The 72,089-nt window shown below is 44.1% G+C and overlaps 2 long non-coding RNA genes across 2 annotated transcripts; one reads left to right on the top strand and one right to left on the bottom strand.

The window, feature by feature from the left end:
* Positions 1 to 21,527: 21,527 nt before the first annotated feature.
* LOC120101809 (uncharacterized) lies at positions 21,528 to 24,843 on the bottom strand. Its single transcript, XR_005502769.2, has 2 exons — positions 22,195 to 24,843; positions 21,528 to 21,967 (listed from the first exon to the last, which is right to left on the bottom strand). It is a non-coding gene; the product is annotated as an uncharacterized LOC120101809 (long non-coding RNA).
* LOC102557230 (uncharacterized) lies at positions 22,219 to 52,881 on the top strand. The gene is made up of 4 exons (XR_005502770.2): positions 22,219 to 22,461; positions 41,198 to 41,442; positions 41,551 to 41,640; positions 52,667 to 52,881. It is a non-coding gene; the product is annotated as an uncharacterized LOC102557230 (long non-coding RNA).
* The last annotated feature ends 19,208 nt before the right edge of the window (positions 52,882 to 72,089 follow it).

Below are 72,089 nucleotides of genomic sequence, written 5' to 3'. Positions count from 1 at the left end.
TTAACTCAACATTCGTACTTGAGCTGCAGCTATGAAAAAAGTAAATATTCTTCAAGGGGCTGTGCCATTTCTTCTGGGGGCAGAAAGTGTGCTTTTCATAATATACAAGACAGTTAGAGGTTGTGTAAGACTTATACTAGTTGTGCGTGCATGCGTGTACACACACACACACACACGCATACACACGCGCACCCACACTCATGAATCTTCCACATCTGACTCTCCTGGCTATAGATGATGCTACTGCCCTGTTCCATCACTTTCTACCATTTTTCAGTGAGACAGAGTCCCTCACTGAACATGGAGCTTGGCTTGTCACCAGCAAGTGGTCACAATCCTCCTGTTTTTCTGCTTCCGCATACCTCCAGCATTGTGGTTGCAGGTGTGTGTGGTCACTGCTCAATTTTTATTTGGGTTCTGGGAACTCAGTCTGAGGTCCTTGTGCCTGTATGGCAGATACTCTTACCTGAGGGGCCATTTCCCAGCTTAGAAGGCAGGTTCTTTACTAGAGACAATCATGGCACTCTTCTGTCCTCGGAACAGCCTGAAAGGATAGTAGGAGAATCTCTGCAGTCTGCAGACTATGGGATCCGTGAGTGCTCCTGAAAAGGACAGAACTAAAGTAGAGTCAAAGCAAAAACTCCATAATCGAGCTCCAGGACCTACCGTTTCCATTAGAATCATGTTTCTACCTCATCTTCTACCTGGGTAGAACTCAGACCTCCTTCCCACTCTGCGGTTGACACACATGATCTGCACATACATATTAAAGGAGAGCTGCACTCAGTTCCAAAGCCAGACTTTCAACTGCCCATCCTGGGGGTTGAAAAAGAGCAGCAGACTTCCTGAATTACTCAGCTGTCTGTCTTGATAGAGTCAGCCTGGGATTTTCAGAGTCCCAATTCTCTACGGTCTTAGAAATATATTCTCAGAAGAAATCAGTTCAAGGGGGAAAGGAGAGGAGAAGTCAAAAATCTTGCTGAAACATAAAAAACCTACACAGCTCCATAAATTTAACATACGCGGCATATTCCCGCAGAACTAATTTGGTTCCAAGAGGCAGGCTTTAGCCTTCAAAGTCATTTGTCAACATTTGACAAGGATAGGTCCTTTCTGATTTTTCTGAGATCTCTTTGCTTGTGTCTATGTGTGTTCCATCGGCCGCCTGTAGGAGAAGAGGTACCCAGTGTGTGCACCACGCACTGCTCCTAAGTTCAGAAGTGAATGCGGCTGCAAAGCTACACGTTGCTTTGCAGCAATAGATTGAAAGGCCAAGGCCAAGGGCAGCCATGTTTTTCAACAGTCCTCCAGCACATCAGCCAAACTGAGGCTGTCATTTACATTTAGACAAGCTGTCTGTGGCCATCCTTCCTTGGGAGCTCTTAAGGGAACAACGCAAATGATACAGGAAACTTTGGTTTCTTGTTTCCTGAGGACCAATCTTGACTTGTTAGGAAAACCTGCCGAAGTCTAGTACCTACTAAACTATGGTCAGAGACCTTGTCGATGGACTTACACAAGTTGAAACTGTTTGGTTTCCTGATAGTTTTCTTACTAATATTGTGTGGATCGAATAGTAGCAGGAACTACTCAGGGAGCCCCACCAGACACTGTGCGGCAGGGAGGAAACTGTCAATCCATTGCTGACCTCATTCGCTGACTCTTACTGAAACCCGAAGAGAGAAATTAGCCAGTAGCATCTCCAAAACCAGAAAACGCAGGACTTCTTATTGTACAATGCATCTTCTGCTTGCTAATTGCCAAACACAGATGCCTCTCGTTGGACAGGAAATCAATGACGTGGCTTTGTAACTAGAGAGCCGGGTGCCACACAATCAGACAAAAGCAAGGTGATTTAAGCTGAGGTATAGCGCAAATGAAGAAGACCTTCACCTAATGTCTGTGGGCAAAAATGGTTTTGTGCCCTAAATAATGCATACATTTGTCATACTAAAGGCACGTTCTGTTCTGTGTGTCCCACTCCTGAGATGCATACTGCATGCATCACAACACCAGTGGGCCGTGAATAGAGATGTGCCGTGGCTATTATAGTCACAACACGGGTATGGCTTCCGGTTCCAAACTAATCCGCATGAGAAGGTTATAGACCACCATGCACGTAAGCCGAGACTAGAGCCATTTATATTTGTCTAGAGCCCCTAAAGCCTCTAGGTCCCGAAACAAAGGGCATACAGTGATCTTTAAGGCAAAAGACGACACCAACCACTATCATACCAATCTTAGATGAGCGTCAGAGTCACATGACTCTGTTTGATTGATGACCGATGCCTTTATTAATTATTTAGTTTGTGTCTCATTTGTACAAACGTTTATTGTTTCGGCTTGTTCATCTGGACCAGGGCCACAATCAATCGCAAAAGTGCTGCAAGGGCAGACACAGCCACTGTGATCACAGTCACTCAGAGCCATTGTGAGGACAGAGGGCTGAGAAGGCTCTAAGCAGACAAAATGGCGTCGGGACAAGACGGTGTCACCATAGTTCCAGAAGAGTCCATTTGCAGGGAGGCAGCCTAGCAGCAAGCATGGAGCAGAGAACAGAGATCACATCCTCAGTGCCAACAAGAAACAGGGAGAGCAAACTGAGAGTTGTGCGAGGCTCTGAACTCTCAAAGCCTGTTTGTCAATGATGTGCTTTCTCCTGCAAGGCCATGCTTCCTAAACCTCTCCAAACAGCGCCACCTACTGGTTACCTAGGGCTCAAACGCACGAGCCTGTGGAGGGCGTTTCTCATTTAAACCACCACACAGGCCCTCTTCATCTTTTATAAGCGAAATAAACTCCTGTATTTGCTGTCATATTTCTTTATTAATAGGTAACACCTTTATGTGTGCTGGCATTGAGATTTTAGAGTTATTGTTATTATTGTCATCCTGATTACGTACTTTGAGTGGTTTGCCTAACTTTATTTTCCCCACAAGCCCCATTATTTTTACCAAGTAATTCTGCAAGGCTTCCCGGGAACACACATACTGCAGTCTGGTAATACGGATGGACAATATATATGGCATATAGATCAGAGAAGGGCTCTCACGAGACATTTACCTTTCGTTCAGCTCCGGAGGGCTGGCGCCTCTTGGAAAGAATGACTTCATCCTGTGAGCAAGGTAAACTCTGAAATCTACCTTTTGATATTAGGCCCGTAGAGAAACTTAGGGCACGCTCTGTCAATTGCGTGGGTAGGGACGATCTTTTGTTCTAAACCTATTGCTTGCTTCCTGGATTTCTCATGCACTGCTTAATGGTGAGTGTGGAGGATCCATTGCTCTCCCACCCACCCCCACCCCCACCCCCACCTAAGTCCTTTTATGATTCCATTACTTCATATGTGTTCTTCTAAGCTAAGTATGATATTGTCTGGAGACAGGAAAAAAACCCATTCACATAAACATGTGCACTCACGAATACATATCGTCACGTAAGTAACACGCGTACCTGCAGATGTCCCTGTTCTGCGCTTAGAACCACTCGGTTGTTTAAATGGAAGTCGCGGGTGTAAAGTTCAAAGTAATTCATTTGGAACTGAACGGAAAGACCGGTTGCTGACCTGCTTCCTGGCTGTTTCAGAGTTGTGAAAAGTCGGCCTCTACGGCCCCACTAGGATTCTGCTTGTCAGGCTGGAACAGAACCAGAATCCCCTACAAGCATCCTGGGTTCATTAAGAAGTTAACGCACCCTCAAAGTCCCCGACTCACCCCGAGTGAGCGGTAACAACCCCAAGCGGTGCTGAGTCAGCAAGCCATAAACTTTGCGTGCACACAAATGAGCGGGAACTGAACGCCCAGAGCGTTCTAGTTGTAAAAGGTAAGCTATTACCAAGACACGGGACAAAAGAGTGTCATAAAATGCCCATCACCTCAGCTCCACGATAGTCCCCAAAATGTAAAGGACAGTAAATAATTTCAAAACGTGCAGGACCGTAACTTGGGTCGCTCGGATGGAAGCGGGACGAGACGACGGAACATCACGCCTTTCTTCAGTACCTCAAGAGCGTCCTGTGATAGTGGGTGCAGGCTCCCTTTTCTCTCTGCCTCACAAGATTCCCCTTTCTAGGGACTCTACTCATTCCATGTCTGTGTGCAATTCCTATCCACAACGCACAGACTCCCCTCCTGGAGAACTGCCCCAGCTCTGGGCACTACTATGCATGGCGGTGACTGACCCGGTGCTTGTTGGGTTTGTCTTCAAAGTAAGGTGACTGTTCAGTCGAGTTCTTCCCCCAGGGATGCTCACGAGAACAGGGTGACGAGGGATAACACACAGTTCCAGTAAAGGCTCTGTCCTGGCTTTGGCACTAAAGGCTCTGGGAATGTCACGTCAGTAGCAAACAGGAAAATTGGTCACTCTGGAAACAGAGCCACATGTCTGCTATTAGGTTCTTCCCCAGTTAACGTTCTGCTGCCTCTGTCTTCATAGTCCTCTGCCCAATAAAGCACACGCACACAAGAAATCTCACCTCAGCCTCCACATCTGGACAAACCAAACCGAGATACCCACTTGCTCTGTGCCTAGAAAAACTCTGAAAAGTGTTTTCTCGGGAAAGCAGGCAAGCGCACTGTCCTGGTTACTTTCCTGATGCTGTGGTCAACACCATGACCAAAAGCAAGGTGGGGGAAGCAAAGGCTTGCTTAGCTCACAGGTTACAGGCTTGCCTTGAAGGGATGCAAGCTAAGAATCTGGGGCAGTAACCAAAGCAGAGATCGTGGACCGATGCTGTTTCTTCCCCCTTCCCTCAGAGTTTGTCGTTTGTTTTCTTATACAGCCGGGTACCATCTGCCCAGGGGTGGCACTGCCCATGGTGCTAGCAATCTAATCAATTTAATTTCCTCAATTAAAAGCACCTCTTCCCAGGTGATTCTAGTTTGTATCAAGTCCACAAGACTAACCAGCATGTATAGTTTCACCAAGGGACTGACACTTTATTGGTAAAGGTAGATATTCCAGGATGGCGTCCAGGATCAGGTGGACATAACAGTAGACAGGGCCAGGGAAAGGCCTCTCTGAGGACCACTTTGACTTTGACTAGAAGCAGCAAGAAGCACATGGACACAAGCATTCTGGGTACAGGACACAAGGATGTGGCATCCTGGGCCTGAACACACTTTAAGAATCCATAGGATGCCCTCCTTTCCGATGCTCTTTCCTGAGATACTGGTGCCATCAGCACAACATCTGCCATCTTCCCTTCTTCCATGCCCTTTGCTCTACAGTAGGTGAAGCAACAGTCAGGTGGTAAACTCAGGCAGAATCATTTGGATCCTTTGTCCTAGGAGCAAGTCCAAGAGCTGCTGAGCGAGGAGCTGTTTGTCTGGCTTCTGTAGAGGCTACTCTGCCCAGCTGAAGCATGGAGAAACAGGAACGCCACCTTGATATGGTGGTACAATGTGGCCTCCAGCTATAGCCTCCAATTTAGCCTCTGTGGGAATCAAGGGGATGTTTGACCTCAGTTTCTGCATCTGGTTTTCAATGTGTTCGGAACCAAAGCAACATAGGTCTTCCGTACCTGGGAGCTGCAGGATGGACACTGAACGTCAAGTTGCGTCCAATAAAGGACTCTTCCAAACACAGGATGGAGGAAAGATGTCAAGCCGCCTGAACTAGACAAGCATTGGTTAAGCTTCTATTCCACACAAAACTTTTCAATGACTGTCCTTTAAAAAAAAGCTAAGTCCTGGCTAATCTCTCCCACACTGCAAGATTTTTTGTCGCCCTTTTATCAGTGCTTTCTAGTCACTCTAGATCCTTTAAATGTTTTTACATTATTTTATCTGTTTAGATATTTTGGCTGTATAAATCTCCATGCAAACACATAGGTGAGGTGCTCATAAGGCCAGAAAAAGGCATGAGATTCCCCTGGAACTGGAGTTAAAGACAGTGGTGAGGTAGGTGCTGGGAATCAAACCCAAGTCCTCTGGCAGAGCGGCCAGAGCTCTTAACCTTTGAGTCATCTCTCCAGCACCTCTTTTGGGCTCTTGATCATGTATCACCTCTTTGTTGTCCCAGCTCACTACTGTCTAGTTTCCTTTCACGGGAGATTATTGGACTTCATCGGCCCATCATTCTCACATCTGGATCTTCATTTCTTAAGGTTCAGTGTCAGTAGCACTACAGGAAGGAGGGCTCCCTAAAACATGCTTAGTTCCAGAATGCAATTTCCTGGTAACTTGATGTTGTTCATTTGGGGTTTTTGTACAACAGTCTGGAGATTCCTAGGAGTTTGTTGACCTGTGCAGTACCTAGTGCCTCTATTTCCCAGAATTCTGTTGAGCTGTGCCTCTATTTCCCAGAATTCCACACACTCAGTGACGCCTCAGTCAACCTTTCCCATCTCCTGTTTATCTCTAGCACCCAATGCAGTCGTAGGCAGAGGGGAGATGCCCCATTAATAATCTGTCAGCTCTGTAAAAAACAAGAGAGACATATAGAATTTGTGTGGACACGCGTTTCCAAATTGCATTCTACAGCACCTCACCATGGGGTGTGCCAGAAGAAAAACAGGGCAAAGCGTCCCTGCACCCAAAGCCGGCTTCATGGGGGAGCATGGCCTCTCACCTGTCTTCTCCAATTCAGACTTCTCAGCAAGGGTTCACTTGAAAGATTTGCATCCAAGTGAAGCCAGACAAAGAGACATTCAACCAGAAGAAAGAAAATTTATTAAAAGAAATTTGTGCTTTGATAATTCTGATAAAAGTTCTCGACGTAGATGAATAGCACTGACAAATGGGTGTTATTCAACTTGACCTGTATCTTTTCTAAATCTTCCCTCCCCCAAAGAATTATGCACGGAAAATTACCAGTAGAGTTAAGCTGAGCATAAAGCTATTCATGCTTCTGCATGCATTGGCCTCTGTCTCCACCATGGTTTCTATGACTATCTAGGATTTTGTGTCCACTAGAAAGTGATTAAAAGTCCAGGAGTAAACCAGTGCTTTTCAGGAGGAAGGCTGCAAGCAAGCAGGGCTCACTCTGTTCATCTCATTCCGTCCAGTGTCTCCTGTCTTAAGATGGACGCTGTTCTCAATGTGGTTCACAAAATATCACATGGATGAGAATTCCAGAGCAGTGAAGAGCTGGAAAGAAATCTCAGAGACCAACCTTACTGAGGGACAGAATTCTAAGCAAGGAAGGCAGAGGTAACAAAGTCCTTGTGTCGAGTGCGAATTCAGTGAGTGAATTTATTAAGTGTGTCAGCAGCTGAGCTTTCACTGTTGAAGGAAAAAAATTAAACATTTGAAAGAATGAGGAGTGTTGATGGAGTCAGATATATAGATGCAGATTGATAGAGAGAGATGCTTGTGGTACAATAAGACCTTTCTCCTTTCTCACCCCTACCCCTGAGTGTGACCTCTGAGAAGGGTCAGGGAGTGCTGATAACCCAAAGACAACGAACACAGCTGTGTTCACCCTATGGTTTCTAGCTGTTCTCTTCTGGAAGTAAGAAGTCTGGGACAGAACAGAACCAGGTAACATCGGAAAATTTGAAGCCAGGGCAACAGGTACTCTGAAATGGAACCTGGGTCAACCTCAGGACTCCAACTGGACATGACAGCCAGTGACACCCAGTGAATTACATACAAACCTCTGAGCTCCTGCTGATCCAAATAAATGGGGAAAAGCAGAAATGGCTTCCTACAATAGAATATAAGAGACGAAATGTACAACGGAAGTATAATGGAGTTAAACACTCGTCTGACAGCCATGTGTAATACTTCAGTCTCAGAACGTGTGGATATCGAACTGGGCAGTAAAAATTTAATGATAAATTGGATGTTCGTGCATTTTCAAGTTATACAAATATGTCCCCCTCTGTACTAATTTTTTGAAAATTCACTAGATGTGAGCATGGCACCTTGACTATCCAGCCCCTTACCCCCTCTAGCTACCCTTAGATCCCCTCTCCAATATATTTCCCTTCAAGCTTCAAGACTCCTTTTAATTGTTTATTATCAAGTGGATTCAATTAGTGCTGTTTCTTTGTGGAATTACCTACTGTGCTATAGAGAACCTACCAGTGTCTAACCCCCACCCCAGAAATTTGAATCTCCTTCCTTATCAGCCTCCAACTCTCAACGGTAAGGATGGGACTTTGGGAGCCACTCCCAATGCCATTCTGGGTTTTAAATGGTTGATTCTGTACAGATCTTGCAATCATGACCACAGTTGCTGTGTACAATAGCCATATCATTACAAAAGGAGATCGTTTGCCATAGGAGAAGCCTGGAAATGATTGGAGGGCAGCCCAACAGCAGCAGAACAAATGTCCTCCATGAACACCAACCAGAAGCATACAGAAGCCCAATCTGTGACTTTCTGGACTCCAGAGTAAATCCTGAATAAAATGATGAGGAGGCATTGGGGAACTCTGGGATAAGTGCCTACTGTATGTTTCTGAATTGTTACATGAATGCTGTGGAAGTTAAGCTGAGATGGAGGTGCTGTTGCATAGTCCAGAAGGAAGGGGACATAGGTCATTGTTCCATAATGAAGAAGATAGAGGGGACATAGGACCTGCAAGGATTCCCATGCTCTAAATGACATCACTGAAAAGTCTGGAGATACCAAGATTCCATGCAAGAAGGAGACAGAATCAGTATTGGTGTCAATGGCCTGAGTTCGATGTCACACTGCACTTATGTAGAAGAATGTCTTCACATGTGGGATCAGTAGGTGCTTTTGGGGGAGGAGTATCCTGTCACCAACTAGGCCTCTTGGGATTGATGAGCAAACTATTTTTTATATTAAACTTTCATCTAACTTTTAACTTGTTTCAAAATTGAAAGAATGCTTGTAGGTACTGCTTTAAATGCTCTGAGTAATGCATTCTATCGGTTCATAAAAATCAAGACAAATTAAAATGATGTGAGATTTTTCTTTTATGTGGGTCAGAAGAGGCATTTTAATTAAGTATTTCTCTTCTTCCCATAGAAATATACTTCTCACTTGACAAATATTTATGGACCACATCCTGCATGCTTCTTGCTGTTCCAAAGAGAGCGGATAGTAAATGAGCCCTTCCCACCTCTAATGAGCAATGCATCTCCTCTCTCTCTCTCTCTCTCTCTCTCTCTCTCTCTCTCTCTCTCTATCTCCCTCTTGCTCTCGCTCTCTCCCTCTCTCTTGCTCTCCCTCCCTCCCTCCTTCCCTCCCTTCTTTCCCCCATGAACACTTTCCTTGGGTGCTATCTCCTGGAGAGGTTACATAAATTTTTTTTTATATAAGAAAATTTAAAAAGAACAAGATGTAGGCGTGTCTTCAGTTCTCCCATCTGTCCTTGCCTCTGGACCATGTCACTGGTCTCCACAGCTTGATGAGAGCACTCCCTGAACTCAACAACTCACACAAAAGATCAGGGAACGTGTCCAGCGCATTCTTGATTATTGTTAAATGTAGATATGTCTTTGACCATTTCCGATGAATTTAGAGAATTCTCATAGGGAGAAGATGCCAGCACAGAAATGGGCCCTACAGTCCACCTTCAGACGGCCTAAGGAGGAGGCAGGGAGACGGCAAGACCATGGACACATGCTTAATTGCTTTTCTTCTTAATGAGGACACAACACAAGGATGGGATTAAGAATCCTCTTCCAGCATGGGTGGGAGGGAAACACCATGGTACAGCTGACATCGCAGGCGTAAAATCCTTCTGAGGATATCATGATACGGCTGTCAGAATGGCAGGTCTGAAACAAACCTGCAAAACTCTGCAGTGTGTCGTGGGTGCTCAGGTTGGGGTCGTTTCGTGACTTAATGTTTATTTTATTTATTCAAGAATTTCTCTATCCTTTTGATATAGGCTAAAATAAAATGGTACCAAGACTTGCCCCTCGTGTGCATGAAATACTGTTTTCTGTTAGGTTAACCTTATTTTCATCGCTTTTCTGTATATTCAAATAATAAAGTCCATTCCAGGAAATTTATGACACACAGAACAGCATTCTGTGGAAGTCTGCATATGGCCACTGTGGGTGTTTCAATTTACATTTGCCAATCACGTGCTAATGCAGACATATTAGCTCACAGAAGAGAATCCATAAAGTCCGAGGGTTCTTTATGAACTACGTGGGGATGGGATGTGTTTTTAATAAAAACATGTTCAATGAATCACATAATAATTCTTTCAGTTAAACCCTTTGCTTTTAGACATTAAAATCATTTCAAACTCTGGCCGACATGCCTGCCAACAGAAGTATAGATAAGATAATGTGATGTGAACACACAATGGAGTCTTTTCAGCCATAAAGGGTTAAAGCATGTAGAATTCTGGGAAATGGACACACACACATATACACACACATACATAAATTACATATATATGAATATATACACACATATATATTTATATATAAAGTATATGCATACACATCATATATATGCCACATATATTGCAAATATTCATGAATATATATGCACACATGTATGTATATACATACATATATACACACTACAAATATATGCAAGCATACATAAACACACACACAATGGAAGTAGAAGGAAGATTTTAAAAAAGAAGAAGACAAGTGGGATTGAGAAGGGGAGAGGAGGGAATCAGTGTGGTTAGTGGGAAGAGTGAATACAGCCAAAGTACATGAAATACTAAAGCAGACTTATATGACACTCAATATTATTTGAGATGAGCTGAACGTGTGCCAATAAAAATTACAAAACAATTTTCAAGGCTCTTTTCATGAATAATGCTGTGATCAATATATAAATATATGATGATTACACTGTACTTCATTATGAAATCATAAATTAATTGGCCAAGCTCCTCTCTGCATTTGGAAATTATTCGTGTGTGTGTGTGTGTGTGTGTGTGTGTGTGTGTGTGTGTGTGTGTAGAGAGAGAGAGAGGGGGGCATGTGGGGAAGAGAGAGGGGGGGAGAGAGAAAATTATAAGATTTACTAGGCACGAGTTAGTATGTTTAGGTGGAAAGCCACTTGATGTTGTAAGCATGTGCATTTCGGATAAGAAGCATGAAACACAGGACACACATATGTTCTAGGCATCTTCCTCTTCAGGCTAACAAAGGCAGCAGCAGCCCTTTTCGGACTCTTGAGCCACAGACATCCTGAAGTCACCTTGCTTTGTCTTTGGGCAATTTCTAAGTGTCTTGCCTTCCCATCGTCTTGAAGTTGATGCTAAACAGTTACTTTTAAAGCTTGGTTTTGCTTTCCCTCCGTGCCTCTGGGACACATGCCTGGCTCAGACACTTTGGTTCTCCAAGTCACTGACCAACCCTTGGAACTTTGGGGCAGCATCTCAGCGAGCACATTTACTATACAGAGCTCTGACCTCTCAGCCACTGGGGACCGGACCCCAGTATATACTCAGGCTATCCTAGGCTACCTGTCTTCCTTCCATGACAATTCCTAATTCAGCCCAAGACATTTAATGTGCAGCCTAGAGCAGAGAACAAGCAATATTCCAGAGGCAGATGTAGACATTTCCAGCCTGTTCTGTAGTGCTGGAATCATCCAGAGAAGAGAGAACTGTGGCACAGAGAGGAGCAGAGAGCTGGCCCAGAGCCAATGTTGTGAAGCCTGAATTTGGCTGTGTCATTCCTTCCCTGGGTCACAATGATAAAACCCTGCAGAAGACCTCCTTGTTCACACTCTACCCAAAGTTCCCAGCAATAAAATAATAGTGTTTATAACTGGTACAATTCTCCTGGTCCCATGGCTGAGATTAGCATATTTTAGAGCAGCTTGTCCAATGTAAGTATTTTGTAATAGAAAGGTCCAGAATTGAGCTCACTGTCTCCTGTGTGATCTGTGTTTCATACTGGTTCTGTGTCCATTGCATGCTCCCTGTTTTACCACCATCTACCAGCGGTGATTTTAAAAACATGTGTGCAAACTGTATACATACAAGGATGAGAGAGAAGATGAGACCATTAGTTCATCATCCCACCGAAGACCCTCAGGGTTTTCCTGTGTCTGTGAACACCTTTGCGTGAATCTGTGTGTGCATGTGTGTACACATGAATGTGGAGGTCAGATGCTGTCTTTGTGAGTCATCTCCAATCCCTCTCTACAACATTAGATTTAGATACGGTCTCTGAGAGAGCCTGGAGCTCGCCAAGTGTAGAATAGCCAGCTGGTAAGACCCAGGGATCTACGTAAAGTCATCTCTCTGGTGCTGGGATTATTTACTGAGCCATTTCCCCAGGCCTGACTATGAACATTCTTGTGTTCCTAACATTGTTTAGGGGTGAGAGAGAGAGAGGGCATTAGAGCCAGAGAAGCCAGAAGAAACCCAACCTGGGAAGGCAAGAATAGACAATCACTGAAGACTTGACCTCCCTCCATATATTTATGTGTATATATACATGTGTGTGTGCAAGTGCATGTACATGTGAATGTGTGCATCTCTCTATATATGTATATATGTATATGTGCACATACATACATACATACATACACATACACACATATACACATATGTATATACACACATGTGGCTGCTTTCAGGCCATTCACACTCTAAAGACATTCTTTCTTCTTTATCTTTCTTCAGAAGAGCAAGGCACAAGTTTTAGTCTCTGAGGCAGACTAGAAGACGTCAAAAGAAAACACCACTATTTCTCCATTAGTCGTGGAAGGAATGATCTGTCATTTGTTGTGTTTCAACATCTGTGCTGGCTGGAGACAGTTAATGAGAAGTGTTAAATTTCTTCCCGGCCTCCGCAGAAGGAAAACAGCATTGCATTAATGATTTAAACAACAGCAGCTAGAACTTGGCCTCCGGTTCATAAGTTAATCAAGAAAGGATTAAAAGGGAGGCTGAAGATCACATATCCCCTTTTAAAAAAGAAGCCTACTGAGAGACCAGCAGGGTTAGCCATCAGGGACCTGCCAGGGCTGCTATCTGTCCTCTTCCACCTGTTCTCTTTGTTTTAACCATGTGACTGAGGAATGACACCCACAGTATAAAACTCACCTGTTCAAAATCTTCCAGCTCCACAGTGTTAGCGCATTGGAGAACGGTGGGACTGTAATCAAACCCTAAATGCAGATTGTGCTTGCAAAGTCCCCACTGCCAGGATCAGTCACATCCCGTCCCCTTTCCTCCCAGCTTCTGGGAACCATCCATCAATTTCCCATCCTACTGATCTACTTATTTTGAAGAGTTCCCATTCATCCTGGCTAGTTTTCTGCCACTGTGCTCTCCACGTGTGAATTCTCAGGGACTGCCACAGACTCAAAAACAGCAGAAAAATGAGTGAGTTGAGGAGTGCCGGCCACCCCAGCACAGAGCTCAAGGCCATCTGCAACTACTTAGTGGGTTTGGATCCAACCTGCGTTAGACAAGACCCTGTCTCAAAAGCAAGTTAAATAATAAATATAAACCAATTAAAGGACAGGGCTCTGAATCCCCACAATGATGGATTTGTGAGAGTCACCCTGTCTTTAGGTCATGACCTTGAATACTTCGTTGTGAGTTCAGATATCACAGACAAGCTCTGGACAAACATTAATGTCATAAGACACTTGCTTCTGTGGGCACCTTGAATTGAGAACCAGGGTTTGAATAATGGAGAGGTGGGTCCTGTGTGGGTCTCCGTTTTCCTCAGTAACTGTTGGCCACCAGATTATGTGTGTGGAGGGTGGAGAGAGCAGAAGCTGCAAGAGGAGTTCAGTATGGCTGAGAGTACGGTGAAAAGAAGCCAGCCTTTCCCAGAGTCAGCTTCAGAGAGACAGCTCATTTGATTGTTCTAGGGGCAGGGAATATAAGGGCTCTTAGGGTTAAGGTCAGGAAGGGCTCATTGGTCATAGCACAGTACCTAATTAGCATATAGGCAGGAGGAAGGAGCTGGACTTACATGCAAGCCATGGAGCACTTGCAGAAAGCTCTATACAGTGTCATCCTCCAAATAGGGTCAGGCATGGAGCTCAGTGGTTTTAGTGCATCGTAGGGTAGTGTATGTAGAGTTTTAGTGTATTGGTGAGACTATAATCAGACTCAACCAAGGTCAGACTGAGAGCGGGAAGCCCCGTGGACAAAGGGAGTCCTCCATTTTGAGCCGAGCTTGGAGAGCCATCCATACACAGTAGACTGCAACCTTAATAGCCGGGTTCTCCAACAGTCCTGCATGTAGGTAGGGGTGGGGTGGGGAGGAGGGTGAGGGGTGGGAGGTGGGGTTGGGGTGGGGGAAATTGTCTTTGGAGAATTTTTGAATGACAAAGTGACTCAGAGTTGGACCTGCTATAAGACCTCTAGACTCTACTAGTCACAAAGACAATCCTCCCCAGAGACACTTACCCTATCTTAGTTGCAATTGACTACTGCGATTGCCAGCAGGCTTTATTTCACAGTGTGTGAGAACTTCACATCAACCCTGTGTTTAGGAGGCGCCTTCCTCCCTGGATGGTAACTGGGAAAACCCTTTCAAATTGGCCCTACACACCCGCAGATTCGGCTGCATGAATTTATTCTGAGAATACATTCTAGACTCTTCGGAGCCCTTCGGAATTGCTTCAGGCATACCTCCTCTCCGCCCCTGTGGAATGACGCGCTTTTGCCCTGAGACGGGGCTTAAACTCCACTCGCCCAGAGATTACAGTTTAGTAAAAGCTGAGCCGGGAATGCTGTAAGTCTGTCCCTTTATCTGACCACTGGAGCTTTCGTGTTTAAAATATTTATGATGTGCTTCGTGAACAGAAGCCCTGAAGTTACTCGTTATGTAGAAAGACACGTAGGTACAAATCCCCCTGGTAAAACACCAACTCGTATAATTAGAAATGATTACTTGCTATTGGCACGGTGGCGCATTGTCTGCCAACGCAGCACAGAGACGGCTAAGGCAGGAGAAGTGGGGATTTGTGGCCAGCCTGGGCTGTGTGGAGACAAACATTTATGGAAGGATAATGGAACTCTGTCCCCAAAACAAGTAAGATTTAATATACTACTGTTTCGGACTTTTTTCTCATGGCTGTTTGTCATCATGGGTAAGGGTTTACTGTTTGTTTGGCGTGATCGGGCAAAAAAAAAAAAATAGTACAATCCGTCTGCATAAATCTATGTCAGGATTTTATTTGTTTCATGTGATATGGCTCCTTGCAAACTCACATGGAGGAAGGAGGTAAAAAGGATGAAAGGCACAAGGACCGGTGTGCATAAGAGGGCATCACTCACCTAAAAGTGTCTGTAACTATCGAGGTATCACTCACTCTGATGCTTCGTATATGCTCCGCCCAGGGGGTGGCACTATTACCACCCCCTGGGCAAATGGTCGGAACTGGGAAATATCATCCTGAGTGAGCTAACCCAATCACAGAAAGACATACATGGTATGCACTCATTGATAAGTGGCTATTAGCCCAAATGCTTGAATTACCCTAGATCCCTAGAACAAACGAAACTCAAGACGGATGATCAAAATGTGAATGCTTCACTCCTTCTTTAAATGAGGAAAAAGAATACCCTTGGCAGGGAAGGAAGAGGCAAAGATTAAAACAGAGACTGAAGGAACACCCATTCAGAGCCTGCCCCACATGTGGCCCATACATATACAGCCACCCAATTAGACAAGATGGATGAAGCAAAGAAGTGCAGACCGACAGGAGCCGGATGTAGATCGCTCCTGAGAGACACAGCCAGAATACAGCAAATATAGAGGCGAATGCCAGCAGCAAACCACTGAACTGAGAATAGGTCCCCTATTGAAGGAATCAGAGAAAGAACTGGAAGAGCTTGAAGGGGCTCGAGACCCCAAAAGTACAACAATGCCAAGCAACCAGAGCTTCCAGGGACTAAGCCACTACCTAAAGACTATACATGGACTGACCCTGGACTCTGACCCCATAGGTAGCAATGAATATCCTAGTAAGAGCACCAGTGGAAGGGGAAGCCCTTGGTCCTGCTAAGACTGAACCCCCAGTGAACTAGTCTATGGGGGGAGGGCGGCAATGGGGGGAGGGTTGGGAGGGGAACACCCATAAGGAAGGGGAGGGGGGAGGGGGATGTTTGCCCGGAAACCGGGAAAGGGAATAACACTCGAAATGTATATAAGAAATACTCAAGTTAATAAAAAAAAAATAAAAAAAAAAATAAAAAAAAATAAATAAAAAAAAAAATAAATAACAAAAAAAAAAAAAGAAGGTGTGGCCTAGTTGGAGTAGGTGTGGCCTTGTTAGAGTAGGTGTGGCCTTGCTGGAGTGGGTGTGGCCTTGCCTGAGTGGGTGTGGCCTTGTTGAAGGAGGTGTGTCACTGAGGGTGTGGACTTTAAGCCCCTCATCCTAGCTGCCAGGAAGCCAGTATTCTGCTAGCAGCCTTCAGATGAAGACGTAGAGCTCCTCCTGCACCATGCCTGCCTGGGTGCTGACATGTTCCCACCTTGATGAGGATGGACTGAACCTCTGAACCTGTAAGCCAGCCCCAATGAAATGTTGTCCTTATGAAAGTTGCTGTGGTTATGGTGTCCTTTCACAGCAGTAAAACCCTAACTAAGACACCCACCCACAAAGATTTGTTTAAGCCCAAACAAATCCAAGGATGCCAATATCTTACTAAAATATTTATTTTGAAGTTTTCAAGTTGTATATATTTGTGTGTCTCTGTGTGGGATTCGCTCCCTTGTAAAGGGCCCTGGGGGAGCTTCCAACTTCCTCTACCGTGTAAGGAAAAATAGAGAACAATCTTGAAACAGAGCACAACCCAACATCAGAATTGGCCACACATAGAAAGTTCTGGAAGGAGTCACAGAGCTCATAGCCAACGTCACTGGCCATGGCAAAACAGGAGGTTCTAAGATGAGGAGGGGCTTCATTCTCAGTAGACAACCTCCTGAATCATGAGACCACTTAACAATGCAGCTACACTGCTCTTCAGTCAAGAGGGAGAGACGCTGCTGCTGGTTAAGGAGACATCAAGCCTCGTTGATTGAGGCTGGCTGCATTCAACCACAACTGTTCTCAAGAAAGGCTCAGCCCTCTGAATGGAGCCAAATCTCAAGAATCAAATGCTCAGAGTAATCAGGACAATTAAGATGTATTTAAACATCACTGGGCGGAAGAAACATGGATTTTTTTTCCCTTGCTGCTGGCGATGTGAACAGCAAAAGTCCCACTCTCTAACCAACTTAACTTGGGGAAACCTGCGACTTGCTCAAAGAACAAATGATTGTAATTGAGCATCCCAATAGCTTCTTGCTGATTCGATTAACGTAATGCTCATTTAACAAAATCCACCAACGTTATTAAGCTGCACTGATGAAACACAGGCCAAACCCTGTCCAGGGATTCAGGCCTTGGAAACCTCTGCCAGTTGGTACAAGGTTGAGCATCTTATTGCTTCCATCCCAGCTGGTTTTTATATGAAATTGGAAAATAAACTTCCAAGCCTGAATCCATGCTCTCGGAGAAAAATCATGTTGAAGTAAAGTCCGTCGTCCTTTACCAAACGGGGTGATTTTCTCCCATCACAACACTACTCTATGGGCTGGAGAGATGGCTCAGTGGTTAAGAGCACTGGCGGCTCTTCCAGAGGTCCTGAGTTCAAATCCCAGCAACCACAAGGTGGCTCACAACACTACCCTGTTTCCCTGAAGGAACGAACATTAGGCTCCTTGTTTGTTTCTTTTCTGTTTGTTTGTTTGCTTGCTTGCTTGTTTTCAGTATGGAAAAGGAAACTAGAAGAGGTGTTACCTGGGGTTATTCAAAGAATGGTGGGGATCCACTGACAGCCAGTGTCATTCGTATCAGTATTCAATCATCCGGGGCAGTAGGGAGGGTCTAGGGTCATGAGGTTCGGCCTCTCCATGTTGTCATCAAGCGTAGCCCAGAAGGAAGGGGTGTGAACCCTCACAAGCTGAGCAGCTCACCCTGTGTCTGAAGGAGCAGCCACTAGACTGCTTGCTGCCACAGCATCCCCAAGGGCTTACAAGAGCCCACCTCAGTCCTTGACCAGATGTCAACGGCTCCCCAGTGTCATTCCATAACTGTGGTGTGGCATCTGTGTTCAGCAGAGCCTGTCTCTTCCTGTCTACAGTCCTATGGCGTCCTGCTTCTCCCACTGTGCCCAGACTGAGCCAGTGCTTGCCTTATCCCCAAACCTTTTCTTCCCTCTGGTGTCTATCTGGTGCTGGGTGTTTGAAAGGCTCTTCCAAGTGCCCAATCTCCAGCTGGCAAGGTTTTACCCACACTCCCGATTTTAGATCACAAACGGTTTCTCAACAAGTCCGTTTCCAAAGCGAACACCTGCTCCAGGTCCACCACTGTTAGTTCTTCTTGAGTTTAGAACCCTGTCCTCATAAGACTTACAGAACTCGTGTCTTCATACATTTGACACTCTCCTTCCTGTTAAGGTCTCTCTTTGGCTACTGACTGGCACATAGTAAGCCCTCCCCAGGCAATTCACCAACACTGCATTATGATATTATGAGGTGCTTATTGTGTAGCAGGAACGTTGAGGGGAAAGAGAAGTGGGTTAAACATGAACTCCTTCCCCTAAGACTCAGAGGTCAGGATGTTTGCAGCAGACTAGCTGTGTGGAGCTGAGACTATGGCTTAGTGGGGAAGGTGATTGCTGAACAGGCACAGGGACCTGTGTTTGATCCTCATACCCGATGTGAGAACGAAGGCATAGCATTGCATGTCTGTAACCCCCGGGTGAGAGACAGAAATGGGAGGAACCTTGGTTCTGCTGGCTGCTCTATCCAGATAGCTGTTGATGTCTAGGTTCAGTGAGAGACCCTGCTTCAAAGCAGTAGAGTGGATAGTTACTGAGGAAGATAGCAGAAGGTGACCTCCGGCCTCCACAACACAAGCACACGTGTGCTTACTGTCACACACGCACATGTGCACTACAAACAAAAGTAACACAGACACATACATTCCATTGACAGGGAGCCTGTCATTTCACTTATACAATTTGATTAAAAAACAAAACAAAACAAAACAAAACAAAAAACCACCCAGACATGGGAGTTTTATTTCAGAGCTGTGCAATGGGGCTTCTCATCTTTGCCACATGTTATTCCAGGCTGAATGGGCCAATAGCCGTAGAGTGTAGAAATAGCCCACTCTTAATATTAATTGATTGCAGTTCTTTATAAGCTCGCCACAACTTCTCGTTTCTTTTTAGGGCGTTCTAGAAGGCCACCCATCAGCAGCTGCTCAGGGCTGGCATGAGGCAGCTTTTCAATCTCTAGATCCAGTCCTCTAAACCCAAGCACAACTGACATGGTGAGAACCAACTACTGTTCAAAATGGGATGCTCCCCCACCCCTACCTCTGAGGTTCAGGTTCGGACATCCCCCATGGAATAAGCTGCTCATGGCAACACTGCAGACAATTCTCTTCAGTACAGAGGCTGTCAATCCCTCAGGCATCCTCAGAAAGTTGCTGGGAAGAAGGGTTCCATGGCAGTGGGAGGGACAACTGAGGACAGTGGGGTATATAGTGTCAGAAAACACTATACATGTGCAAAATCTTCACTAAAACTTTCTAGATGTACTTCCTATTGTCTTCAGTTATTGAATCTGTGTATGCATGTGTGTATTTGTGTGTATGTGTATGTGTGCACGTGTGTATATTGTGTGTGTGGTGTATGCATAAATATGTGGGTGTATGTGTGTATGTGTATATGTGTATGTGTATGTGTGGGGGGGTTTATGTGTATGTGTATGTATGTGTGTGTATGTGTTTATGTGCATATGTGGGTATGTGTATGCATGCGTATATGTGTATATGTGTATGAGTGTATATGCTTCTCAGGTGTCCTCCAGTTTTTGTTTTGCTTCCTGAGAAAGGCTATCCTTTTGGTCTGAAATTCACCAAGTAGGCTAGACTGGCTGGCCAGTAAGCCCCAGTGATCTGTCTGTCTCTGCCTCAAAGGCTGGGGTTACAAACACAGATCACCCAGCCTAGCTTCCCAGGGTTAACTTATTTTTATTTAAATAAAATCTAATTCCATCCTTCTACTCTCCCTTTCCTCCCTCATAACTTCCCGAGTCCCCTGTCTAAAACTCACAGCCTCCTTGCCTTTAACCGCTTTGCTAAACACACCTATGATCGAGCAAATATAAAAGCACAACTTGCTGAGTCTTGCCTGCACGTGTCGGTGCAGTGCATAAAGGCAAACACACAAGTCCGGTGTGCTAGCCTCAGAAGCCATGTAGAAGTGGAAGGAGGGAACCCGCCCCACAGGGGCCTGCATCTCCTGTGAGCTCTGGGATCAAATTCCGGTCTTCACGCTTTTAAGACCTCCCCTGTAGAGTATTTTTGAGAAAGGGCAAAGTTCCCAGAGAACTTACTTTAAAGTGCTACTTAATTCTCAGTAGGCCCAGGAAGACCACACCTTAGCCATGACCCATGCATCCCTGAGTTCTCCCTTTGCAAGAGGACAGCCGCATGTCGGCACGCTTGCAGGGCACATTAATTCATAAGCCATCACGGCTTTAATTACTTATTTATGAATCTAATTATCCCCTGACACAGATGCGTGTGACTCAGCACAGTATGCATTCTCCATTAAAGGATTTCGAGCCATTAGTGGAAAATCCATAGGCAAATTAAGTCTGGAGCCCAACTCTGTGTGTTTCGTTGGTGTAAGTACTTACATTCCAAAGGAGGCTGATCTGATGGTGCTCAGTGTGTGTGTGTGTGTGTGTGTGTGTGTGTGTGTGTGTGTGTGTGTACACAGGCTCTGAATGAAACTTCCTGAGCCTTCAGCTCTTCATAACACAATCAGATAAATAAAAGCCGCATTAATATTTTATATATTATTAAAAGGATTTTAAAAAGGAGAAATCAAATTATTTTCCAATTAAGTCTAAAAAATAATTTTAAAATAACTTAAAGCATTGGCTCAAAAATTCCCGTTCTTCAAAACCTAGAGACAGCACCTAAATTTTAAGAGCTTCTATGAGAATTATATAATTACAATAATTTAATAACACATTTGCTTATATGCTTATTAGTACTATGCTAATCATCTTACATACTGTGATTCATTGTGTCTTCAGAACAATTATGTTAACATCTCTGCTTTATGAGTAAATGAAGGCACAGAGAAGCTAAGTAAAACTCCCAAAGCCACACAGCTGGAAGGCCAGTTGCCTGACATCATCCACCTAGGTGACTTGGGTCGAGTCCATACTCTGAATTCCCTCACTGTACTGCCTCTAAAAATGTGCACAAATCTTTTATCTTTTCTGTGCACATGTGTCTGGCACTTGTGTGCATATTTACATATGTGTGGGGGCATGTGTCTATATAGGCTGGAAGCGGAAGTCTAGTGTTGCCCTTAATAGCCATTCCTTATCTGTTGAGGCACGGTCTCTCAGCAAACCTAGAGCTCTATGACTCAGCTATTAGCCAAGCAGCTTGACCCGGGATCGCCTGCCTCTGCCACCCAGGAACTGGTATGGCTGCCAAGCCACCACACCCATCCCTCATTCCACAGGTCCTAGAGCTCTAGACTCTGCAGCGCTGCATTGTATCCCATGAACCATCTCCCCATCCCCTTCTTTTATTTTTTTTTAATAACAACTATAAACACTATTGCCTTCTTTAATGGATTTTTTTCTTTTATATCAGAAAAGACCAGTACACATTCTTACATACAAAGCCTGGATGAGACATCCCAATGTTGTTTCCTCACTGGATTGTGAGTTCTGGGACCCTTAGTATCCACGGATGCTAAACATGTACGCGGATTGCTTCTTCCACATTTAAAACGATGTAGCAGACAGTCACTCAGCATGTGGAAGGATTTCTCCTTAGAGCCTGAGAAAGTGGCTCGGTGTGGTTAACTCCAATGTGTCGGTGCACAAACAAAAACATCCTCTGTGGAGCCGAGTATCCGGAAACAGATGTTTGGACTTAGAGCGAGTTATTAGCCTTCATTGCACGGCACCACTGTCTTCGAAGACATGGTGGGGGTGTAGATAATAAAAACTGAGCTGTCAATCAGATAAGTCCATAGAAAAATGGGGAGGAGCATGTCCTGGAAAAGTTTTAAAAATTAGTATTAAAGTAGCTAACATTTCCTTAATTTGTATAGAGCGGGGAGAAAAATGGAAGAGACCAGACGATGAGCACGGTTGGAAACAGCTATTTTCACTCTGAATGTTGTTTCCCCGCCCCCCACCCCACCCCCGCTCCCCCTTTTCCCCGCCCCCCGCCCCCAGCCGCCGGAAGCTTCCGTTTGTAATGACTCTGCAGCTTGCTCACTTAAATGTGTTTCTGTCTCTATCTGGTAAAGGCATGTTCGCCATAAAGCTGTTGTTTGTCAGGCAAGCTCAATACCATCCATGCTTAATGGTTCACGCATCCATATTTTCACCACAGACGCTGTGTGTCCCTAGAATGTTGCCGTACATTCGAAGGAAAACCGACAGTTTCAACCGTCTTCCTCGTGCCAAAAGTCAAGTCTTCATACCTGCATTCGCCTCTCTTCCACGTGTATTTCTAAACTTCCCTCGTGGAAGGCTATGGCAGGTAATGGGTTGATTTCTTCTCCTTCCCTATAATTTTGATTGTGTTGTGGTTAGTACACTTGGCATGAAATCTACCACGGAGAGGTGTATGTGTGTGTGCAGGTTCATGTAGGTGTGTCCTTGGAGTTCATGCACATAGATATACATGTGTTTGCAGAGTGTGGAGGACCAGTACTGTGTTCCTCAGGCTCTGACCATCATTCCTTTTGTCACTGACAGAACTCACCCAGGAGGTCAGGCTGTCTGGCTGGAGAGCACTGAGGATCCACCTTTCCCGCCTCCCTGGATTGAGATTACAAACACATGCTATTATGTCTGTGTCTTTTGCATGTGCTGTAGGCTATGAACAGGTTCTGGTGCCTGTAATGTGGCCCTTTTCCAGTGTTTTATTTTGGAAGTGCATTATCAATGACTGTCTTAGTTAGGGTTTACTGCTGTGAACAGACACCATGACCAAGACAACACTTCATTGGGGCTGGCTTACAGGTTCAGAGGTTCAATCCATTATCATCAAGGCAGGAGCACGGCAGCATCCAGGCAGGCATGGTGCAGGAGGAGCTAAGAGTTCTACATCTTCATCTGAAGGCTGCTAACAGAATACTGACTTCCAAGCAGCTAGGGTGAGGGTCTTAATCCCATGCCCACAGTGACACACCCACTCCAACAAGGCCACACCTACTAGTGCTACTCCCTGGGCCAAGCATATACAAACCATCACATTCCACTCCCTGGCCCCCATAGGTCTGTCCAAACACATGAGTCTATGGGTGCCATAGCAAAATGCAAAATATATTTAGTCCAACTTCAAAAGTCCCCATAGTTGATCGCATCTCAACAACGTTAAAAGTCCAAAGTTCAAAGTCTCTTCTGAGATCCATCCAATCGCTTACCTGTAATTCTCAAAGCAAGACAGGAAACCAGCTGGGCAAACTCCAACCTCTGCATCTCCATGTGTGATGTCAGAGTGATTTTCAGATCTCCAACTCCCTTTTCATCCTTGTTGACTTCAACAAACTTCTTTCTCCTGTGCTCGTTCTACTCTCCGTTAGCAGCTTTCCTCAGCAGATAAACCATGGATCTGGCATCTCAAACATCTTGGGGTCTCCAAGGCAACTTCAATGTTAAACTTATTTACACCTTTTGTTTCAGTGTCTGAAATCCACACATGATCTTCTGGGCTCCTCCAAAGGGCTGGCATCACTTCTCCAGCTCTGCCCTCTGTAGGACTCCAAATTTAGGTTGATCTCCTCCATTGTTGCTGCTGTTCTTAGTGATCATCCTATGGTCCTGGCATCTCCAATACTCTGGGGTCTTCTGCTGCAACCAGGCTTCACCAATAGCTTCTCATAGGCTCTCTTCATGGTGCCAAGTAAAGTCGTTTGCATGACCCCTTTAGCCCTGGGCCATCAACTGTAACTAAGGCTGCAATCTCACCAATGGCCGTCCCTGGCCTCTCACTGTGCCCAGTCTCAGCTGCTCTTCATGACCTCTTCATACACTCAAAAGCAGTGTCACCTGGGTGACTATTACACATTACTAAGTATAGCTGCTTCCAGAGGTACAACCTTGGCTATCTCTGGAACACAGCTTCTTTGTGCTCTCAGAAAACATTTCCCAGAAGGTTTCACCTCGGTGACGCTGGTCTCTTCTTAATCACCACTAATTTCTTAGCTCCAGCTAACTTGACTAGGTAGGATCTTGCCCCCAAGTCCCTTAATCTGCCATCTCCTAGAAAATATGCTTCAGTTCCATTTCACTTCCTGGTGCCCCTGTAATACTTGAACCATATATTTTATATTTTTCCTTTCTAAGCTTGTTATGCTTGTTTAAAATACTCTTCATGAGACTTAACCAGAGAACAGAGTCTATGTTGGGCATTTCAGAGACTTCATTGTCAATGCAATTAATCTGAGTCTCTTCACCTTAGCCTTAGATAGACTCTTCAGACAATGGCCACATTCTTCACCAATGTACCACAACAACAGTCTCTAGGCCACATTCTGAATTCTTCATTGAAATCTTTTGAGCCAAGTCTGCACAGTTCAAATCATACTCAACATCAAATTCTTCCATATTCCTGCTAAAATAGCCCATTGAGCACAACTTAAAGCATTCCACTGCTTTCCAAAGTCCCCAAATCCACATTCCTCCAAATAAAAGCATGATCAGGTCTTTCACATCAATACCCCACTCCTGGTACCAACTTTTGTCTTACGGTTTTACTGCTGTGAACAGACACCATGACCAAGGCAACTCTTATAAGGACAACATTTAATTGGGGCTGGCTTAGAGGCTCAGAGGTTCAATCCATTATCATCAAGGTGGGAGCAGGGCAGCATCTAGGCAGGCATGGCGTGGCATAGCTGAGAGTTCTATTTCTTCATCTTCATCTCAAGGTTACTAGCAGAATAGTGACTTGCAGCAGATAGGGTGAGGGTTTTATAGCCCTTACCCACAGTGACACACCTACTTCAAGAGGGCCACACCTAGTAGTGCCACCCCCTGGGCCAAGCATATACAAACCATACCAATGGCCATCCCTATGCTGTGGTACAGTGGGTCTCCAAAACCTAGTCATCTTAACTTAGAATATTTTTCTTGTCATTCAGTGTCTTCCCACTTCTTACTTCTACTAGACCTTGGTGGCAACATGCTTCTCTTTGACTATAAATCCATAGCTTCTACTCATGGCCACACACATCTGAGGGTCAGTTTATTTCACTGACCACAATTTCTTTAGGTTGCTATTATTATTTGCCGCCATATCTCCTTCAGTTTAAGACTGAATAGTATTATCTGAGTGTACTTCAACCACATTTGTCCACTCATCTCTCATTGCACTTAGGGTAGACCTATATTTTAGTTGTTATGATTATCAAGGTATATATACCAGATTTTCGAAGTAATGACTTTCCTAGAAAATCCTTTGCTGAATTCTTTTTATCTCAGCACATTAAACATAAGAACAACTTCTTCTTCTTCTTCTTCTTCTTCTTCTTCTTCTTCTTCTTCTTCTTCTTCTTCTTCTTCCTCTTCCTCTTCCTCTTCCTCCTCCTCCTCCTCCTCTTCTTCTTCTTCATATTCTTCTTTCTGCTTCTCCTTTTCCTACTCCTCCTCTCTTCCTTCTCCTCTTCTTCCTCCTCCCTCCCTCCCTCTCTCCCACCCTCCCTCACTCCCCCCACCTCTCTGTTTCTATTTCTCTGTCTATCAAGCTGTTGGCTGGAAAGCCAGCATGAACCACCAAACTTGCCATCTCCTTAACAACCACAGTGGAAGCTATGGAGTTTCTGTTCAGCATTCCATGTCAAATGAGCATCTAATTACAGCAGAACCCTGGTCTTCTCAAAGGATACATGTGTCTGCCTTTTGAAGCCTCCCTCACTCCACACGTTGCATCAAACTTCCTCAGTCAATGCTGTAATTGCAAACTGCAGTACTTGGTGGTGGTCAGCCATCACGTGGGAGATACTAATAGAATGCCGGTAATTCACGAGAAATGACAACACCAGGAAATTGACTGTGCTCGAGCCCTGATGCAAAGCCCTTACACACCCATCACAGCAAAGGAAGTTTAATTTTGTGTCTCAACATCTTTTATTGTAAAAGGCTCCAAACAGCAGCTTGTAACAGGAAGGCTCGTATCAGGCAATGCGTTCATCGGCTGCTTGGATGCACACATCTTAGGCTGCAAGGTTTGCCACCATCCTTTCTAAAAGGAATAGTTCAGTCACAATTCCAGCATGGATAGGGGAGCATTTCACTCTCCCGGTAGCTCCTTGTTTCTAGGGAAGAGTTTTCCCCAGGGATGTTTCTCCTGGCAGGTCACCCATGTTCCGGTGGATGGCCCACATCTGAGCACATACGGGCAGCATTAATCAGACTCTGTTGTTATTAATTACATTTAACATACTGACAAGTTCAATTTTCCTACAGCTTTATTAGCCAAATTACTTACAACCTGGGAAAATGTCAAGCCTCTTAAAGGGAAGGGTAGGAGTAGCGGATAAGCACATTTGTGAGGTCTGAGGAAGAAAGCCCTGGTGGCTTCTCTTGGCATTCTCTGATTGGCTCTCTCCAGAGTTTTTGTTTCAGGTTTGTCATTTGCATGAAAATCACTAGTGCTTTGGTTCTCTCCCTTGCTGATTATTAATTTGCTGGGTGAGTCAGCCTGTTGAAGCTCACTAGTAAATATCTCATTGAAGAGCTTGTTGGAGGAAGGAAAGTGCTAGCTGTGTGCCCATGGTACAGGAGACCTCATGTGCGTCTGGTCGCCTTCACAATGATCATGAGGGCTGAACAGAGTAGGGGAAGTGCTTGTCACGGAAGCATGAGCGCCTCAGCTTGAAGTCAGAATCCACATAAAGAGCCAGGAGTGAGGGTTTGTAATCCCAGCACTAAGGAGTTAGACAGGAAGTCCCCTGGGGCTTTCCGGCCAGCCTAGCTGATTCAGAGACCGCAGGTCCAAGAGAGCGACTCTGTCTCAAAAAACAAGGAGAACCGTAGCTGAGAACAGCTCCCAAGAGCACTGGCTTACACGGACCCACATATCTTAAAAGTATTCATGATAACTAGAAAGACATACTCACTGTAAACTACTCTGAGGATAAAACTTGGAACTTGAAATTGAACTAATAAACGTCTTTCGATGTTCAGTGTTGAATGATGGCCGACAAACCCCTGTGCTGAGGAACAGGGAGCCATTATTTTGATTTCAATTATTAGGTCACTGTGGCATACATCAATAAGCAGTCTGCTGCCTCAGACACAAGGTTCATGGTGAAGATCTAATGAGACTGTGCGAGTCCAAAGATGACATCTTTCCTAGCTGATGTGGGACATGCTGGTTTTAGCGATGAACCCCAAGGTAGTTGCTGTGGTCCATGTTTTTAAGTCCAGACCTGGGGATGTAGAACCAGGGTATTTGTGAATTTAAGGTGATCTGGGCTGCACTGTTGGAACCTGACTCAACAAGGAAACACACACACACACACACACACACACACACACACACACACACACACCTTCAGAGCCAACTACACTAGAACTGCAACCCTTTCATTGTTAAAAATATCAATGTATTTAATTTGGCCATATAACCTGGAATTAAGTTTTAAAGCATGCAGAACAAAGATCACAGTAAAACTGAGAAACCGTAGAGAAGAAACGAAGGAAGTGTAATGAACCGGATGAAGAGAAAGCCCTGTATGAATGAATCAGTCTTTTGATCACATCAAATATGAAAGGATTAAAAAGAATCCTAAGATGTCTCTCTTACATATCATCCCATCTCACGAGAGAAAATGAGTTTGAAGAGATGATCTGGTGAGCCCTCAGCAGCCCGTGCTACTGTGCCATTCTTTACAAAACTCCTACTGAGATTTACCTAATGATAGCTCACGGAACACAGCGGTGACGATGACGTGCTGGATAGTCTCCATCTGCTCTCCAATTATGCTATAACTCTACGTCTGATTGATGTGGATCTTATAAGGCTACGTGATGTGCTTCTGTCACCTCGAAGACCTTTATAACGAGGGCGCACACAAGTGTGTGGGAACGAATGGCCTCTCGTTATTCGAATCGATCACTCTTGACCCATGAAGGCTTTGAGAGGTTTGCTTTCGGTTTGCACAGCATGGCACACTGCGATTTCTGCTCACATTCTGGTGGGCAAAAGTAATATTCTCTGTGCAAGCTCAGTAAGTAGTAATAGAGCACTTGGGAGCTACCCCAACCTAACACTGTAATCTGCTATTGATTGGCCATGTCAAACCTGAACAATATGCACTCAAGTCTCTCTTTGTCTCCCAGTAGAACAGTGAGGTTCCAGGCTTCATAAAATTATTTAGCTCACTTGAATTTGGTGTAGATGTCATTGTTAGCTTTAGCTATCATCTTGGCACAAACCTAGAGTCACCTGAGAAGAAGAACCACCTGGATCAGATTGGCTTGTAGCCATGTCTGCAAGGCATTTCTTAACTGCTGATTGATGGAGGAGGAACCCAGCCCACCGTGGGCGGTGCCCTCCCTAGCCAGAAAGACCTGGTCTGTATCCTAGGTACTGTATACACAAAGGGAACTCAGCAACCCATGGGAAGCAAGCCAGTAAGCAGAGTTTCTTTACTTAAGTTCCCTCCTCAAGTTTCCTTCTTTGAGTCCCTGCCTTGGCTTCCTTTGATGGACTGTCACTTTTAAAATTAAATAAAGCCTTCCCTCCTTAATTGATTTTACTCTCGGTGTTTATCACAGCATCAGGGAAGCAAACTGGAACAATAGACAGAAGTGTTAATTCTCCAAGTTCTCAGATTCTCATCTACATAACAGTTTATATAATAAGAGTGATAACTCTGTAAATTGTTAGCAAGGTCCATAAACGGAAATGCATATTATGTCTGTGGCTGTCCACGGGACTCAGAAATTGCTTTACCTATCGTTAAAGTTTATTACAACCAAAGATAAAAAACAAAAAGATGGATAGGAAACAGGTGCATTTGGCAGAGTTGAAAAGTCAAAAATGCATAAGTTAGTCTTCTGTTGCTATGATAAAATACCATGGCCCCAGCAACTCAAGAGAGAAATGGATTTTTTTTTTACTGCCAGAGACGAGAGAGTCCATCATGGTGGGGAAGGCAGGAAACTGCAGGGCCACACAGGGGAGGGAAAGAGGGAGGGAGGGAGGGAGGGAGGGAGGGGGAGGGAGGAAGAGAGGGAGTGGGGGAGGGTCAGACACAGACACAGACACAGACACAGACACAGACACAGACACAGACAGATGTGGAGCAAGGTTCTCAAAAGTCTTCCTTCAATTTCTTCCTTTCTCCAGCAAGTTCCACCTCCTAAAGGGTCAGTAACCTCCCCCAAAATTCCACCACTTGGGGACCAAGTGCTCAAATATGGGAGCCTATTCAAAGCATCATGCAAGAGTACATCTTAATGCTCTCCCCTGGAGCTGCATAGGACACATGTTATTCTTAAGTAAGGAACTGAGGCCACACATGTGAAGCATTTTCAAACAGAGGACGTTGTTTAATCCTCTGAGCCTAGGGTTTTGCTTGCATTCTACAATCAGGGACACATCTTCATGATGGACTAGTCACGGCAAAAATCCCATTGTTTACACAAACTAGCTTCCTTAACTCAGTGTCCTGCAAGCTTCATATATCACAACAGCATCAACATTTGAGAGACTTGACTGAGTCCCACTCCCAGAGGCCAGTGTCCTGCTCACCTTTCTTCATAACCACCTAGATTTGCAAACAGTCACTACGGTCTCTGGAAGCATAGGCTTGAAATCCATGTCACTGTCCAGAGAAGGTGAATGGGAGGGGAAGCTAGGTGGATGCCTGAAATGGCCCAAGGAAGTCTGAACTGCTGACTACGGTTCTTGCTAACACGACTGCGCACACTCTGATCAGAGCTCAGTGGGCCATCTTGGACTGTGAGCTAGTGAAACAGGACTGACAGCAAAAGCTATAGTGGGCAGATTGCTTTAGAGTCTGACAGGAAACACACAACGTGTCAGCACGTTTTACATGTGCTTGTACAGTACAGGAGAAAAATAAATATATATAAATTAAAATAACATCCTATCTATGACTTATGTGTATTTGTGTGCATGTGATATGTGTATGGTATGTGTGTGTGTGTATGTGTGTTTTTTGTGGGTGTAGTGTGTGTGTGTTGTCACTAAGGACAGTGTCTTCCTCCTTGAACAGACGAATGGATGTCTATCTGTAAAGAGCCTAACTGATATTTGTAAGTGGATGATTTGCCTTCCTACCTCCCCACCCTAACCTCGCATGCCCAGTGGTTACAGTACAGACCTGAATCCTCCCCACAACCGTGGATTGCCTGCAGAGAAAATAGGGAGCGAGCACTGTGGAATCATGGTGTTAGCCAAGAGCTCGCTCTCGGGGTAGAAATGCAGAATATTCTCCTCACAATGTTGCTTTAAAGTGACTTCTCACAAGCCTCTTTATTCAGATATTTCTCAAATATGGAAATTGCAAATTCTACTAAAACCAGATTGTATCTTCTTCTGTGTCTCTGTGTTCCTATTCCACTTCACCTCCTCAGTGAAACAGATACAAACCAAATAAACGCGTCCACACAGGAAGCTACCCACTTCTGCAACAGGAAGTGGTCGTCGGCTTTCCACCAATGGGAAGCAAGCTATTAGTGTTTGCTTCCTTGCTGCTTAGCTTTTAAACCCTGCTACGCTGGGGCATGAGTTCCACCACGAGGTTCCTCAGGAAGCTACAAGAGCAGCTGGATGGTGGAATAAGTGGGTGAACAGAGCAGAGTTGTGAATAACTTCCGTTGTCAGTTCTTGGAGAACGAAGCATGTTTGAATACACATGTCGACGAGTATAAAGGAGTTTATTTCCTCATCTCATAAGGAACACTAACTTTTCGTGGTATTCCTCACTGCTGTTTAAAAGCCCCTATGGCTTCTAATGGCCGAATCCTGAGTGGCTATAGGTTAAAGTTAAAGGGAGCTCTATCTGCATCTTCTTTCCCCAATGTATTCAGCCCTTCCCTCTCTCTCATGTTCCCGTTCAAATTTTCCTATTCTCAATAAAGCCTCTGCTGCCCATTTCATTTAAAATTATAGCTCAGATCCTTGGATTCATTTTCTGACTTATAATATGCATGGCCCCATGTAATATAAATGCATCCATTTATTCGTTGCTCTCGGTACCCATCGCTTCTCCCCACGTTAATATAACGTTTATGATAGGAGCTTTTCTTAAATTTCTCTAGGCCCTGGAACAGAGTTTGACACACAGCAGGAGCTCGATACTTATATTTTTTAGTGGTCAGAATAAAACTGTTTCCTAATTTTGTTTTTCCACACCCTTTGCAGAAAAAGAAATGTTCTTAAGACTCGGGGCACCTCATCCCCCACCAAACTTAGAGACAGCGGGGCTTTAACTTAGCAATATCATTTATTAGTTATAGGTGTGAGGCAGTGAGACAGAGGGAGGGAGGAGAGGAGGAGGGGGAAGGAGGGAGGAGAGAGATTATTCTCACTCCTCGGCACATCTGTGGAGATCAAAGAACAGCATTTGGTGTCTATTTTCTCCTCCCACTCTATTGCCACAGGGTCTCTCCTACAGTTTCTCCCATTCTACATGACTCAAGCTAATTGGCCTGGGAGCTTCCAGAAGATTCTATTGTCTCGTCTCCCACCTCACTGCAGCAATGCTGGGACTGAAAGTGTGTGCCGTCACATCTGTTCCTTTGTGTGGCTTCTGGGCCTTGAGCTGGAACCATCGGATCTGTATAGTAAAGTGCTTTTACCCACAGAGCCATCTCAATGGCCCAGATTTGATATTTTGGAAATTACCAAGTAGCCTGCGACACTTAGGGCCCGTGTCCTTTACGAAACTGCTCAGGAGACACACAGCAGTACTCCATATGCATTGCCCAGATGAGAGCCGGCCTCCCACTCCTGGATTTCGTGAGAACAGTCCCAGTCATCATCATGGGTCCAGCATAATCACATGAGCCTTACAGGGTGGAGCGAGCGGACGGCCACACAGAGTTGAAGAGCAAACAGGAGATGAGGCAGAAGAGAACGCCAGATGTTGAGAAGCTGCCTGGCTTTGACTTTGCAAAGAGAAATAGCGAGCTGTGAGGCAAGCAACTCGGGCAGCCTCCAGATTCCTAGAACAGCTCCTGGCTAAGCCAGTGAGGAACTGGAACGAAGCCCTCAGTGTTACAAATGCTTCAGCTGAGTCCATCCAACAATGTGACTGGAATTGGAATTAATGCTTCTCCAGATCCCAAGGACAAAACCATATCCTTCCCAATTCCTCAATCATGGCCTTGGGAAAGAATCTGAAAGAAAGACCTGACCCAGAGATATTCCTTTTCTTCTAATACCTTCTTTTCTCCTCTAATGAAACCTTTGGGTTCACGTTGTATGTTTTTATTTTGCTTTGTCACCGCGTCAATATTTCATCCTTTCCTGGATAATTTCAAACTGCAATGTCATTAGACACCACAGGAAATAAGTAATAAACTGTTGGTGTGTGTGTGTGTGTGTGTGTGTGTGTGTGTGTGTGTGTGTGTGTTGCTTAACATATTTCTTTTGTTTGCTTTGATTGTTTGTCCTTTGTTGTGAGGAGGAAATTTCAGAATCTCAAATAAAACAGGTAGCTTCATGAACTACTGATGGATATCTAAGACAGGGCAGTCTCTCCACAGGCTCATTTGCCGTTAGAAGTTTGTGATGGTTAAATTTGTAAACATGACACAACCTAGAATCACCCAGGAGTAGTCTCAATGAGGAACAATTTTACACTGGGTTAGACTGAAGGAAGTCCATGGGGAATTACCTTGATCAATTGATATGGGAGGAGACTGCTCACTGTGGGTGGCACCATTCCCTAGGTAGGTGAGCAAAATCAAGCAAGCAAGCAAGCATGCATTATTTTCTCTCTGCTCTTAACTATGCACAGGATATTGTTAGCTGTTTGAAGCGCATCTAGACTTTCCCTCAATGATGAACTGTAGCACAGCACTCTGGGCTAAAACATCCTTCCTTTCCTAAGTGGCTTCTTGTCAGGATATCTTATCACAGCGACAGAAATGTAATTGAGACAGTATTAGTAACTTCCAAGTTCCCTCAGATCCAACTGTTCCAGATCAGGAATTTCTCATCAAGGAACACAATGGTGGTAGCAAAAGACACACAGACATTTCTATTGCATTAGTATTTAAGGTCTAACAAAACAGGCCAATTGCGTACCAGTCCAGAGAAGATAATCATTTAAAATGATGAAGAAAATAAAATCACAAACATGTAAATTAAATATAAAGCAGCTATGTTGCCCAAACACTAATATAATGTAGCACACACTATGTACCTGGTTTGTAAATTGACTTCTCTCTCTAAAGCTAGATAGCTACACAGACATACACTAGACAGATAATTCCAAAGCATAAAGGCAATATAGCTCTTTTAAAGTTATTTTTGTTTCAGTTACATATATACCTGTATATCTGTGTGTGGGTGTGTGCACATGAGTGCAATTTCCATAGAGGCCAGAAGAGGGCATTAGATCCCCCTGCAGCTGAGGCTATAGACAGTTGTGAGCTGGCTGACTTGGGTTCTGGAAACAACTCCAGTCCTCTGCAAGAGCACTACATGCATACTCTGAACCACTGGGCCATCTCTCTGGACCCAGGTTTTTGTCTGAAAGGGAAAAAATAATAATAAAAAAGTGCTATTTCAAAAAATAAAGAGATAATGTAGTTTGGTAGTGTTGTCTGTTAAAAATTTAGAAATACTTTCCATTTTCATATAAAGTTGAATGGTGGGATTTACTTAGCAGGGAGGATGAGGATATCCTCTGCCTGCATGGCTTTGTTTCTTTGTTTTTTGTTTCCACCTGCCTTTTCCTCAATGCTGGAATTAAAGGTGTCTGTCACCACTGCACAGCTCTATAGAGGAATAATCATATAATTGCAAGTCGGCTGCCTCCTGACCCGCCACATCTGCCCTCCGGCTCCACTTGCTTAGGCTTCTCCACAGAGCTGGCTTTAAAGGGCACAGTGACAAAAAAGTACTCAAGGGTAATGCCAGTAAGAGGAAAGCACTCGAGATTTAACGTTGGGGAGTAGGGGGTGGGGGAGTGTCTCTAGCTTTATCTGAGCTAAGCCAGCCAACACTTTGTTTCAAAACCATAAAGGTGAAAATCCAGTTTGGGTGCTTGGTTTTCTGTCCAGTGTAAAGCTGTCATAGCCAATAGGGGTCCAGTAAGAAATGACTTGTGACAAGTGGCTTATCTGAAACTTGCAGGGACGGCTTTAGGAGACACTTAGAGTTCTCTTGATTTTCTTCATCAGATTCACCCCAGCTGCTTCGCCTCTCCTGTCACCCATCAGCACATCTTCATCTCTTACCCTATCCCCGACAACCCCTAGCCAATCAGTTGAGCATCTGCATTTGAAAAGGAAATTTCTCCCAGCTGTCATGTACCAGGGACAGCTTGGCAGATGCTCTAAGATCAACAGATGAATTCTTCACCACAACTGATAGGTTTTCCATGCCTGGCAGGGAACCCAGAGAGACTGACAGCGTTCAGACCAGCCCATTCTGCTAGACTTCCTTTAATAGCTTTGATTTAATGCCAGCCCTGATATGTATATTGTGTCCCATGTGCTTTCCTTAGCTCTAAAACCTTCCACTCTGAGGTGAGGGTGACATTTCTTTTGACACAGTGTGACAGGTCCTCATCCATGCACTACTCATAGGGTCTAAGAAATGGGGTGGGGGTGGGGGTACAGCTAGTGTGGATCACAGGCTCTCCACCTGCATCTCAGATTTTCTCTGCCTCTGCATTATCCTTAACACCAAACATTTAAGAAGCCAGATCCCCCTGTGTGGGCCTGCTGTCTCCGCTTTAAAGTACTGATGGTCCACACACCTTGTGGGACCTGATGCCGTCAAGCCAGAGTGTGCCGACAGTGGTGCTCTATCTGGTGAGACTGCACATTCTATCCAGCAGCACAAAGATACCCCTCAACGTTGCGTGATACAGGCTGGATCTCCGCTGGGCCCACCAGCACTTCCTGTCTTCAGCTCCTCTCTAAGGTACACTAGATGAGTTCTGAGCTATTCTCACTGTCTGAGACTTCCCACCTGATGTCCAGAAATATAGACCCAGATTTCAATAGGTGACTTGTCCCTCCAAGAGAATAAATCAGTCTCAGTATCTACTGAAGACACTAAGACTCATGTTGCCCTCTGAGTCTGCCTGTTCTTTCCTGTGTTGCACACTTGTCCCTGAGTGATATGGGAATACAGGGTCCAGGCCAGCTATAGACAGAAAGGACATGCTTGAGACATTGAAATGTAGGTACTGTCTACCACTGAGTAGACAGTAGCTCCCTTGGACTCCCTAGGAAATCACAACTGGGTCTCCATCATTTTATGTATTTGTGCCTTGGCTTTTGTGAGACAGGGTGTCACGGAGCCAAGACTAGCCTTGAGCTCATTACATTGCTAAGGATGAATTTTGAATTCTGCCTCCGCTCTCCAGAGTACTGGAAGCGTGAGTACAACCCCACCCAGTGTGTGGAGCTCTGGATTCCAAAGTCAAGGCTTTGTGCAGACCAGGCAAGAATTCGACCAACTGAGCTACATCCCCAGCCCCAGTCCCAACTTTGGTTTTTGACTATGAAAAAATTTATACAGCAGTCCCAGAAGTTTCCAAATACAACTGTGTGGAATGACTTCACGGTGTCACCAGTGTGTCCTCAAAACCACTCATTCCTAAGGCACCATCACTTCATATCACACATTTTGTCAGACCTGTCTTTCCAGGAAGCCCAGCAGGCTGGCCTCAAATATACACTCCTCTTGCCTCCACCTCCCAACTGCTGCCGTATACTGCCACTCCTAGCTACACTATAGGTTGTGCTCTTCTGTTTCTGTCACAGGATGCTTGACAGTGTCAATCCAAGGGTCTGCCACTCATGGTGTTTGCTTTTCCAGGCACAAAAGAAGTTCGGGGTAAATGTACAGTGATGTGTGCTAATCCTTTGGTCTTGGCAATCACGTTAGATAATTTTCAGTTCCAAAAAGGAAGGTGTCCTTTGACTTGAAGTTTCTAACATGTCTGTGTACAGCACGGTTCTCAACCTTCCTAATCCTGAGACCTTTCCTCATGTTGTGGTAATGCCCCCAGCACAAAATTTCACTGCTACTTCCTAACTGTCAGTTTGATATTCTTATGAACCATAATATAAACATCTGATATGTAGGATATCTGCTATGAGACCCACAGCGTGAGAACTGCTGGTCTGAGGTGATTATTTGTTCTATTAAACATTTTTCCAAGTTACGAAATGAACATTTATTTATTCTATTTGCATATATGGTGTATATACGCACATGTGTGCCCTTGTATGCACATGGAGGTCAGATAATGATTTTTGGGTTTTTTCCTACTGACATTCAGGTTTGGGGACTTGAACTCAGGTTGTAAGGCTTGGAAGCGAGCATCTTTACCGCTGTGGGATGACTACTTTTGTCAGCTCTTGGTGAAACTGCCTGGGGGATCACTAAAGCACATCTTCTGGGCATGACAGATCTCATGAGTTCTCTCATCTAAGGAACTGATTGACCCTTTGATGGACTCATAATATTGGGAAATTATGAATTGTCTGGAAATGGAATTGGGTTAGGAACAGGGCCTCCATGTAGATGGTAGGTCATGGGATACATCATCGGAAGCTATACCTTGTCCTGACTTTTGTGTCTATCCCTCTCTCCCCTGCCTCATGCCCGCCAACTCCTGAAGCATTTTCTCAGTTTCCTTTACAGACCTGGCACCACAGCCAAATACTTGAAGCCAGACGATGATAAACGGAGCCTTCTGCTACCGAGTGCCAAATCAATCTTTCTTCTTTAAACTATTTCTGTTGGGCATTTTGTTACTGAAATGAAGAAGAAGAAGAAGAAGAAGAAGAAGAAGAAGAAGAAGAAGAAGAAGAAGAAGAAGAAGAAGAAGAAGAAGAAGAAGAAGAAAGCTAATATAAAGTCCGTAATGAACTGACTCCGATTGCTTGAGTCCCGGGGAAGAACTTGAGGGCTGCAGCATAGGGTTGATCAACACTGCCCGTGGGGAGGAAGGGAGAAGAGGAAGGGAGGATAGGTCAAGGTCACATATACCCTCAAGATTGATCTGTGACCTAAGGATTCCCAGTTAGATGCCAACTCTTAAGGCTTTCACACTATTCAACAACAGCAAGCCAAACAAGCCCTCAGGAACATGGAACCCTCGGGACTAGTTAAGAGTCATTCTATCACATCAAAACTCAGATGCCACATTAGTTATTCGTCCTGTTTCTGTATTACACAGAACAGAGGCAGCTCACCTGTCTCTTTTACTCACTCCAGAACACCAACCCTTGGAACGGTGCCATGCATAGTCGAGGAAGCCCCCTTACTTCAGAGGCCCTAATCTGGATGATCGCTCCTAGGCATGCCCAGAAGCCTGCGTCCAGTCAGTCTAATCTATCAGTTTAACGATACCAACCTTTGTAAACGGTACTGCTAGTAGTGTCTCCATCTTGTGCTGAGGGGAACAGTTGTTCCAAGATGCTCCCAGGTGACTTGCATGCGATCACATACTGGAAAGTGGGAGCATATGAACTGAGTACAACCCCCAACTCTACACATCTGAGCAACGCTGCTTTCCAGAGTCACGAGCTGTGCTATCTGGTGTTGCTCACACAGGAGGGCTCGTGACAGCCTGGGGGTTGAATTGTTTGATGGATGTGAAGACAGCAGACACAGAAACCAGCCACTGGAGGGCCTGGCATTCATCATCTTTCTGCTTCAGCCTTCTGAGTGCTGCCATTGTAGGCACGCACGGCCACATCCAGGATGGAATTATTTTAGGGCAATGGTATCATCCACTCTCTGTCTCCAGCTTTCTACCCCTTTTCTCTCCTACCCTTTCAAGCCACATGCTTAACCATCAGGGTTGAGGTCATCTTGGTTGGAAGGAACATCTACCAATGTCTGCACACTTTAGTTACCATCCTTTAGGGTCAAGAATACAACTAGGATTTACAGGAGTGGCCCTCTGTGCCACTCAATACCCAACAACACACAGAAAACCCTTCACAGTAATGAGAGATCCAACTGAGAACTGAAAACTGCATTAGTGTCAAAGACTAGGTCCTTGGGGTAGGCTATGAACTTCCCATTAGCACTCAGTCACCTCTGGCTTCTGAAGTCTGTTATTAACTCTGGAACTCAGCTTGCATTTCCACATGAAAAGGGACTTTCGTTCTCCTGCTGCTGATGTCCTGTAAGAGGTGGTAAAATCTGTCCACCATTGGTGGCACCATTCCCTAGGCTGTAATGCTGGGCTAAATAAAAAAAAGTAGGATTGAGCTAAGGCAGAGAAACAACTGCTCTGTTCTTCCTGGCTGTGGATCCCATGTGACAAGATGCTTGAGGCTTCTGCTTCTGTGACTTCTTTGTCATGGTATACTATACTTCCAAGTGTAAGCCAAAATAAACATTTCCTTATGTTGCTTTTGCCAGGGTGCCTTATCACAGTATTAGAAAATGCACCCAGGACGGTCACTAACTTATTAATCTCAGAAGAATTAGCTCAGATCTTTACAATTATGTACAGTATGCCCCCATGTCCTGAACAATGTAGAAGAGTTTTCATGACCTGTAATTGTCATACAAGCAGAAAAAAAAATGGAAATGCATTTGCAGTTTTCCAGGAAGTCATTAAAAGTTAGCTTAGTTCCTCTTTAGACAGCCTTTATAAACCCCAAACATGCACTTACTCAGAATTATACCTCACCACTGTGTGTGCCTTTCGTGGGGACAGATTCATTCTAGAATGAATTCTTGGGGGGTGGTATTTATCTAGATATAGAGGCCAACTACAGAGCAAAGAAATGATTCCAATTGCCACAAACTAGTTAGCAATGACAAGTCTGGGAACCACAGCAAAGGAGATATTCTCAATTAAAGTATGTTAATTAAATTATAAGTACTTCAGATAGTCATAGAAGAAGAAATAGCTTAACCAATAACATTCTAGGCAATTAACTCCTTGTGTAAGTCACATGATAAGACACAGGAAAAGAGGCAGGGCTGTGTCTTCCAACACTAGGTCAACTGCCTTAGTTTTAGCAAGAGCATGAGGTGGGGGATATACAAAAGTCACTCTTTTGGGGAGCAGGAGAAGCAAAGTGAGGAAATATTACCCGAGAGTAAAAAGGGTAGAAAAGAGAAATTTAATTTCAAGAAGTGAGAATTTTATGAAGGTCAGTGTGGAAAACAAACATCCAAGCCCACTTTCATGGGAGCTTCAGGGAAGAATTATTCATTTCAGGGACAAAGGATAAGAAAAAATAACATTGGGATAACAATAAAAATAGGAGATAAATTCACCACTGTGAAGGAGACAAGACAAGATAGCTCCACACAGAAAGAAAAGAACGACAAATAATGATCATTAAAAAAGACCCAGTGTTTCAATGGTGGGAAGAACACAGAAGGGCATCAGAGAAAACTGTGATGTACAAAATATTGGTCCATGATTATCCATTATTACATAATGCTTACGAAGGAGAGTACCAGAACCGCCGTTTCAATATGACGCCGAAGAATATCTGAACTTTCTTTTTGGGTTAATCAAAATGAGAAGGGAAAATGCAAAACTCTAGACATTTAAAATAGCTATTTCACTGCTGTAAATACACATTGTGGAAATATCTGTATTTTAGAAGTCACCAGGTACATGAGCAATGGTGTTTTCTTCTGCAACATGTCGCATTAGCATTAACTAAACCCCAATGCTGAAGACAATTTCAACCCATAGATTAAAAGCAGTAATAAATTTCAGCTACAGGAACACTTAGAAATAAGGAATCCAAGAGAAATGGCCAAGCTAGACCTAGCTGTATTCAAATCTCAATTAAACTTAGCCTCCTCAAGGTCACTCTCCTGCAAAGAAATGGAAAGGAAGACCAGAAGATATCATATGACTCCTGGGTATATGCCACCCCCTCCCCAAAGAAACCCCCACACCCTAGAGACATCCGCACTCATGTGAAACTGTACACAGTACCAAACTATGATGTTAGCTTATAGTGCCCTGTGGATGAATGAATCAATGGAGTTCAGCCACAGAGAATACGAAGGGATGTTGTTTTCCAAAAGAAAAACAAGGATTTGATTGGTCATCAAGACATTAAGCAATTTAAACCAAACTCAGAAAGACAATGCCATACATTTTCTCTCATGTGAGGAACCTACATTTAAAAAATATATACATGACAAGGAAAAAAAGACTTTCAGGGGGAATATCAGCAGGAGGAGGGACAGACGAAAGAGTGTGGCAGAGGGCAGGGGAAGTATTGTCAACGTCCGTCGCATAAAGATATAAAAATGTATTGGAGGTCACTACTTTAGACAAACACTATACAAGAATAAAAGAATTCGCTTCCAGAATTTCATAGCCTAAAGATGTATACTTGAATGACAGTCACACCCCACCACTGTGTAGGATGTTTCCTAGGGACAGCATGATCGATAACTGTTCACCCCAGACGGCGAGGGAACCAAAGACTGAAGGAATGATTTCACCAACACCCAGTTCAGTGAAGCAATGAGCTTATTAGTGTTACCTAGAGGAACCTATGTGAGAGATTTGCTCTGAGAAAATACACAGCAGGAAGCTATGTCTCCCAAAAGCCCACTGGCATGAAACCTGCCTCACTGAAGTCTCCCTCCCTGAGAAAATCCCATTCTTCTTCTTCTTCTTCTTCTTCTTCTTCTTCTTCTTCTTCTTCTTCTTCTTCTTCTTCTTCTTCTTCTTCTTCTTCTTCTTCTTCTTCTTCTTCTTTTCTTCTTCCTCTTCCCCTTCCCCTTCCCCTTCCCCTTCCCCTTCCCCTTCTCCTCTCCTTCTCCTTCTCCTTCTCCTTCTCCTTCTCCTTCTCCTTCTCCTTCTCCTCCTCCTCCTCCTCCTCCTCCTCCTCCTCCTTCTTCTTCTTCTTCCTCCTCCTCCTCCTCCTCCTCCGCCTTCCTCCTTCTTCCTCCTTCTTCCTCTTCTTCTTCCTCTTCTTCTTCTCCCTCTTCTCCTTCTCCTCCTCCTCCTCCTCTTCTTCCTCCTCTCCTCCTTTTCCTCCTCCCTCTCTCTCCTTCTTACTATTAACCTTTTGTCTTTCTTTCTTTTTCCCAACAGACGTTCTTTTGTATCTATTGTGTTCAAAGTTTCCAGATGGACAAGCCATGCAGTTGCAGGCACTCCCTTGTTCACATGGTATTGACTAACAGTTCTATGGTTACGTTCGGTTGAAAGAGATACTGAATTATGTGGTCCCCAACTGTGTGGTCATAAACATTTTAGTACTGGGACCTGCCTCAATGAGGAAGAAAATTAAAATGACTTCTGCAGTCAACTTGCTAAGCTATCATCCATTGCTTCTGGTAAGTATTAGCATATCCTGAAGATAAAGCCAAAGTGGCATTGATGATCATCCCAGTCCCTCAACTCTCCCCTCCTCTCCCCCTATATGCCCTTCCTTTTCCCCCAAGAGATGCAGAGACCTTCTGTGGACATCAACCCGCCTGGGCATATAGGACTGGATTCATCTTTTCCCATTGAGGCTAGACAAGACATTTCAGGTAAGGGAAAGGTATCCAAAGGCAGGCAACAGAATCAGAGACAGCCCAGCTCCTGCTGTTAGAGGTCTCACATGAAGACCAAGTTGTACATCTATTACATGTGTGTAGGGGAATGAGGTATGTTCTATGCATGCTTTCCGGTTGGTGGTTTGGTCTCTGTGAGTCCCCATGTGCCCAGGTCAGTTGGTTCTGTATGTATTCCTATGGTGTCCTGAACCTCTCCAGCTTCTTCAATCCCACCCCGCTTCCCAAGACTCCTGAGTTTTGCCCAATGCTTGACTGTGGGTCTCTGTATCAGTCCCCATCAGCTGCTAGGTGAAGCCACCCAGATGACTGTTATGCTAGCCTCCTGTCTGTAAGCATGGCAGAATATTATTAATAGTATCATAGGCAGGTTCCCTCCCATTGCATGGGACTCAAATGAGGCCAATTATTGGTTGGCCATTCTCTCATTTTCTCCTCCATCTTTACCCCTTCACAAACTCTTACAGGCAGGAAAAAATTATGGGTCAAAGGTACTGTGGCTGGATGTGGTGTCCCCATCCCTTCTTTGACTAAACTGCCTAGTCACGGGAGGTATTGTTCCACACTCCATATCCCCCATTGCCAGAAGCCCCAGCCAAAGTCACTCCTGTAGACTCCCAGGAGCTTCTACTGTCCCAGATCTCCAGCTTCCCCCAGAGATACCCTCCCTCCACTGATTCCAATTCTCTCTCCCAGTTCTCCTGCCCCCAGCCATCCTCTCCACACCAAATTCTCCCCTGATCCCCCCCCCCATTACTCTCCCACCCAACCCCTTCCTCCAGCCACCCCAGATGTATATTTTATTTCCCCTACTCAGTGAGATTCAAGCATCCTCCCTTGGGCCCTACTTAATACTTACATTTTTGGGGTCTGTGGACTGTAGTGTGGTTATCCTGTACTCTACGGCTAATGTCTACTTAAAAGTGAGTACATAGTATGTGTGTCTTTCTGGGTCTGGGTTACCTCGTTCAGGATATTTCGTGGTTCCATCCATCTGCCTGCAAATTTCATGATGTTTTTGTTTTTAGTAGCTGAGTAATATTCCTTTGTGCAAATGTACCATGATTTCTTTACCCATTCTTCAGTTGATGGACATCTGGGTTGTTTCCAGTCTCTGGATATTATGACTGCAGCTGCTGTAAACAGTTGAGCAAGTGCCCTTGTGCTGTGTTTGAGCATCTTTGGGGAATATGTCTAGCAGTGGTACAACTGGGTGTTGAGGTAGAACTAGTCACAATTTTCGGGGAAACCATCAAATTGATTTCCAACATGGCTGTACAAGTTTGCAATCCCACCGGAAATGGCGGACGCAGCGTACCCCTCGTTCCACATCCTTGCCAGCACGTGCCTTCCCTTGAGTTTTTATCTTAGCCCTTCTGATGGGCATAAGGCGGAACCTCAGAATTGCTTGCTCCTTTGTCTTCTGAGCCTCTCGAGCCTCTGTCCAAGTCCTGTCATTTCTTTTGACTTTCATGAGCCTCGGGAACCTTTTGTAATTCCCCAAGGAGAGGAAGGACTATTGCAATCTAGAGGAAACAGTGATTCCACAACCAAACGAGCACAGTGTCCATCGTGATGAACAGGGTGAGCTGCCATCTTTAATGATGAAATTCGTAGGCAAATGGATGGATCTGGAAAATATCATCCTGAGTGAGGTAACCCAATCACAGAAAAACACACATGGTATGCACTCATTGATAAGTGGCTATTAGCCCAAATGCTTGAATTACCCTAGATGCCTAGAACACATGAAACTCAAGACGGATGATCAAAATGTGAATGCTTCACTCCTTCTTTAAAAGGGGAACAAGAATACCCTTGGCAGGGAATAGAGAGGCAAAGATTAAAACAGAGACAGAAGGAACACCCATTCAGAGCCTGCCCCACATGTGGCCCATACATATACAGCCACCCAATTAGACAAGATGGATGAAGCAAAGACGTGCAGGCCGACAGGAACCAGATGTAGATCTCTCCTGAGAGACACAGCCAGAATACAGCAAATACATAGGCGAATGCCAGCAGCAAACCACTGAACTGAGAATAGAACCCCCGTTGAAGGAATCAGAGAAAGAACTGGAAGAGCTTGAAGGGGCTCGAGACCCCATATGTACAACAATGCCAAGCAACCAGAGCTTCCAGGGACTAAGCCACTACCTAAAGACTATACATGGACTGACCCTGGACTCTGACCTCATAGGTAGCAATGAATAGCCTAGTAAGAGCACCAGTGAAAGGGGAAGCCCTGGGTCCTGCTAAGACTGAACCCCCAGTGAACTAGACTGTTGGGGGGAGGGTGGTAATGGGGGGAGAATAGGGAGGAGAAGCCCAGATAGAAGGGGAGGGGAAGGGGTTAGGGGGGATGTTGGCCCGGAATAACAATCGAAATGTAAATAAGAAATACTCAGGTTAATAAAGACTAAAAAAAATAAAAATAAAAATAAATGTCCTCATCCCAGACCTTTGCTCTTCACCTCTCATCTTTGTCTTCTTTGTGATCCCTCTCACCATTAAAGGGTTCAGGGATCCTCAGAACTGAGACAGACACTACAGCACTCTGAACTCAGGGATGCACAGAGCTGAGACCCAGTACAGCACTCTTCCATATTGAGGCAAAATGTGGATCTGATTTTTGCCTTTAGTTCTTAAGAAAAAAAAAACTCCAAAGGAAAACCCATAGATTTAAAATATAAAGGGAAGATATGGCATAGTTCTGACAAGAGGCAAATGAGGAACAAAATGGATGTATTTATGTAGGAGATGAAAATGTCCCTTCAACTTAGGGAAAAGAGAAAACAGCCACACGTGCCTGTGGAAACTGCTAAGGGCTTTACCTGAAGTTATTTAGAGGTCTTTTCATGAATAATCAGAATTTAGTCAGGAATTCTCACAGTTCTCTGCAGGGAAATGGACTCGGAGCAGTTTTCTAAATCACAATCCCCTTTTCTTTTTACGGGGCTGTTGCTTGGCTCCTCCAAACATGTGTGTGGAAAAAGAAAAAAAAAAGTGTTTCTGAAATTATTTCCCACAGGAGTGCAAAGGAATGGTGACCACTTTAGAGAGTACACGTTCATTTTCATTATCCAATTTTGAAAGAAAAAGAAAACAAAACTGTGTTCAATGCAGTGTTGAACTAATGAGCTTGCATGCATGGCTGCCAATAAACGTTGAAAAACTTTTCCCTGAATTTCTCTCCCTCCCTCCCTCCCTCCCTCCCTCCCTCCCTCCCTCCCTCCCTCCTTTCCTTACTTTCCATCCCCCTTCCTTTCCATCCCTCCATTACCATCCCCCCTCCTCTCTCCTTTCCTCCCTTCCTTCTTCCCTTCCTCCTCCATAACAGAGAATTATCCCCCCTCGGAGCTCAACACTGCCAAGATGGATAAACCTGCCTCTCAAGCGCTATTGACAATTGTAGCAGAAAAGAATCATTTTCCCTAAAATGTATTAGCCGAATCTAGCTATTCCTCCCATTCCACAGCTGGCTCCGTGGAACCTTATTAGTATATAATGCAAAAGTAATTGCTATAACAAATCACTTACAGCCCGTGACTTTATCCCCCTAGAGATGCTAACGGATCTTCTCATTGATCACCCCGATTTTGGTGGCCTGGGAACTGCAAACACGCTATTGGATTTTGGACAAGAGCGAGTTCTCTGCCTGTCTGTAGCCAGAATGTTCTTTTTACATGAATGAGACCTAATGTGTTAAGTTACTAGACTGTGTTTCAAGAAGGGAACTCTGTGACTACAAAGTTAATAGAAGAGAAAGATTTACTTAGAATAAACTCTGCCGTTAGAATAAGCAAGGTGACACACTGGACGGGAACCTTTCTGGCCTGATCCAGGAGCAGCGAGGAGCATAGGTCATCAGTGACTTTAATACTGGGGAAAGCTGGCTCCTCTTCCTCAGAAAGCCTGGTGGGAATTTACATGTATCTGAGGCTGTGATGCGGTTAAATTCTGCGATCTAAGAACTCATAGCCAGCAGCGCCTGCTTAGTGAAACACTATGCAGACCATAGCCTGTGGTTGGGTTAGGCCACAGAACATTAGTTGTGTTACACCAGCAATACTAACCCTGGTCCTTCAGAGAATTATGAGGGAGACTCACAGAGATAGAGAGACACGGGGAGAAGAAAGGGAGAGAAGCAGACACTGAGAATGCAACCATGGAATCATGGTCAGCAGTGTGAGCTATGGGGCAGGGATCCCAGCAAAGCGTGGCTCAGCTGGGAAATTGCCTTCCACAAAAGCATGGAGTCTCTGGCACCCCGATAACCATGTAAAATGTCAGGCGCAGCAGTGTGGACATCTGTAATCCCAGAACTAGGAAGGCATAGATGGAGCGATCCCTGGGACTGACTGGCAGTTACTCTGCCAAATGGACAAGCTTAAGACTCAGTGGAAGACCCTGTACCCGGTCAACTTCTGTCTTACACACACACACACACACACACACACACACACACACACACACACACACGCCATGGGGAAGGAGAGAGAGAGAATGTATATGTGTATGTATATTCTGGGCAAAGCCAGTAAGAGAACTGAAATCTGTCTTAGGTAGAGCCAAGGTAGCATCCTGCCTGCTTCCTGGCCCATGAATGGCATTCTTGCTGTGCCATCATTTGGTCACTAGAGGCAGTAGGATCTATGGTAGCTCCAGTGGGTTTTAAATCCACTTATGATGGCTCTGCCTTCATGACCTAGTGTCATCCTCATGAATTCCTGAAGACTTTCCCTCCTAACACCACTTATTATCATATATGAGACCAGAGGGACTTAATAATCCACCCCATAACAGATCCAAAAGAGTGGTCATCTAGAAAAATCTCTCTGAATGACAGAAGGAAAGATCTCTTCTGTCTGGACCCTCAGCTGGTTGGCTTAAATTCATTAACATTACACTAAATTAAAGATAATCTGCTTTACCGAGTATATATTCGATAATTCAATGTTATAAAACATAATGACATTTGTTCAGACATGTGTGGGATCTCTCTCTCTCTCTCTCTCTCTCTCTCTCTCTCTCTCTCTCTCTCTCTCTCTCTGTGTGTGTGTGTGTGTGTGTGTGCACATGACATAAAAGCAGAAAGGGAATTACTTTGGTACAGGATGGAGACTATAAAGGAAGAAGGGACAGGGTGGGTGGAAGTTAAATATAAAATGAGACATGATGTACGTGTATGAAAATGTCAGAGTAAAACCCAGACATTTGTGTAATGATAAAAAAAATAAAAGAAATTGAAAGAAAAAAATCTACTGTTTAAGCATTAATCTCATTTTAAAAATCACAGGAATATATAGAATAATACTTGGTTAATGAGTCAAGCATCTCAGAGCCCCGTGAAAGGGGCTCATACAATTCGCCATCACTGGACCATTCCAGAATGGAAGAAAAGTAAGACTTGCTTTCCAAGGAGAAACGTGAGTTTTGGATGTAATCTAGAATGAATTGCTTATGAACAGGACATGTATGGGAGGGGAAGTCTGTGTCCAGAAAGGAGAGTAAAAACTGGTCTGGCAGAAAGAAATAAATGGTGGTGAAGGAGAAGGGACAACTCTCAGAAGAACCAGGGAAAGCAAAACCTGCTCCTGGATGTTTGTGAGGAGGAAGTTGAAACAAAGCACTGCCTCCTACTTTCAGGTCTTGGGAGCCAGGGAAAGTGAAGAGAGGCTATGGACACACAGCAAGAGAGAGGTTGAAGAAGAAAAAGACAGATGGGCTGAAGCTGAGGCACCACAGTAGAGCACTTGTGTGGCCTGCGTGAGCCCTGGGTTCCGAGTCCAGCACAGGAAACAAAACCACGACCCATAACAAGGGTGAAAGCAAACTAGATGGCCTGCCCGAGAGCGCAAGGACGGGAGGTGCTCCACTGCTGTGTTAGAGCACTCTGGCCGTCAACAACCTGGGGAGAAAGGTTTGTCTCAGCACAGAGTCCATGGGGTGGAAACCCCCATGACTGGGAAGGCATGACAGCAAAGCAGGAAGCTGAGAGGTCACCTGAGCCAGTGAGGACACTAATTCAAATCACCACACACACTGGCCTCAAGCAAGAGGCAAGGCTGTCCACCAATAGTTGGGGGATGGGGACGCTGAGGTTTACAGTCGGACCCAACCTCATTCTGTAGAGCAGTGAGATGCCTCCTGTTAAGTAATAATAATAATAATAATAATAATAATAATAATAATAATAAATAACAACAACAATAATAATTGTCTGATGTTATGAGAGGGCATTAGTAGAGTATTTGGGATTTTGTTAAAATACTGGAAAATAAAGAATGGTTGACAGTGTCAAGGCCTATGAATTTGCAGGCTTCCACTAAGATTTAGCTCTAATATATACGGCTTCAAGTATTTCTATGAAACAGTCTGTATAAAAGAAAAGTCAAGTTCTCTTTAGAACTAATTCAAATGACTCTGTCTTCTAATCTCTTTCAAACCATGTTCCATACAGTGCTTACTACAAGATGTGACGGTGATTGAACTAATAACTTTTAATCGAACTCTCTAATAACTTTTTCAGTGAGCGCAGCATGCATGTGTGCACATGCACGCACATGCACATGTGAGGAATACACACGCTCAGCATGTATGCTTGCTCTAACCTGTACTCATACATAAAATGGCCTCCATTGCCAGATCCTATGTTAGATGTTATCTAAACATCTCTCTACACAGAGAAAACAGGGAGACGTGTCAAATAATCCACATCAAACATAATATGCCATGGACTTATTATAGAGTTACCTTTGTAAATATGTCAACATAACATACAATGTCATGCATGCGTGTGTTTTGCCCACAGATAGGATAAATCTCACCTAAGTGCATATAATGAATAAATTTGGAGTTTCGTGATATTGTGCATAAATCTCAATTACATGTGTGCTCTTGGCATGTGCACATGCTTATGATCATGGACATGTACGTACATAGGTGGGTGTGGGTAGGGGTCAAAGTCAATAATAGGTATCTTGTCAGTTGCTTTCCACCTTATTTCTGGAGAAAGGGTTTCCCATTGAATGTTCACCTACCATCGCTGGCCAGTGAGTACCAGGGATACATCTGTCTCTGTCTCAACTGGTACCAGGGTTGCTTGTTCAGATTTCTGTACCCAGAGTTTATATGGGTCCTGGAGATTTGAACTCAGATCCTCAAAATCAAACGGCAAACACTTTACCCATGGAACCAAGCTTCACCCCCATAATTCCCAGTTCTACATTATAAAATCGTCCCAGGAAACCGTGAGCTTCACTCAGAGATGATCATGAGTCTGAAACCTGCCTGATGCTTCTTTTAGACTTTCTCCACCAGTTGACTGATGACTAAGCTAGACAGGGCCGCTCGACTGTGGAAGTCCCGCACAGCAGGCGGTGCCTTATAAACAGATTGAGACGTTCTTGCTGAGATTTAATATAGGGCGCTGCCGTTTAAACACTTTCCGGCTCACTCACGCAGAATCTCAGGTGGCCACTAAGTGATCCTTGTTTTGTTGTTGTAATACTGGGAATCATAAGAGAAAGCCAACGGTAACAGATGTGATAAGATGTCAAGGAGGAGTTTAAATCAGCACAACACGCTGTGCTATTTATTTAGACAACATCATTACCTGAGATGCCAGCGAACGTACTGCGTGGTCCCTTAAAGAGGCATCGGAGCAAATGCGTGCATGCTCTCATGCAGCAATGGTCTCCAGTTCCTGTGCTCTGAGACTGAGGCCTTGCACATCCAGCTGCTACGGGGAGGATAATCTTGAACCGTGTGGGTCCGGGATCACACTGTGTGTTTAGGAGGCCTTCCTTGGCGTGGGTATCATGGCACCATTTAAGCTGGGGGAGTCCCGTTGGTTCATTAGGAGATTTGCATGCCAATGTGAATGAGAGAAGTTTCATCTTAGTCATTTCTTTGAATCTCTGTTGTTTGATTTGTAAGAATGTCCACAAAACTTTATTTGTATAACATGGACAACAAATTGGCCATAACTAGTGAGTTAATCAATGTCACCTATTCATGTAGCTAAGAAAATAACGTGAAACTGTTTAGGAAACTGAGGGGAAGAGCTAGAGAAAAGACTGAGGTTAAGAGGACTTGCTGTTCTCTCAGAGGACCAGAGCTCATCTCTGATATCCATATCAAGTACCTTACAACTTCCTGTAACTCCAGCTCCAAGATAGCAAATGCCTGTGCCGGTGCCGCACATATGCGTTCATATATACACACACAGACACATAGATAAAAATACATAGTAAATCTTTTAGAAAATGAACTGAGGTAGTTTTACGTCGATGAACCCAGGGAAAGAAAGAGCAGCAACCTGGGCTGACTTTGTTCTAACCCCAAATATAAAAACATATACCCATAAGTCCATAGCAACATACATTATTGACTGAGTAACCGAATGAAGAAAAGTCAGAATAACCTGGCCATACAGAAGGAGAGGAAACTCTTGTATGCAGAAGGGTCCGTTCATGAGAAAGTGCGGACTCCTCATAAAGTGAGTATGAGCCAAGAATAGTACTTCTTTTTTCAACGACTACAGTGTGAAAAGAGTAAATATAACTGCAGCAAAAAGAGATGGGGAAGACTGTCCCAGGCAGAGATGAGCCTGAACGGCGACAGTGGCCGGTCCAGTTGACGATGGCCAGCCAAGTTGACGATGGCAGGACATGTTGACTGTGTACCCTTATGAGAGCATGTAGATCATCAACTCCAGTGCCGTGGTGAGGAAAACCTCACATCGTTCTGAATGGAAGCACCTGAGCCATCCAAGAAAGAGAAATCCAAGGAAAATCAACATGGCCGAGGTCAGGATCCAACACTACCAATTTCCGAAAGAGCTAACAGTCCATCTATGATAAATCTATGGGCTATGAGCCCTGCGACAAGTCTAGAGTGCTGTAGATAGTCTCAACCTCGTAAATCTCTGCTGTCGTCCTCTCCCCAGCAAACTCAGCTTCCTCAGGCTTGTCACCACTCTCCCTCTCTGTAAAGATCACTTTCCTCTTCCTTCTGACAACTGACTTGCCTCCCCCACCCCCGGCCCCTACCCAGGACTAAGTTTGAGGATTTTTTTCCTCCATTTTTATTAAATTGGGTATTTCTTATTTACATTTCAAATGTTATTCCCTTTCCTGGTTTCCTGTCCATCAGCCCCCTAATCCCTCACCCTTCCCTTCAATATGGGTGTTCCCCTCCCCATCCACCCCCCATTACCGCCCCCCCCAAGCAATCCCCTGCACTGGGGGTTCCAACCTTGGCAGGACCCAGGGCTTCCCCTTCCACTGGTGATCTTACTAGGATATTCATTGCTACCTATGCAGTTGGAGCCCAGGGTCAGTCCATGTATAGTCTTTGGGTAGTGGCTTAGTCCCTGGAAGCTCTGGTTGGTTGGCATTGTTGTTCATATGGGGTTGCAAGCCCCTTCAGCTCTTTCAGTCCTTTCTCTGATTCCTTCAACTGGGGTCCCGTTCTCAGTTCAGTGGTTTGCTGAGGGCATTCGCCTCAGTATTTGACAAGTTCTGGCTGTTTCTCTCAGGAGAGATCTACATCCAGTTCCTGTCAGCCTGCACTTCTTAGCTTCATCCTTCTTATCTAGTTTTGGTATATATATATATATATATATATATATATATATATATATATATATATATATATATATATACCATATGTGTGGAAGGCTCTGAGTGGCCATTCCTTCAGTCTCTGCTCTAAACTTTGCCTCTCTATCCCTCCTATGGATATTTTTGTTACCCTTTTAAAGAAGAAGTGAAGCATCCGCATTTTTGGTCATCCTTCTTGAGTTTCATGTGGCCTGTGCATCTTGGGTAACTCAAGCATTTGGGCTAATATGAGGATTTTCAAAAGTCTTTTTCCTCTTCGGTTTTTGGCTCACTCTGTCCCAAGACTGACTCCCAAATCAGTATCACCATCTTTCCTACGTACCTGCTATGTTAAGAAGTCTTTGTCCAACCACGTCCTTGATGAACCCATTTGGAAGTCTACTCATGGCCCCAATTTACAGACTAAAAGAGAGACTGATTTACAAAAGAAAACCAGGAAACCAAAATTAAGCCTGAAACTTTTCAAAATGCTACGTTCATCCTAATACGACAACCCCCGTGTTGTTCAACCCCAAGCCAGAGGTCCTATTGCTCCCTCCTCAGCCACGTAGCTCATTTGTGAATAAGCCCTGTCTACCTCCAATGTCCCCAAGAGTGCATCCATTGATCGTGACGTACACTGAGCCTGGATCTTCCTAGGACAGCTCCCACCTGCAGGGGCAAGCATTCATTCCATGTCCCCGCCAGCGGGGACCCAGTTATTCAGGGTCCCGAAGGGGCGCTACCCTTGGGCCTAAATGGGGGGCAAGAGAAGAAGGAGACCAAGCAAGATTCTGTTGTCAAGGTCTCGTTTATTGAGAGAAATGTACAGCATTTAAAGCTCTGAGGCAGGAATAGAAGCGGGAACTGAAGCTTAGGGTGGGGGAGTTTGAGAAGTGCCCAAGGATATAAGGTGAATCACTACACTGCAAGATATCCTCCTATAACAAAGAGGCAACAGTCTTCCGGGGACATGTTCTTTGAAAAGGTCGAACCCTTCTTAGGAATCTGCTCAGGGACATCTGGTGTTTTGCTCAGGCTGAAACATCCTGTCATTGCTCCCAGGGTCTTCCTGGGAGAGGCTCTTAGTTCAACAATCTCAAGTCTGTATGGCAGTCATTTCAAGGTTAAACCTCTGTGGCCATGCAGCCCAGAGTCAAGTAGCCACCTTGAGCTATGCAGTCACAAAGCGGCTAGGCCCAAATCCAATATGGCTCACTACAATTCCACTTGCTTCTGTCACAGACCTATCAACCACTGCTGGCCTCCCTAAAGCTTCCTGAGCATCGCCTTCATTTGCACATGGAACACCTCAGGATTGGAGTGTGTCTGCCAATCAGTGGGAGGCACTTGAGAATCATGCTACTTATTTTCCTTCTCCCCTTTCCTTTCAGAATCTGACGTAGTAAAAGTAAGAGCGGGAGACTGCAATCAATCGTTTCCTAACTTCGATGAACTCAGAAGCGGATAGCTTCCACAAAATGCGAAAGAAAAGACAGATTTTACAGTTCCCATCAGACTGTGTAACTCCCCTGACAAACTGTCCCAATGGCTTTGCACTGCTCTGAGAGATAAATAATAAATACCCACCATTGCTAGCCCGACAAAACCTTTTACTATTAAACCTTTGCCCGCCCCTAGATTTATCTTCTTCCATACACCCACCTCTCCACAGCTCGGCCCCACTGGTGTTTATTATATTTCCTAGAACATGTCAGGACCACTCCAGCCTAGCTACTGCCTGCACTGTGCTTGCACTAGGTCTGCATGGCTCTTTTTGTACCCACCAGGTCCTACTGAAAATACAGCTCTCAGCCTCTCAGTGAGGCTATCTTTCATCAATTGTGTCCTGGAAAACCTCGCTTTATGTACAGTACTTAATAGCCTATGAAATGGCTTATTTCTTTTTCTCTTGGTCATTTTCTTCTCTGCAGGGATATAAGCTACATAATTTCTAGGAACGTCTGTGCTCATCATCTGATCCCCAAGACCCAGATCAATGTCTGACGTACAGGAGGGACTTGGCCATTTTGTTTGCTTGCTGAGGAGATAGGGGACTTTGTATTTAGTGCTTGGAAGTAAGTCTTTCTCGGGATAAGAGTCTCCTGAGAGGGCACTGTGCTGCCATGTGTTTTAAAGGCACAATCTGGAAAGTGTACTTTAAAAAAAGCCTCAGCTTAGGGGGCTGGAGAGGTGGCTCAGAGGTTAAGAGCACTGGGGGGCTCTTGAAGAGGACCTCAGTTCGATTCCCTGCATTCCCATGATGGCATACAGCCATTTCTCACTTCAGTCCCACGGAATCCAAAGCCCTCTTATGACCTCTGAGAGGACTGCATGTACATGGTGCACAAGCATATATCCACATAAAACCCATGCACATGTAAAGATAAAAATAAGGAAATCTCAAAATCCCGCCTGTCACTCACAGGTCCTATATCACACCGCAACATATTCTTCAGGTGTCACTCTCCCATTCATAATGTGTGGTATTTTATGACTTAGTATATCTCCTACTTACACCAGTAAAATGGTGAGGTGGTACATAGGCCCATTGGTCGCCACCACAGCCCATTTTGTGTTATGATTCTGGAAGCCCCTGCTGATAATCCTGCCCATACATTTATCTCCATCACATCAGTCAGTAATCAGCTGGCCTTTACAAAACTCAACGTGCACCTGGTGTTCGGACCTTAGGTTTTGGTCCCATGGGGCAACAAAAGGAATCAAGTCTCCCATGGAGAAATGGCTGGGTCTAAGGCCAAGGAAAGTTCAACAAACGCAAGTCAATATCCGACGGTGCCTGTACACTTAAAAACAAGTAAGGAGAGACACAGAAGCTAGTCAAGCGTCAGCAGAGCCAGTTGAGAGAGTCTCCCATGTCCAAGGCTGGAAAAATATAAAAAATACAATGACTTAGTACTGATTATAAACAAATGTGTAAAACAAAATACTTAGTTCCCAACTAATACAGAAAGCTTCATAAATCAAGGGAGGAGAAAGGACGCCATCTAGCTGGGAACTCTTGATGCCATGTGGCCTATCTTCATTTCTGCTGCTGTGGCACATGCCCTGATGTAAAGAAACAAGGAATGAAAAATGGTTATTTGGGCTAGAATTCCAGGTTACAGTCTACTAATTTTAGCAAAAGTATCAGGATCTTGTGGGGTGACCATAAAGGAGACATTAAGTGGCCTGGAGGCACATGAGAACTGACACATGACCTACCTTCATCATTAACTAAAATTCCTTTAAAAGCTTACTTGAAAAATTCCAATAGATTTCTAAATGAACAGTATTTCTAGAAACACTTCATTCTCAGGAAATGTTTGATATCTAACATATGAGTTTCCTCACCATATTCCAAGTGACTGGGGCCAGCATCGGGCTTAACAAGACTACAACTCCCATCTTGCATTGTAGCTCCCACTTACTCCAGTGATCTGTGGCCATGAAATGAGATCTGAGCCAAAGTTACAGGAGGGTTTTCAAATGGTGAAGAGACAGACGAGAAAGGTCATAGCTAAGAGGCTTTTTGTTTGTTTTCTGTTTTCTCTTTCTAGCTGCCAGGGATGTGTATTAGACAGCAAATGTTGTCTGAAATCCCACAGTGACCCCAAAAATGGAAGATGGGAGAAGTCACATCACACAGCGCCAGTGAGTACCCCTGCCACACCAGTCCTCGATGGCAACCACTGCCTGTGATGTGTGTGCAATGAGCACTCAGCTTCTTATTTTGAGATCTCATGGCAGCTAAGAGCTTTGCCTCCTAGGATTTCCACTACCCATATCTGTGCACACTGATAAGAACTTCTGTCCTCTCACCTTTAGCAGTAGCTAAAAGGAAAACCATGGTAGTCTCTGTCTCTTAGAAACACACTTTGACCCCAACACCGTGGACCACAGGTAATCCCAGGCCAATGGGATTGGCCAATGACCCAAGTCTTGTGTCCTATGAACCATAAGCCATTTCCTCTTTTTAAACATGTGTTAAGGAGTTCTCCAAGAAGAAAACATACATTGAGGATGCAGTACAATGTCTTGAGATTCATAGATATTCTGAGGTAGTTACCGACACCACACTAATTAAATCTCCACCACTATAGCTAAGCTCTTAACAAAGTTTACGTATACAGAGTGCAGTTCTGGTCCGTTGACTTTCTAGAATGCACAGCTCACATGAGCAAACCTTGTACCTCTAGACCAGTAGCTTCTAATTATGTCGGCCTGCTCTATGACTTCTGGCAACTGCTCTCTGATTCTAAAGTCACCATTTTAAGACCCACGTTTAAATGGCATGGCACCACATGCATCCTTCTGGGTCTGACTTCCTTTGCTTTGACAGATCCAGACTCACTCTATAGATACATGATACAATCAGCGTGGAAATTAAAACCAAATTTGGGATAGGCTTCATTTTGCTTCTACAGATGAACACAACGATGTGTCTGAATGCCCACATAGTCAAGTCTACATTCAGCCACGGACCCTGTACAGAGCTGAGATGAACCCCAGGTTCAGCCCTCACCTTCTACCCTAAGACACAGTTCACTTTTGAGTACTCCAGGCTCATCAGATTCTCTGGTCTCAACTTCCTGTCTCACCCGGGCCTGGCTTTATGTGGGTTCTTCAGAAGTTAAACTTAGATCTTCACACTGCTCCAGCCAGGGAATTTGTCCACTAAGCCATCTCCCTGGCCTGAACATGTATCCATTATTTTTTGGGGAGGGGGGTTAATCTGTGTTTATTGTTGTTGGTTTTCTTCTTTTTGCTTGTTTGTTTTTAGTTGAAACATTTACATTACCTAGCTGGTTAGAACCTGTTGGTGCTTAACTGTGGAGATCCTGAGGTCAGACCTTTAATATGCATCAGACCCATTGGCTACTTAATGATGTTTCACTCTATCTCCTGCCATTTTACCTATATTTTTGATGATAGCCTTAGTTGATAAGTCTGAGAATATGAGAGACACAGAGATCCAACTCCTTGATCTGGTGTATTTATTCATAAAAACTTTCAATGGGCAATCAAGTCTTCTCATTGATTGAGCCTGAAAAGCAGCGAAATTATACCTATACCAAGGTTTCTGCTTGATACATATTCCTCAAAAATATTATCTCTTTCAGCATATATAAAGCTAAGGGAAGTCTTTTTTTTTGTTTGTTTTTTTTTTGTTTGTTTTTTTTTGCCTGTAAATATGTAAGTGTACCACATGCGAGCCATGCCCACAGAGGTCAGAGAAGGCATTGAATCTATAAGGAACTGGGATTACCAATGGTTGTGAGCCACCACGTGGGGGCTAGAAAACAAATGTATGTCCTTTGCAAGGCTAACAAATGCTCTTAATGACTGAACCATTTCTCCACCCAGAAGAAGGGCATATTGGGTGGGTGTCGGTGCCTGCACTGACATGGTACCGAGAATCAGGCGAAAGCCTGTGGGATGAAAGAAACACACACACACACAGGTTATTCGTGTCAAGCCAGAAGAGGAAGAGAGCCTCTGGTTTCTTTATTGACCAAACTATATATCCAAAGAACACCACTTAGCAGGTATCTGTCAAGCACAGTGGGGAACCCTGGCTGAGACTTCGGTAACAAAGGACCGACTATGTGGCCTGAATAAATTAGGGAAATAACCAGGAAGGCCAGCCTAATTCTGACTCAGGTGAGAAGTACCTGGCCAGACTGTTCCCAGTTGGGGACAAAAGGCTTCCACATGCAAGGGCAGGGCTCAGCAGGGGTCAAACCTTGCTGGAGACCCAGAAGGGTCTTGTTCAGGCTGACAACATTCTGTGAATGTAAACTTCTTGTGCCATAAATTACAGGGAGGGGCTTTTGATCCTACAATCTAAGACTAAGGCCACACAGTGACAAAGCAACCAGGCCCAAATCCAATATGGCTCCCACAGGTGGGAACAGTTTTCAACTAGGAGCTTCTTTAAGATCTTTGACAAGACAGAAAATGGCAGTTCCTTCACTAAGAAACTGAGCCTCTGTTTCTGTATTCTGCCAAAAATTACAGTGTGGCCAAAAATGCTGATGTTCTGAAACCTAGTTAGCATAAAACACTGAGAATGTAAGTTTTGGTGAAATGCAGTCTGTCTAAATGCTATGTAATGCATTTGTGACTTCACCTGGTCCTAAAGAGGACAGCCTTGTAGTAGACATATTTCCACCATCCATTTAATGACTCTGCCTCATGCCAATCCTGTCTCCATGGATTTGAGCCAAACTGGTTATTTGATTATAAGCTGTAGAATCTAGCAAAGATCAAGGAACTTTGCAGATGTAATTAAAACATTTAATCAGTTGACTTTATGTTAATGGGAAGAAAGATTAGTGAATGATTCTTTTTAAAGAGGGTCTGAGGTCAGAGAGCTGCTACTGATGGCTTTGAAGATGTCTGCTGCTGTGTTCAGAGAAGAAGCACAGAGAACCACATGGCCAGCCTATCTGGAGGCCTTGGGAGATGACGGATTAAAGCAGACCCTCAGTAACAGCCATGGAGGTCTGTCTTGCAATTCTGCCAGCAATCATGTGAGCTGAGGGGAGGAGGGAAACACCAAGGGACAGAAAGAAGCTGGTCCAGTTAGAATATAAATGCATGCCGGCTTGTTAGAAATCATGAGAGTAGACACAGCTAGGCAAACTGCATCCAGGTTTCTGACCTACTGATGCTGTAAAAAAAATACACACAGATTGTTTAAAAGTTGCTAAGTTTGTGGTTACTAGTTTTACAGCATAGAGGATATATGTAAGGCTGGCATTATTTTCACACGAAAGATACCAGAGGAGAGAGTCACTGGAGAGAGGTCCACAATATCCACCTGATATCAAGTAAAAGCCAGCACCAGAATTTGAACTCAGAGCAGTCAGATGGCAAAGTCTATACTCTCTTATCACTGTATAGTCAGTCCATCTTCATGGTTTGCCTGTCAGAAGTGACAGAGACGCTGGCTTTGCCAAGTTCCTGACACTCGTGGAAGCCAATGTGTGGTTTAGAAACACTGAATACAGGAGAAAAGCAAGCAGGGTCTCACCGATTCAACAGCCAGATATCAGTCATCCCCTCAGAACTATGCTGAGCGTTTTCTGATACAGAGTCGCAAAGGTTAAGGACTTTTAAATCTTGTCTTCAAGTGGGCTGGTGTTTTATGTGCAGAATTAGACTATGGCATGAGAGTTCTACAAAGCCTTTCATTTCTGCTTAGCTCTGTTGCCTGACTGCACAACTTGAAATTAGAATTTGCTTCTTTTTTGTGCATCCCGGGCTGTCATTTTCATGCCAACTGTTCGGTGCTTCATTTTTAAAGATGCATCCACTCTATAGGTTACAGAATTGGTCCCATTTCCATTTTAATCCCTCCAAGTAACATTATTTGGAAGTAGCCACAGATTTGAATCCTCTAGCTAGACAAGGAAACAACACCTTTCTATAATTTACCTCTTCTTGTTAAATACATGCAGTGTGCGCAGCATACAGATTAGAAGGAAATCATGATGTCATTGGATGATGCTCCTCCTGCAGATTCATATTGTCTTGGCTTACACTTACTCTACATGAAACAGTGCCTGAAATACTACAATTTTCTATTTCCTTAAATTCCATAACTATCCTACACTGTTCTTTAATTTTTAGTGTCATAATAGGAATCATTTGAAACCCAGGGCTGACATATTTTATAAATTATCATGGAAATCCAAGATATCAAGTGTTACTTTATTAACCTCCATGTCCTGAGTTGTCATCAGCTGGTCTGCCACAAGGTGGCTGAATCCATAAACATCCACTGTACTCTCCTTCAATGTTTTCTGATCTTGTTTAAGTCCAACCATTTTGGAGACTTCTCAGATACCAAATATGTTCAACATCATATATTTGTTGTTTCTTATTAGCGTTCGTTCATTGATAGAGGGATTAATAAATAGAAGAAGTGATGAAATTGGAAAAATCAATAGATAAGTAGAATACACAAAGGGTGGCTAGCATAGTGGGTAAATAGGTGAGTGGAAGGATGGATGGGTGGATGGATGAGTAGATGGATGGATGGGTGGATGGGTGGATAGATGATGGATGGATGGGTGGATGGGTGGATGGATGAATGGATGGATGGATGGATGGATGATGGATGATGAATGAATGGGTAGATGGATGAATGAGTAGATGGATGGATGGATAGGTGGGGTGGATGGATGGGTGGAACAATGGAGGGCTAGGTGAATGAATGAACAGATGGATGATCACTGGAATGATGGATACTAGGTTGAGTAGGTGGATGACCACTTCAGTGTGGCTACTTTTTTCTCCTTTAACATAAATTCATGAGAATGAGGGACCATGGAACTATCCTTGCCTCAAAAACCATGTGACAGCACCCAGTTCACACTAGATATACAAGAAACATTTTCAGCCAGAACAAAGTTGTTTTGCTTAAAAGTCAAAATGTTGAAAATACTGAGCAATCCATGTCAGTGCTTAAATTACAAGCAAAGAAAGGGTTCTTTCATTCTGAATGAATAGAAGCACAATTATCTCCATCACTCTATATTCAAGCTACTATTGTGGTAAAAGACTATTTATGCAACAAACACACAGTGTCTCTGCACTGCCACTGCTATGTGGCTGACAGGATGGGGCTAGGGAAAATGACACTTTTGCGCATCAATACCTTAGATCGTTTTCAAAACCTCTTTGCAAATATTGTCTCATTGTCCTCTCAAAAAAGCTACCAAGTGTGGTAATTGTACTCACTTGAAGGTGAGAAAAATCAGAGCTAAGTGTCATCAGCTGTTCAAGTCCCCAAAGCCAGCTATTTAGATGGCACGGCAAAGGCAAGATGGGAGGCCATCAACCTACTGCAGCTCTTGGTACTAACTGCAAGAGAAACATGTCAACGGGATGATGCATGGGTACCGTCCATCTATGAGGTGGATAGCATGTACTAATCACACCTGCATCCTGCAAGTTCTTTATTTACAGAGAGAAAGGTTCTTGGGCTTGGAAGTAGGCTCAGACTCTAAAAGGCTGGATGTGCAACCAACCACGAGAACTGAGCATGGATCCTTAGCACTGACTTAGACGTTGGGCTTGGAGCCAGGAGAATTGTGAGGCTCCCTGGTCAGCTGGTCTAGCTGAAATGCTGAGCTCCAGGCTCAGGGAGAGACCCCATCTCAGAAAATAAGGTAGAGAGTGATTAAGAGGGTCAGAGAGGTACCCAATATCCACCTTTAGCCTCAACACACATGTCTGCACACACATGCAAATAAATATGGGCACACACATACTTAACACATGCACACACATACGTAAAAGCCTGCTTAAAACAGAGAAGAATTCTTACACTACTGTGCCATGCTAACTGGAACTCCCCCCTCGTGTCTGGAGCAAGTTCATTCACGTCTGTGCCTATATCATCAAGTCTGGAGCAGAAGTTGCTCTCTGACCAGCTCTATCCCACCCTGGTGCCAGAACGGAAAAGGTCAGACATCGAAGTCTACCATAAGTTGCCAAGTGAAGAGTATATTGTTCGGTGATTGGAGTTCAGAAGTCAGGTTCCTGGGATAAGCCCTCTCTGACCATGGGCAAGTCGTGCCATTTGCCCAGATCCCTGAACCACAGAACTGAATAACAGCGGTCTGTAACAGAGGTGTCATGGAGACTAATAAATTCATGGAAGCACAGGAGGTGTTCAGCAGAGGGCCTGCCATCCAGAAAGACTATACCAGGACTGTTACACTCTTAAGGTTGATGGCCCAGCTGATAATTCCTGTGAGGCTCTCTGTTTCCCTTCTAACGTGATGCGTTTGTCAACATTCTCCGTTTGCAAACCACCATGCTGGCTACAGATGAGGGAAGAGATAGTTAGACAATTACCTGGAAGGGCAAACACATCCGTTGACAGCTCCTCAGATTTACTGTTCATTGCAGGCCACGTGTGCCCTGATACCTGTCTCCTTCCCGATGCCGTGCACCCAGAACAAAGCAATCAACATGATAAACAGGAGTTTGGCTCGTTTGCGTAATGACGAAAAGTCCAAATGAGCCTTTGCCTCTTATTAAAACCAGCAGATTTTGCCCCAGAGTGTTAAAAGTTTTAATCCAACATCCTGTGTGCCCGCAGGCAAGACATTCTGCTAGGTAAAATAAAAACACATTTCAAGTTCTGCTCCCAGAGTGTGATAAATCAAGGTTGTAAACAAAAATGACAGCCGCGGTGTCTGTGCACGCGAGTGACGCTGAGGCCTGGCTCGGCGGCTGCTCTGTACATCCTGCTCCTCTGAGCTCACACCAGGAGACACATAGGATGCTTGGCTCGTCGCTAGCAAGTTCTAAGAGTGAACCCAGTCATTCCTAAGAGATCGTCTCTGTATCTCAGATGTACGTGTCCTCGTGAACTTGAGCCTTATTATTTGCCACCCGCCACACTGGAGGAACTGGCGTATGCTCACTCTCAGCTAAAAGGAGCAAGCGTTATGGTCGGATACTCTCCAAGTCCACCCTTGGAAATTCAGAATCTCCCCGATAGCTCAGCAAACAGAATTACTAATCGGCACAATCACCATTACATATTGACACGTCACACAATCGAGTCACACCATACATGGCAGTGCCACATACCTGCCTTGAGGTAACCTTCACTGTAACTCTGGATTCCTACTAGCATACTTCAACAGTGTTTGAAATGTGTGGAGCGTATTCCGTAATACACTCAATGCGTGACCCAGTCTTATCGCTTTATTCCTTACTTTTAGCATGTTTCGTTGGCCCCAATCTTTCGGAATTGTGACCTTCTAATTACACTCTAATCAGAAATCATAAGAAGGCTAATTCATCTCTGCTTTTTGTCTCAATTGCATTCCATACAAGCTCGTTCCTAGGAAAGAGCTCTTTCGAGCAAAGAATCATACCATGACTCATGGGCTCAACCATGGACAAGAGTGATGTGGCCCCGAAGGGTGACAGGTGCCTGGCGATGGGAAGAAGTCTGTGGAAAAGCACACAGATTGGAATTAGATGTAACAGAGATGGTCTCTCCTCTGTGTGGGCACAAGATCTCTAATCGCTTAAAGTCTAAGTGTCTTAGAATTTTTAACAAGAAGATGCTTAAATGAATAATATGACTGCAGTAACTGAATGAAAACCATGCCAAAAAAAAAAAACAAAACAAAACAATAAAACAAAAACAAAACCCTACTCCATAACCTACAAGAGGCAAAGCAAACATGTTCTCCTGCCGCCGTGCACACTGGGCAAGCAAAATGTTGTTCTGCAATTTAAAATGTTGACACAAAGCTTTAAGCTTTTGATAGTTTTGTGTCTTTGTGTTTTCTATTGCTATTTATCAAAGAGAGGCTGTCAGCCAATTAAGTGACTGAAGTATGATTCTAAACATATAGAGAACTCCCCGGGACCAACTGCAATGCCTTCTATCCCACAGAGGAGTCAGGTAAATTACACCATTTGGTAATGACTAGGAGATGAAGTTCAAAATGCTGCTAAATGCTCAGAGTCTTTCCTCATCGCTCAAACAAAAGGTAAACTGAGACCTCCTCATCTGTCCCTCTCTATCGCTCAGATGGCACACACTTTTAAATGATTCTATTCTGCATCGTCTCTGTAGGAAGGCAGGGATTTCCATCACGTGTAATGGATGTATTCATGGGTATGTGTTCTGTGGGGAAGCTATAATAATCAGTTTTTAATAAATTATTGGAGCATCGTTTTAAGTCCCAGACTCTATCACAGGACACAGACACGTGCCTGACAAACTACAACGAAAGCAACATTGCAAACAGCCTTACGGCCTGTTATGACTGTTTAAAAAAAAAATAGAGAGAAGGACATAGTCAAGACAAGAATGGGGAACAGCCATAAAAGGAAAATAAAAATGCAGTGGGATCCTACGGTACATTCCCCCAAACGCATAACACTTAACATGTTTTCTGACCAAAGTGCACCTGAGAACCGCAATCTCCCCAACTGCCGTGGAGCCTGGGCTTCATGGCGCCATTTTGAAAAACGGTTTGGCAGTGTCAATGTGTCTTCCCCATTCCCTCCCAGGTGTATGCCAAGGGAAACAGAAGCTAAGTTCACTAAAATAAGTGTACACAGTAGCTGTATCCACAGTGATTAAAAGCCGGGAACAGTCCAAATAACCATAAGCATTGATGGACAAACAGTGCACCTCTCTCAGTGTGACAATACACTGAAATAAAATAAGAGTAAATCCCGCTGCATGAGAGGAGAGATGATGGACAGACACAGTGATGATTAGGTTAAGCCAGCCAGGGCCTGGTATGAGGTGACGCCTGACTGATAGCAGCTTCAGAGGCAAGCAGTCTCTTTGGTCTCTTGATATGGGCACTACTTTTAGCATGACCCCAAAAGTACAGAAAAGAAAGACGCATGCAAACACACATAAATGTTTCTATGCAGCATAGGAAATAATCAATAAAGAGGCAGCCTGTAGAATAGAGAAAAGTTTGCAATCATCTATGTGATATAGGGCTAATATCAGAAATAAGGAACCCAATTCAACAACAACAACAAAAAAGAATATCCAAAGGAGTTTTTGTGTCTCAAATTAAGACACACAAAGCACCAATTAAAAGGTAAATTAAAATTAAAAATTCCAATGTAATCAGGAAAACATAAATTAGAACCATATTGAAATACCATCCCATATCCATTATTGTGACTACTATAGAAAGACAACACATAACACATGCTGGTAAGGGAGTAATAGAAAGTTCTTGTTTATGGCTGGATGGAATATGGAAAAAGAGCTCCTCAAAAAGTTAAAACTCAAAATACCCTAGGCTTTAGCCTTCCCTCTAATAGGTATATACCCAATGGAATGAAGTCAGTAGACTAAGGGGATGTATGAGTGGTATTCATTGTTCATGTGTGCCAAAAAAATAGGACCTACCTCAGTGTCTAGGCAGAAATGTTTTGCAACCTACTTTAATAAGGTTCAACCTCTCCTCTAGCCCCACCACCCAGCAGAGGTCATGGAAAACAAGTTATTAGGATGAGGGGGAGTGGACCTGTTCAGCAACAGTTCTTTGGGAGTGAGATTGATCTTCTTTGGTAGCAGTTCAATCCCTTAGCAAACACCAAATACAACTTAGCAGCTGCAGACCAGGCCTCTAAGCAGACAGCACACACGAACCAGAAGCTACAGTCCAGGCAGACCCCAGACGCGAACCAATAGCTGCAGTTCAATCCCGAAGAAACCGCCAGGCTCTCCAACCAACCTGAGGCCAGGCTGCTGAAGTGGCAAGCTGCCACGGGAGCCTCACCAGTAGTTCTTGGTCGAGTTTCTCTCAATGGCAGTGTTTCCACAAGTTGAGCTCAACAACGCTATGCAAGGCGAACCAATACGTGTGTGTTGTTGGCAAAGAATAATGAGGCAAAGCAAACGAAACCAACGCTCAGTGCTCTTCCACTGTCAGTGGGGTCATGTTTATACTCCTTCATTTCACATCCTTTCACGTGTCTGCTACATCCAAACACCCTTTCACCATCTTCTGCTTCAGGAAAACAGTCTTTAACATGTCTGCTTTAGCAAGACATCCTTTCACCTGTGTGCCCCAGCAAAACATCGTTTGACATAACTGACTTTCCAAATAAACTAGAAGTTTCCACTTCATCAGTGTACATCAACTGATGTGTAGATGAAGACAGTGTGGTTCATTTGCACAGGGAAATACTAGTCAGCCTTTGGGACAGCACAAATAGACCCAGAGGGATATCTTTGGTGGAGGAACTAAGCCAGGCCTAGAAAAGCAAATTCTACCTGACTCCATGTGTATGCAGTCTTTAATAACCCTGGATCTATAGAAACCGAGGGTGCATTTGTGAACCTTTCACCCTAAGGTCCAGAGGCTACTGAGGTACTGGGGAAATGATACACTGTTTTCCATTTGCTGAATAACTTCAAGAGGTCTTTTGTGCAAAACGGTAGCCACAGCTTTCAATAGTGCATTATAGTCTTCGTTATTAAGAGATCTGAGTGTAAGTGTTTTAGTCACACAAAACAAGATACATGTGCAAAGTGATTGACAAATCAGTTACCATGATCAATCCATACTCTACCACGATGCAAACATTTTTCAAAATGTCCTGTTATAAAACAAGACAATTTTTTCTCCTTTTTCTTTTTTCTTTTTGAATTTTCAATTAAAATAATTTAAAATGAGTTGAAGTAAACAGATATTTCATCATATTAAAAACTAGCTTTGGGCTTCTTTGATAGCTCTGTGTGGAAGAGCCCTTGCTGCTCTAGCAGAGGACTGGAGTTTGGCTTCCAGAGCCCATGTCAGTAAGTCCCAACTGCTCAGAACTCCAGTTCCAAGGTCTAATGCCCTCACACGCATGCACATGCATACACACACACACACACACACACACACACACACACACACAGCAAGAGAGAGACAGAGACAGAGACATAGAAAGACAGAGATAGAGACAGAGACAGACAGAGAGATTAAGAGTTTAAAATATTTAAAAAAGTGATATCTAAACATTTTCAATTTAGCCCCTTGCCACTTAGCAAAACAGGGATGACCACAGTTTTTCTGAATGCTGGCCTTCTTAGTGATTTGGGTCAACTTTGAAAGGGGATTTTACGTGATCATTTGTCTTTGAGATGAAAACCTCTGGAATTCAAGTGAAGTTTCCTATAATGTCACTTCAATCCGAAGTGCTTCCTAATTAAAACTTTGCTCAAAGTGGGGAGAAATATCTACACTAATAGATTGCAGAACAAAGTCTGCTTCTGATTATACATGCTATTACATGTAGGAGTCCTAACCTAATATTCTTTGATGCAAATGCACTCATGTGTGCGTGTGTATATTCATGTGTACATGGTTACATGTGTGTGCAAGTGCATGTGCGTGTGTGTGTGTTTGAGCATGTGTATGTGGTAGATATATACATATATATGTATATGGTTCTCTGTGTGTGTGTGTGTCTGTATCTGTGTGTGTGTCTGTGTCTGTGTGTGTCTGTGTGTCTGTGTCTGTGTCTGTGTCTGTGCGTATGCTGTTGTTCACTTTGGGCTTATTGAGGCAAGTCTCTTGCTAAACCAGAAGTTCACTAACTGGCAAGGTAACTCCAGGATTCTACCCATCTCTGCCCCCCAGTGGTGGACCACAGGCACATCCTGAAGTTTCTGCTTTTTGTCTTTCCACATTCCTACCCACACATACACAGGCATTTTTGTTCAGATTATTATAGAAGGAAATAGAATCTCTAAAGATTCAAGCTAGGAATCCTCATGGGACATGTGTGACATTTTACTTACAATTTTCTAAATCATATTTGAAATATAGTCCCTACATTCATGTTAATGGGCCTCATAAGTGAGTCATTGGTGATGAAATAGCACACGATGAGATTACTAAGTGGTGGGGGGACCTCAGGGTGGCTTCCTAGAGGAGACAACTCAGCTAGCACAACAGAAGGGTGTCACTCAGTGGTGGAGCCATCCATCTCCATGAACTCCCCAGCCTCCAGAACTGTGTCCTAAATGGCCTTCTGCTATTCCTAAGTCACCCAGCCTAGGATGCTGATATGCTAACAAGAAGCAGACCGAGACAGTCTTCAAATCTCCAGCTCAATGTGTTTGTGACATTGGGAGCCAAGCTCCAAAGGGACTCTGCATAGTCAATGGAGCAGCGCTGCTCAAGAGAGAGCTCACTGAGCTTCACAGCCTACTCCAAGCCACCCAGGCACACAGGAAAGACTAGAGAACTATGTCTTCAAGTGTACAAACAAGAGGATACATGCGTTTATTCACAAAGTAAGTGTTCAAGCTGGAGTGGGGGTGGGAGGCTCTGTAGTTCTTGCAGCCAACCCAGGTTCTTCTTACAGCACCACATGGTGGCTCACAGCTGCCTGTAATTCCAGTTCCAAGGAATCCAACACCCTCCTTGAGCCTCCTCAGGCATTCACCAAGGGCAGGGAAGAAGGCAAGGATTGTTAATATGAAGGTGCAGGAGGGCTTGGCAAAGCACCTTGGGTTTTTCTGATGGCAGACTTCGGGGTATGAACACCCTTATCACGTTTGCTTGCTGTCACAAAAAGAACAGTGACATAAAATAGAGCTGATTTGGAACTTCACCGTAAGATTTATTAGTGACAAAACTGGAGATAAAACACCACAGTAAAAGTGTGTAATAAATATTCCATAAACAGAATGCACACCGCCAAATTAAATATTTAATAGCGTCTTTTATCAAGAAAAATATCTTTGAAATCAGGGAATTTTAAGCAAGTGGCTAAAACTTCAGATAAGTTCTCTGAGATGAACTCGGCGACACAAAGCCTCCTCTCCCTTGCAGACAGGAGGACACACAACAAAAGACACTCAGTTTATATTGCCAGCTCTGAATCTATCTCGCCACCACAGGTTGACAGAGGTGTTAGAACCCCATTGGAGTTAGAGGAACAACCCATGTGTGGTGGATAGGAGTCCGTATGAATGTCTTTAATGCCCAGAAAGGTTCTGTGATGGTTCAAAGGTTAACTTCATAAAAACAAGAGCCTCCCAGGAGACAGGCCTCAAACCACGCTGGTTATCCTGATTGATTAACTGACATGGGAAGACTTGCTCACTGGGGCAGCACAGTTCCCTGCCCACAGTTCTAAGTGTGAATAAAAATGGAGAGTTAGCTAAGTGCCGGCCTTCATCACCCCCTTCTTTCTGACTGTAGATGAGATCAGCTGCCTTAAGCTCTTGATGCCTCAACTTCCCCACCAGGGTGGCTTACATCGCTGAACTGTGAGCCACAAGTATAGCATTTTCTCTGTAAGTTGCTTTTGTCTGGGTGTTTTATCACAAGAATAGGAAAGACCAAATAAATCAGCTTCCAATTAAAAGCTAAGGTAACAGAAAAGTTCATTTCCTGAAAGGCTATTTGGCTACCAGCTTCTACACACACACACACACACACACACACACACACACACACAAACACACATACACACATACACCCACATAAACACACACATACACATGCACCCACATAAACACACATACACATACACACACACAAACACACATACACATACACACATACACACACATACACCCACACACCCCCACACACACATGCACCCACATAAACACACATACACATGCACACACATAAACACACACACACACACACACACACACACACATAAACACGGAGGGAGGGAGGGAGGGAGAGAGGGGGGGGGTTGAGAAAACATTACCTTTAAAGGCACATCCAAGATGGCCACCACAATGGATGAGTTTGTGATTTAAAGTCCTTAGACTCAGGTGATAAGAAGGGAGGGAACCAGGCACATAAGATCTGTACTCAATTTAGCTGAGTCTGGCCCATTTCCCACTTTGATTTTAGATGAGAAAACTACTCAGATGTAACAGATGAGCGCAGGTCATTAGCACCTAAGCTAGGTGGGGCTGGGTTTTAGGGCCGGAGGAGGATTTTAGGAGGGAGTTTTGATATGGAATCCAGAGTTGGAGCAACCATGGTCTGAGGGGAAATGTGGAAGTACGTTATTGTCAAGACAGGAGGCAGAAAGAATGAAAACAAAGGATGGCGAGTTGAACAAAGGTTATCAAGAGACACCAGCAGGCTTTCTGTGTAAAGGCTCAGACATTAAATGCCTCGTTACTGTGCATGTCCTAAGAACTCTATTGCACCAATTCAACTTGGTCCTCCTGTTTCAAGTCAGCTCCAGGCAACATGTAAGTAAGGCTCTGTGCCACTTTTTAACAAAACTTTCTTTATAAAATGAGGCCTGTCTTCTGTTTGTCCACTTGACCCAATTTACAATCACCTGGGAAGAGAGTCCTAATGGGAAGTTGTGTATGTCAGGGTGGACTTTGGACATGTCCTGGGGATTGTTAGTTGATATAGGAAGACCTAGTCTATGGTGGGCAGCACCATTCCCTAAATCAGTGGTTCTCAATCAGTGAGCTGCGAACCCCTTTGGGAGTCAACTGACCCTTTCACACAGGTCGCCTAAGACCATCAGTAAACATAATTATTTACAATAATTCATAACAGTAGCAAAACTACAGTTGTGAAGTAGCAACAAAAATAACTTATAGTTAAGGGAACAACATGAAAAACTGTATCAAAGGGTCACAGCATGGGGAAGGTTGAGAGCCACTGCCGAAGCTAGAAGATTGTAAGCTGTGTAAGAGAGGACGTGGGTCCCAGAATTTATTCTCTTTCTTCTTGACCAAGCATGATGGGGCTAGCTGCTTTACATTACTGCCTTGATTTCTCTAAATAATGGACTGTAATCCTGGACTGTAAGTTAAAGAAACCCTTTGTTCACTAATTTGGATTTTGTTTGCTAGTTTTTGGTGGGGCATTTTATCCAGAAAAAAAAAATTGAAAAGAAACTAAAATGGGCCTTATTCAGACTTTGGACTATAATTTACCCCAAATTTTCATATTCTCAATAAGCATACATTGCTCATACTTTCCCTCAAGAATAAGTTTATGCTGTTTCCATTCCTCTAACGATTTATTGAAGTCCAGACCTCTAGATTCCTAAAATCTACTGACACATTAATTTTAACTCAGTCTTATTTTAGTGCTTCCCGCCGACACCAGGAAGTAAGATTTTTCACACCACACATTAATAGTGAAAACTACTTTTATTTATATGCAAAATATCACCATCCATGGATAATTAATATTCTAATAAGTTATAGCCACTCCACCACATCATGCATTATGAAACAGGAGCAAAATAATCTATGGGATGTTACAGTGCAGAAGAAAGCAAGAAGAAAGGGCTGCATGGCGATGGTGCCCTAAATGAAGGCTCTGTGCTTTAATCATTCTACAAATCTGTCTATTCCCTCTGGCCTGGTTTTCCTTCAGGAGATAGGTACGGTCAGAAAAAAAAAATCCCTAAACACACACACATGCGTACACACACACACACACACACACACACATACACAGGCATGTATGGACACACACATTTACACATACACATACTCATGAATGCACACATGCATGAACATATACACGTACACCTACACACATGCATGAACACATATACACATATACACATGTGTGAACACACACATATACGCATGCACACATACACCCATGCATGAACATACATGTACACACACATATACACACTCATGGACACATACATGTACACACACATATACACACTCATGAACACATACATGTACACATACACACATGCATGAACACGCATGTACATATATACACATGCATGAACACACACATGCATGCATGAACACATGCACACACCCACACAAGTTACAAAAAGGAGTCAGAATATTGACAGTCTGTCTGAAAGATGAGAAGTCTTATTTATTTGTTGAAACTGACCTGGATTTCAGAAGTTGTGTTCTGTGGTTACCGTTACCTTTCTTGAATAGAAATGTGAACCTGAACATTGCAATGATTGTTGGATAGCTTACTTCCTATCTTAAATGCCCTGAGGGCGGAGCATTCGCTTAGCCATCCCGGTCTCTGAGACAGAAGGCATGAGAAGACCGGCTGGCTGTTAGCTCGGGGTGGAGGAGACGAGCTCTGCTGACAGGTTGGATTATTAGTAGTGACAGCTGAGCCAAGTGTGGACGGTATACTCCAGAGGTCTCCGTACACAGCTTCAGAAAGGGGCATGTCTTGGTCTACTGGAATCTGTATTCATATGTTAATTCTTTTCTGTGTGTGTGCTCTTGCATATGCATGTGCTTGTGTGTGTGTGTGTGTGTGTGTGTGTGTGTGTGTGTGTGTGTGTTCGAGTGTGTGTGCAGGTGCCTGCACACAGAGTCCAGGGGAGGATGATAGGTGTCCTGCTCTGACACTCTTCACCTTATTCTCACAGAACTGGTAACCAGAAAGCTGCTGCAATCCCCCTGTCTCCAGCACCCCACTTGCAGGTCTGGAGTTATAGGCTCATATGTGGGGATTGGGGATTTTCGCTTGGTTCCTCTTGCTTTCTCAGCATTTGCAAGTTCTGAACCATCTCTCTAGCATCAAAGTGTTCATTCATTAATTCAAATGGCAAAAGCAGAAGCTGGGGGGATGACCGGGTATGTAAAGATTACCATAGGAGGATAATCACCTGAGGATTGAGCCTCAGAGCATTAAAAAAAACAGTTGAAAAAGTCGGGCAAGGCAGCAAGCATCTGCAATTCCAATTCCAGTGAGGGAGGGAGGGAGGGAGGGAGGGAGGGAAGGAGGGAGGGACATGCCAGTGGCTGGAGCTTGCCCACCAGCCAGTCTAGCTGACTTGGTGAGTCGAAGTTTCAGTAAAAGACATTGTCTCAGAATGTAAGGTGGAGAGTGATTGAGAAAGATATCTGGCATTAACCTCTGAACTCCACACATGTGGACCTGCACACACATCCACGTACACATAAACAGACGCACACTGGCGAAACAATGCCTGGACCTGGAATAGTCACTCGAGCAACTTCCTGTGAACCTCAAATGTTTTGAGTGACAGTCATCCTGGGTCAGCACCTTCCTGGCTCACTTCCTCTTTAATGTTCCCGAGAAGGGAAACACTTACCTTGAGGTGACGGTATTCATGAGATGCTGGCGATGGCCTCACTGTTTCTGTCGCTTCTCCTATGCGATCGGTAATTTTTTCAAGATTACGGGTGTTTGTGAAGACAACAGGACTTCAAATCAAACAGCACAATATCGACTTCTGAAACTGCTAATAAAGACAGGAGCCCCCCCCCCCCATGGCCGAAGTTATAATTTCTAGGCTCTTTTCATTTCTTCTCACTGACTATTTTTAGCC

Source organism: Rattus norvegicus, chromosome 3, assembly GCF_036323735.1.
Source record: "Rattus norvegicus strain BN/NHsdMcwi chromosome 3, GRCr8, whole genome shotgun sequence".
NCBI classification, from domain to species: domain Eukaryota; kingdom Metazoa; phylum Chordata; class Mammalia; order Rodentia; family Muridae; genus Rattus; species Rattus norvegicus.
The sequence above is the reverse complement of the archived record's forward strand: the minus strand, read 5'-3'. Positions and strand labels throughout refer to the sequence as shown.